Source organism: Vicia villosa, linkage group LG2 (genome assembly GCF_029867415.1).
Source record: "Vicia villosa cultivar HV-30 ecotype Madison, WI linkage group LG2, Vvil1.0, whole genome shotgun sequence".
NCBI lineage: Eukaryota > Viridiplantae > Streptophyta > Magnoliopsida > Fabales > Fabaceae > Vicia > Vicia villosa.
The window spans coordinates 156,531,792-156,603,880 of record NC_081181.1 but is presented as its reverse complement, the minus strand read 5'-3'; the positions used below and the strand labels follow the sequence as shown (position 1 = coordinate 156,603,880).

At 35.1% G+C, this 72,089-nt stretch overlaps 3 protein-coding genes across 3 annotated transcripts; 2 read left to right on the top strand and 1 right to left on the bottom strand.

The window, feature by feature from the left end:
- Window positions 1-1,631: 1,631 nt before the first annotated feature.
- LOC131647168 (classical arabinogalactan protein 9-like) lies at window positions 1,632-2,797 on the bottom strand. The gene is made up of 2 exons (XM_058917081.1): window positions 2,024-2,797; window positions 1,632-1,908 (listed from the first exon to the last, which is right to left on the bottom strand). Exons 1-2 carry the CDS (start codon window positions 2,648-2,650, stop codon window positions 1,831-1,833), a joined length of 705 nt encoding a protein of 234 aa, XP_058773064.1. The 5' UTR covers window positions 2,651-2,797; the 3' UTR covers window positions 1,632-1,830.
- Window positions 2,798-34,673: 31,876 nt separating this feature from the next.
- Window positions 34,674-35,935, top strand: LOC131647167 (upstream activation factor subunit UAF30-like). Its single transcript, XM_058917080.1, has 2 exons — window positions 34,674-35,053; window positions 35,541-35,935. Exons 1-2 carry the CDS (start codon window positions 34,760-34,762, stop codon window positions 35,658-35,660), a joined length of 414 nt encoding a protein of 137 aa, XP_058773063.1. The 5' UTR covers window positions 34,674-34,759; the 3' UTR covers window positions 35,661-35,935.
- Window positions 35,936-40,548: 4,613 nt separating this feature from the next.
- On the top strand, window positions 40,549-45,768 carry LOC131652642 (pentatricopeptide repeat-containing protein At5g02860-like). Its single transcript, XM_058922561.1, has one exon. The coding sequence runs from the start codon at window positions 40,692-40,694 to the stop codon at window positions 43,074-43,076; it is 2,385 nt and encodes a 794-aa protein (XP_058778544.1). The 5' UTR covers window positions 40,549-40,691; the 3' UTR covers window positions 43,077-45,768.
- Window positions 45,769-72,089: the final 26,321 nt, after the last annotated feature.

Genomic DNA, 72,089 nt, shown 5'->3' with positions numbered 1-72,089 from the left:
TATAACTCGAAGGTGGTTCCGAGAGAAATGCAGAAGGGTGACTTAGTACTTAGACATGTTTTCTTGCTCGCACAACAAGGAAAACTACAGGGCCATATCGTATATGTCACAATCTACCTCACAGAGCCTACATGCTCGAACAACGAACAGATGACTCATCCCTAGAACATGGAACTCAATTAACTTGAGATATTACTACTATTAATTCTTTTCTAATTATTTGTTTAAAAAGACCAAAGGCGATTGTCTAGCCAGTGCATGAATCTCTTTGAAAAACTTTATTATTTTTTATAGTAGGTTATTTTGTTCCTAAAGTCAACATAAATGATGGACTTTCACAAGAAGATCATTTTCTTCCTTAAAGGGCAATTTAAATGTTAGACTTCCACAGAAAGATCCTTACAGTTACCTCACTTAAAAGGCAATCTAAATGTTGGACTACCACTGAAAGATCTTTATCGCCCTTAAAGGGAAATACGGGTGTTGGACTTTTCTTGAAAGATCCTTTCCGTCCCATGGGAAATATAAATACTAAAATTCCATGGAAATATCCCGCGCGAAGCGTAGAAGAACAATTTAGAGTCTTTCATGAGGGACTCAACTTAAAGTCTTGCTTGAGGGACTAAACTTAGAGCCTCATCTAAGGAACCCGTCTTAAATCTTTCTTGAGAGACTCAACTTAGAATCTTTTCTAAGGAGCTTAACTTAAAGTCTCGCCATAAGGACTCAACTTAACTTCTCGGTTGAAGAGCTCTAAGTAAAGAAAGTAAACTAAATCAATTTGTCCTTTATAAAGACCTTTTGCAAAGAGATACTCTGGCTTGTTAGAGGCATAATTGATCAAGAAATTTCAATGTCAAACCAATATAATAGCAAAGAAGGTGCAATGAAATATCGCTACTCATAATAGGGAGGTGATCAATACGATAGAAAGAACATTGTAGGCTATCTGATCATGATTGGTGGAACACCAATCTCATGGACTTCAAAGAGGCAATAGTTGCCATGTTATCATGTGAAGCATAATATGTTGCCACTTCGTTTGGAACTTGTAAATAATAGATTGAGATGTTGCTTGAAGAACTAAAGATTCATGAAGTTAAGAAGATGAAGCTGCTAGATGACAGCAAATCAACCATTGATATATCAAAACACCCAATCAATCATGGAAGAAACAAACACATTTAGAGGAAATTATATTTCTTAAGAGATCACGTAAACACATTCGATTAAAAGACGGTTAGAGTCAGTTGAGTAACTTCTAGCACAAGTCATGTGTGTATCAAGTTTGTTGAGACTTTCCTCGTATATACTCAAACCATGATTACAACTCAACATATTTAATTTTGTCGATATACTCACAAAGGCTAATTCCGATGGGGTTGTTTTAGAAAAACCGTCGTTAAAGTTTGTAACCAAAGTTTGAGCTTCAGAAAAAAACTTCACAGAAAATGTCTATTTGAGACAGTTTTTAACAAACAACCTTGTAAGGAATATATACAGAAAGTGGAACATATTATAAGGATTTCTTTCTTTATAGAAGGATTTGAATCTGCAGCTAGTGAGGATCGTTGTATCTAAATTTAAGTAAAAACATTATATTAAAAAGTTGTACCAAAAAATCGATAGAATACTCAAAGAAAACAACGAATGGATAGACTAATAGTAATAGTAGTGAGATACAAAATAAGTGTCCTCAATTAATACAAAACCTCCCCTGAAATGAATGTCCCAAGAATACAAACAATGTAATAAACTCCCATATCACATCACAAAATACTATATATAGAGGTAAAAGTAGCAATCTGCAGTCTGAAGAGAGAGGTATATCTAGAACATCAAGGATAGGAAAGCACATCCAAATACTAATCCAACCATCTTCTGTGACAACAAGCTTTCTGCCCCACTCTGCAAGAAATGGCCACAAAGTTTATTAGCCTAAATTCTAGAAACTCATATTTTTTATATAAATTAAATATATTGGAAGTGATCAAGTATAATATAGAGAGAGAAGTGAACTTACATCATCGTTACCGGCGGGAGAGACAGCGGGAGAGAGGGAGGAGAGACCAGGACCAGGAGCGGGAGCTTCTGATGGTGAGGTTACGGGTGCCACTGTAGGAGCTTTACTCTTAAGCTTGGCAGGAGCTGGAGCTGGAGTAGTTGCTGGAGGAGATGAGAGGGGAGTTGGTGTGAGTGCTGGAGGAGGAGTGGCAGGTGGAGGAGTTGCGGGAGGTGGAGTGGCAAGTGGAGGAGAGAATGGAGGAGGAGAGGCAGGTGGTGGGGAGGCAGGTGGAGGAGTAACTGGAGCTGGAGGAGGGGAAGCAGGAACAGGTGGTGGAGTGGCTACAGGTGGAGGAGAAGATTGAACCGGTGGAGGAGACTGAGCTGGTGGAGGTGAGGATTGAACAGGAGGCGGAGAAGATTGAGCAGGTGGGGGAGAAGAAGACTGAACAGGTGGAGGAGAAGACTGAACTGGTGGAGGAGAAGCTTGAGGAGTGGTCGGTGGAGGAGAAGCTTGCGGAGTGGTTGGTGGAGTATTAGCCGGAGGAGTGGGTGGTGCTGGAGAGGTGGTTGGAGGTTGTTGTGCTCCTACAAACGCAAACACAGCGCAGATCAAACCAACCACCAAAACTATATTCGTCCCCATATTCTTATTTATATCTTTATGTAACACTATGTATAATATGATTAAAGCTCTCAACCTCGCAACAGAAGAGATTGAGATGAAGAGAGACTTAAGAGTTTGCTCGCAGGAGAGAGGTTAAATAGGCATAGAAAGTTTAGATTTAGATTCTAATAAACGCAAGGTTTCGCATTATGATGATAATGATGATGAAAGTTGTTACTAGCTACCAAACATTTCCAGCTTAATCTAACTGTGATACAACTTCTATCCATGTGTGGAATGTCACAAACGTGGATCCCACTGCGTTAAATTAATTCAATTCATTATTTCACTTTTTCTAGCTCAAATGTCAATTCTGTGCTTTTCATGGATTACCAAATTTCGTTTAACCAATTTTTTATGGTTACTATTTCTTACATTTGGTTTGTAAGATATTTTTTGACAGAGGAAAAGAAAACAATGCGTGTGTGAGAGTGAGAACGTGGGTCATGTGTCTTCATTTGGAGGCTGGACTCATGGATGCATGTGTGAATTCTACGCTAAGGTGTGAGGTAAAGAAGCCAATAAGAGAGTACTGGTTGGTGAGGTGCTGGCCAGATACTCTTGTTGGGTCCTACTCACCTCTCTGTCGTTTATAGAAAGTGATATATGAAAAATGATGCAAATAATTTACTGAAAATGTTTAAATGAATATTACTAGTTTATTGAATGATTAACAATGAGTAGTAACAGCCATGATCTGAGGTCCATGTATTGGGGTGGGGGCTTCAGCCTCTGCTGGCAATGAGCATGATTATTTGCATTCACATGTCTTGTTTTCTTTTGATTGAATGAAACCAGATAAGCATCAATAGGAATAGGGCTGGGTAACGAGAAAAACCATAGGAATTATTAGGAGGACTTTGCTTAGAAAATAATCAACCTTTCAAGTTAGCTTTAATTGGAAAACATTTGTAATTATTGTAATGAATGGATTGTATTTATTGTCTTAAACAAAGGCACACTAACTAGTAACAGGAAAGTGTTAATAAGTGGTCATAGAGTGTTTGGTAGTATTTGTTAAAGGAATAAATCCTTAACTACGATTTTTTTTTATAATCTTTCACCAAGGTTATTTTAAAAATTTCGCATGTATTAAAGTTGTCACGCGCAGATGCCAAAATAAATAAAATTCTTATGTGGGAAGACGTGTATGGTTACTAGATGAAGGACAATGTAGACCTGAAAGCTATGGTTAATCGTTTTTATAGGGATTTGTTTACTTCTTAAGGTAACAATGTTTCATGATTCCTAACTTCTTCAAGGTACCCTCTATTAAATGATGGTGAAGTGACTAGATTGAGAAGTGACATCATGGATGAAGAAGTGAAGAAAGTAGTCTTTGAGATGAGTCCTCGGACGACACTAAAATATATGGATGAAGAAGTGAAGAAAGTAGTCTTTGAGATGAGTCCTCGGACGACACTAAAATATATGGATGAAGAAGTGAAGAAAGTAGTCTTTGAGATGAGTCCTCGGACGACACTAAAATATGATGGTTTTCTCATTAGTTTTTATCAGAAATCATGGGTAGTCGTCAAGACTAGTGTATCTAATTGTGTTAGACATGTTTGGTTGACCCCTAATCTCATTAAATATTGTAAATATGAATATCTGTCTTATTTTAAAAGTGGATCATTCGGAGTTTATTAATCAGTTTTGTCCTATTTCTTTGTGTAATACTCTCCAAATATTTTTAGCAAGATGGTGACTAATAGGCTTAAAGAATCTATCACAAAGGTTATTTTCCCTTAGAAGATTAGTTTCATTCCTGGTAGGAGTATCCATAAAAATAATGTGGTTACTCAAGAGAGACCGTAGTATGGGAAATGTTAGTGAGAAGGTGGGGGTATTTTTCTATCAAGGTGGACATAGCCAAGGTGTATGATTGTCACAAGGCCTTCAATCAAATCAATGGAAACTTTGGAGCGACTATTAGTTCTCATGCCATCAATACTTAATAAACCACTCAAGTTGTACATCATTGTCGAGGCTTGTTTATCAACTGCAAGCTAGCACATAATGTTGATGATGAAATAGAAAAGACAGTTTACTACCTTATCCAAATTCTAAACGATGTTGAGACTGGATATAGACATATTGAGATATTATGTTTATATTTATTTTATGATTTTACTAAATTTTAATATTAATAAATACATAGAGAGGTTTTGGTCTTAAGTAAGATTCACAGTTAGATATTTACTCAATAGACTTATACCACAAGGTCGGTTAGTGAAATGGTCCATTAAACTTAATGCATTTACATTGAAATACGTTCCTTTATGAGATATAGATGGTCGGGATTTGGAAAACTATTTACCACTACATCCTTGTGTAAAAGTCTAAGATTTATTACGTGTGTCAAACCTTGTTGTTACAATAAAACCCCGTGTGTTAATGTTTGACGAATCTAGAACTAAAAATAACCAAAGTTGGGATAATTATCATTGACCCATAAGGAAGTATTTGAAAGTTCAAATGCTATCAAGATCTCAATTTCTCTAATAATTAAGTCGAGTGTGAATATATGTTCATTGAGCTTTAGATACTATTAAGCATGATTATTGATGACAAATTGTGCCTAGTATGATAGCCAGCAGGATGAATTATGGAGCATAAAAACAACATTTAGCTACTAGAATAATTGTGGCACTCCAGAAAAGAAACACATTATGTTTTACAACCACCAGGCTGACACGTAATCTACATTGTAGAATAACAACGTGCCATTAGGGCTGTGCAACACGATTTTTCAAAAAAAAATGTTTCTATTAATTTCTAAACATGCCCAACTGATAGGGCTTTAAATTTTATCATATTGGAGGCATATTTTGTAGCAATTGAGTAGGGACAAGGCAAGGAATCAACAGGGGTTTCATCCCTCATCTATTGTAATATTTATTTGATTTCTTTTCATTGAATTTGCCATGAAATCCTTAAGGATAAGTGAATATTTCTATATATTAAGCCCCATGGATGGATTTTCCCCTATTTGTGTGAACCATGTTATTCGTTTATATCTAATAATTGTTATGATAAAAAATTTATGTTTTTCAATAATATTTTGTTTAGTGATTTTTTTTTTCTATTATTTCAGAAATTTCATTTAGATTACTTGAGAACTAATTTTAGATAGCACGATTGGAATTAAAGAATATAGGGTGGCTATTTATATAATTAGACATAGAGTATGTCGAGTTATGGGATAAGTATTTTACACTCTATCAAACTTTTTCCAATTGTTAATTTGTTCAAGACATTGGGGGATTATAATCAAACGAAGTAGGTTATTTTTTTTTTTTGATACTTAGGAGGGCCAAGGCCCAAGAAACAAGGAAAAACTACAAGGAAATATCCCTAGCAACACAATCAGGATCTTGATCCTTCTTCAAGTAATTATGCATCCAAATAGGCGCCGTTTGATAGATCTTACTCACACCAATCATCCTTTTACCCTCCAGCGCAAGAGTATTAGCACAGTTATTCGCCTCTCTGAATATGTGTTGAATCGTTACTTTATCAAATAGCTGTATCTTCTCCAAAATAATCCTCACTAAATTTCCCACCATTCTATTCCTACAGCTTCCGTTAAGAATGCAACTTGCAGCTTGTCTTGAGTCAGTTTCAACTTCAAGACTACGATGTCCAAGATCGAAAACCATAACTAAGCCATGATAAATACCCCATAACTCAGCCATCAAAGTGCTACAATTACCAATGCTTTTGGCGAAACCTCCTAACCAGAACCCACCAGCATCACGAAGAACCCCTCCACAACCCGCAACACCATTACTATCACGAGCACCATCCACATTCAACTTTACCATAGGAGGCAAGGGGGCACGCCAATGAACCAAAACCTTCTCATGGCACTTATTCATAACATTGTGTTGAACAAACATCGCCTTATTGTACTGATGCAATTTATCTTCTATCACATCTTTCATAAACATCGGTCTTCTGTAAGAGGTATCATGAATCTCCATGTTTCTCCACTGCCAAAGGGTGTGGCAGCTAATGGCCCACAGGTTACACCAATCCGGCAAACCGATACGGTCACTGAATAAGTTAAGATGAAGCCACTGGTTCCAACCTGCACTAAAAAAAGAATTTGTTAGAGTAAAGGGAATTATACTGTCCCACAGTTGTTTTGCCGCATAGCAGTCACAGAGCACATGAAGACTAGTTTCTTGCACTGCACCACACAAACGACAGCCATCCAAACCAAAGCCAGCCATACTAATTCTATGATTAGTGAGTAATCGATCATGTTGAAGGATCCACATAAAGGATCTAACACGTTCCGGCACCTTCAAAGTCCAAACACGCGACCATTCATTACTCGCAGTAACACCATCCGAGCGGGCAAGCTCCTTATACATACTACAAATGGAAAAATTCCCCTCTTCATCCGTAGCGAAAACAAGAGCGTCTTCCCCATTCTCCGCCTTTGGAGGAACCATAGCAGCAATTTTATGTTTAACAAACTCAGGGAGCCAAGCCAAAGTTTCCCAGTTCCACTCATTATGATCATGAACTAGATCTTTAATGGAGCAATTCTGGAGTTCCGAAGGGATACTGATATTCAAGTCAGACAGAATCAATCCTCTCTCAATCCAACAATGATCCCATGGATTAATATTCACTCCTGTTCCAATTCTCCATACACCTAATTCCGCAAGTTGCACCGCATTATTCGTTATAGCTTTCCACAGAGAGGAATCCGAATGTTTCGCATGCAAGGGCTCACCACTCTTATCAATATTATACTTACTACGCAGCACACGACACCACAAATCGTCATCACCATTGAGCAGCTTGCAACCTAATTTCATAAGACAAGTGCTGTTCATGATATTAAGATCTTTCAAGCCCAGCCCCCCATTACTTTTATGATTAATAATATTGTTCCAGCTGACCGCATGGAACTTCCGTTTACTTTCCGAATCACCCCAAATAAAACCTCTCTGAAGCTTCTCAATCTCATGAATACAGGCTTTAGGAAGAGAGTTTGTCATCATAGGATGAACCGGAATGACTTCGATAACACTCTTGGCTAAGGTCACACGACCAGCAAGAGAAAGATTCCGAGCTTTCCAGCTTGACAATTTATTCGCAACTTGATCAATAACATATTGGAAATCATACTTATTACAAGCTTTCCCTTTAAGAGGAATCCCTAAGTACTTGCCAAAATTGAGCGTTTCACGAAAGCCAGACAGCCGCACAAGCTTTCTTCTCATACTGCTAGGAACATTTTCAGAAAAAAGCATATTAGTTTTATCCATACTAACTTCTTGCCCTGACATGCTGCAAAATTGAAAAATAATATCCTTCACACACTTCATCTGGACCTCGTTAGCTTCCCCAAAGATGAGCAAATCGTCCGCAAACATGAGGTGAGAAATGCTTGTACCATTCTTACCAATTATAAACGGTTTCCATTGTTTCTGTTGTATGGCATTCTCAATCATATGCGTCAGCTTATCCATGCAAAGAACAAAGAGATAGGGAGATATCGGGTCACCCTGCCGAATTCCTCGATATGGTCTGAAGAACTCATTCTTATTCCCGTTCCAATTGACATTCGTCTCCACACTGGAAACTCCATGCATGATCACATTAACAACAACCTTAGGTAGCTCTAATTCTTGCAAAACTCTCCAAATGAATTCCCAATTAAGTTTGTCATAAGCTTTAGAGAGATCAATCTTGATAGCAAAATAACCTTTTCGACCTCTCTTTCTTTGCATGGAATGCATTATCTCCTTCGCTATTATAATGTTTTCATGGATGGATCTACCGGGGACAAAACCCGTTTGAAGAGGAGAAACAAGGTAAGGCATCAATGGCTTGAGTCTCGCAACTACCACCTTGCTAATAATCTTGTACAAAGTGTTGCATAAGGAAATAGGGCGAAATTGAGACACATTGATTGGCTGCTGCACTTTGGGGATTAGACAAATATCAGTTTTGTTAATGTCCACCATAAGGCCAGGGTCCTTCCACACACTTTGCACAAACTTAATTAAATCTGACCCAACTACCTTCCAAGATCTTTGATAGAAGCCGGGGGGGAATCCATCTGGGCCTGGGGCTTTCCACGGCTTCATCGAGAAAAGGGCATTCTTGATCTCAGCGCCACTAATATCTTTACCTAGAGACTGAATGTTTTCCGTGGAAAGCTTGGGAAAGCTCACCTCCGTCTGTCGCCACTTGCACCAACCAGTAGGACAAGCAAAAAGCTCTTTATAAAACGTAGTAACGTGATTCTTCAAATCATCTTCGTTACTAATCCAGTTGCCAACAGAATCTTTCAGCACCACAATCTTGTTTCTCCGTCGTCTTGCTATAGTTTGAAGGTGATAATAACGTGTGTTACGATCACCATCCGCCAGCCATAAGGACCTAGATCTCTGGAACCACATTACTTCTTCCTTGTTCAAAATGTCGCTTAATTCCTTCTGGAGCTTATTTTCGAGAATCCGCATACCACCATAGTTGTCTTTAAACTGCAACTTCTGTTGAATTCCTTCCAACCTACGAAGGAGTCTTTTCTTGGCTATTTTAATCTGATCAAAGGTTTCCAATTTCCACACATTAATTCCTGTTATCACATTCTTAAGGTTGCAGCCAAAAGAGTGATTATTCTTCCACACATCCTGGAGCATATTTTGATAGGACTCATGCATGAGCCATGCACTCTCAAACCTAAACGATCTCTCATACTGAATTCGCTTCCTATCATCCATACTAATGAGAATGGGATGATGATCTGAGAATTCAACACGTACTAACACCTTGACACTAGCATCCGGAAATTGCAATCTCCAATCATCATTTGAAATTGCTTTGTCAAGCTTCTCATATATTCTTTGCCCTCCATGGAACAAAGGCCCTCTCCACGTAAATCTAGGGCCCCGCATCTCCAGGTTATTTAAATTACAGCAATCCATTCTTTCTTTCATTTTTTGATGATACATCACACACAACTATTTTTTAAAATAGTAATGATATAAGTATATTCATTATAGGAAAAGACATGTAATAACCACATAAGAAGGGGAAAGGATTCACATCATGTCATTTACTTTTCTCACAAAAAGTATAACTTCCTTAGTATTGTAGGATTTAAAACAACCCTTTTGGAGATGATTTAAATTTACTCACCACATGTAATTTTTTTCTGGCACAATTTATACTACACCTATTTTTAATCCAACAATTATAGAGTATGATCATATACACTTAATGGATAACTCTTAGTATGTAATCAAATAGGTTGTTGGAGAGTATGTGTGTCTTAACTCAAATATCCACAAAGGCAATGAAATAGATAGGGAATTACAAAGTATTTTTCTCTATGAGTTGGTCTTACAAGTACCTCATGGGGAAAATAGAGAAAGTAATAACTTAAGGCTAAAGGCCTATGTGTACAAGGAGACGCCTTTTGAACATGTACACAATGAATATATTATAGATGGATGTGTACATGTTGTTGACACTTTAATCATAGATCTAGTTAACAACGTTAAATATCCATCTACTTCAATAAAACAAATCATTTCAAGACTCCTATGATGAAATGAATGATATATCGTTATCGATACTGTGATACGGTGGAGAACTGACTTTTTCAGAATTATGTATGTCGTGGTTAGCAAGAGTCGCCACCAACTTTTCTTTTATCCAATATTAAGGAAAGGTTGAAAAGAATAGGAAAGACCTTTTTGAAATGATTTTGAGTTCGGGGGGTAGGTATGTAAAGGGAAGGTGTTAGCACCCTTTACATCCGTAGTTATCTACGGGCTCTTAATTGCTTGCTCACTTTTTATTGTTTTTTTGTGTGTGATTTGTTTGAAAATGTTTTAAAAAAATGCCACTGGAAGGCAAGGCTTTGAAAAGATTCTCGTGTCTGTCCTCGAGAAAATTGACAAAGAGTTTAAAAAAATATTTTGAAAAAAAAAATCTCGTGTCTGTTCTCGAGAATATTTTGAAAATAGTTTGAAAAATACCTCATGTCATTGAGGGTTTTGAGAAAGATCTCGTGTCTGTCCTTGAGAAATTTTTTAAGAGTTTGAAACTTGTGGGGTGTGAAAAAATACTTTTATTATGAGCAAGCAACTACGAGTCTTAACCATTAAATTGATCGTCTTTCCTATTATTTCCCTTCCTTTGGAGGAAAGAGACTATCTATACCATTAGTTGGTGAGAAGTCCTTTCCATTGGATGTAAGAGACGGGCGTAGGGTCATCGTTTTGGTTATCGAAGGCAACTTTAAGGATACCTTAGCAAATTTCGAAGGGACTATCATCATTCTGCTTGTAGGGTCATCGAGGGACTAGATCATTCATTCGAAGGGACCATGATGATTTATATCGAGGGTCTTTTGCTAAAGTATCCCTACTTTTGAGGGACGTGACCAACTTAATAGTAAGGCAACAAGGGAGATTACCCTAGAGGTGTATGTGTAAAATGGTGTGTTAGTTACAATTATTTTATCTTGGTTGTTATGGTTATTCTAGCATTTGTTTGTTATCTTGTCATACAATCCTAATTAAACTAGCAGTAAAAATATACAAGTTTACAAAAACATAAAACGCGAGAAATAAAATGCGAGAAAGTAAAACTTACGCTATTACATGGCTTAGGGAGAGATACAATAGTAAAAACTTTGCGTGAAGTTAAAACCCGGAGCTATTACAATTATTATGCATCCTATACAATTTGTCTAATAAAATAAGTGGCAAAATAATAAAATATATTAGAAAATTTATTGTTTAAAGTCCTAAAATTCTAATTATAAAAAATTATTATATTTTTTTGTATGCTTATGAATTATTATGGTGTTAGAAAAAAGTTAAATAACCTAATTCTAATTAAAAAAATAATTATAAGTAAATCCTAAGTCTAATTAATTAATAATTACAAATTATGTCAAAAGGAGTTAAGTTAATTTATTGAGAAAAAAAACTAATACTAATTTTTTTGGCTATTTGCATGATTTTCTAATTTTTATGGGATTTTTGTTTATTGTTTTAATTGAAAAAAAAAAGAACTAAAGTAATTAAATAAAACATTAGAACTGAAAAAAACAAATGTGTGGGGTGGGGCTTACGCCCACCCTCTTTATCTCATGAGCATACTTCCTTTTCCCTGGGCTACGTTGTTGTTGTGTGAACCAAATGAGAATCAAACAACATAACATAAACATGCGCATTAGTTGGAAAAATAAAAGAAAACAAATGAAAAATGTTGATCTTCGCGTCAAGGCTTGCGTTTTCTAACCCCAACCTGTTCTAAACATGATTATAAAGCATTATGGGCAATTTATAATTAGTAACAACGTATGAATTCAAAAAAAAATGAATGATTAAAAAAAATGTAAATCGTAAAGAGTGAGTATGCTTATTTCAGATACCAACGATCATGGTTTTTTATCTGATTATACCTTTGGATGCTTCAGGAAGAGTTTGCAATGGATGGTTTGGGCTGAAACCAACTGGATGGGACATTGCGTTTTTTTTTTGGAACTTAGTTTGGAGGCAATTTTTCGTCCCCTCTATGTGTAATAGCCTCATATATTTATAGGCCTGTAGAAGTATGGAAATAAAAAACATGACATTCATGTTTTTACCAAAATAAAATAAAAACATGTTTTTTACCGTTCCTTTTTTGAAGGTTTTTGTCCAAACATGTTCATAAACTTGCCAAAACATCAAGATACTTCCCTATAATGGTTTTGCACGATTTTGGAATGTATTAGCATGAGATCTTGACCCTTGGATGATCCAAATGTGATCCATTCATATTTAAATTTATTTATTTACTATTTTAATTTAATTCTTTTTCAAAAATGAAATAAAAATCGAAATAAATAGAAATAAAAAATATGGCCACGTACCAATAGTCTTAGAGGTCCTCCAACATGTTATAAACATGTTAGAACCTAAAAAATTAGGTCCATTAGCCCAAAAGTTCAAAATTTGTTCAATGTAGGTTTCATGCATTTCTCAAAATTTCCTCAATTTGCACCAATCACAACTCTCTCAATTTTTGTCATATGAGGGTGATCTTGGTCAAAGTATGTGAAAGTTGTGCTTGGTGAAAGTTCAGTTGATAAAGTATGTGAAAGTTGTGGAATTTCTGATAAAGTATGTGAGAGTTGTGCTTGGTCAAGTTCAGTTGACTTCTCCTTTTGAAAACCCTAATTTAGTAACTTTTGACTTTTGAGCAATCTTGAGTTGATCAAATAATGAATGTAACTTCAAAATCTTGATGCTGGCCAAAAATGATGAAGTTTGACTGTCAATTGGTCAAAGTTGGCTTTTTTGTCCAATACAGTTGATTTTCAATCATTTAATCAATTGACTGAGCAAACTTGCACTGCAAGGCTTGAAATTTGACATGAGGGTACCTTGATACATATTAGGAACCATAAAGTCCACTTGAGGCATTAGAAGCCCAATTTCCTTTGAGAAAAGCAAAACCCTAGTGTCATACCCCAAAATTTGCCCAACATATTTATTCATATTTCAGCCCATTTGACTTTCAAATGCTCAAAGATATACCAGAAGAAAGCATGCAGTCTCTCTCCTAAACAACAACCTCTAAATTAGGGTTTCTGATTTAATCAAGGAATTTGAACTTCTGATCCCTCAAGTGGATTACATGGTCTCTCATATGATTTAAAGTATCCTCATGCCAATTTTCAAGCTCTGATTCAAAAGAATGCTCACTCAATGGCCCAAACAATCCATAGTCGACTAGTTGACCTAAAAGTCAAACTATGGTCAAAGTACAGTCAAAACTCCTGATTTTTTGTCAACATCGTCATTGTGAAGTATCATTCACCATTTGATCAAGGATTGATCATGGTTCATCAAGGAAGGATCAGAAGTCAACAAATTCAGAAGTTTCTAAATTAGGGTTTTTAAAGAGAAAGTCAACCCAACTTTGACCAGCCATAACTTCCACATGGAACATCACAAATTCTCCATCCAAAGCCTAACTTGAAGGAAATTGAATTCTCTACAACTTTGTCTCTCACATGCCAAGTCTAAAAATGCTTCATTTGTGAGATATGGATCAAAACATTATAGGTCCTTTTTAAAAGTCAACCAAAAGTCATCTTTTTCAAAAGAACATACAAGGAGCATGGAAAATTATTTTGACATGAGACCAAAAACACTGGTTAGAGGACTCTTCAAGGTTTCCAAAATGTCCTAGATCTCCCCCATACCTCAAAAATTGAGGGAGATATGCCTTGTCAAAGTTGGATCATTTTGAAAGGAAGAATGTGAGGAAAAAGGTTTCAAAATGAGTTTCTTTGCAAATGGGCCCATGATTTTAAAACCCAATCCCCTTCCTTATGATATTTAGAGCCCATAGACCATTGGCCACGAATTTGTTTAATTTTAATTGAATTTCATAAGATTTTTTATTCATTTAAAATTCAATAAAATTAAGGAAAATCAAATGATTTGTAAGAAAATTTGTTTCCAATCAAATCTAATCACAATTAGACCTCATAATTCACATAATTTCGTGCATAGGATAATTGGAAAAGATTGAGGCAATTTGGGACAAATTTAGAAAGATCTCATGCAAGAATAAAAGAAATCAATCAAATATTTTCTTCAAATAATCTCATGCTTTCTCTCCAAGATTTGAACCCTAATTCACCTCTTATATAAGGGAACAAGGTCAGACTTTCCAAGGACGAAAAATTGGACAAAAAACAATAGGGTTTCCAAGTTGCAATACATTAAGAAACTAGGGCAAAACAAGATCTATTCGTGCAGCCCTCCTCAAAGCCAACCAAGCAATCCTTTCAACTTCTGAGACATCACAAGGTATATCCAGGTAGTTTTTAAACCTTTTTCACGTGTGGAATTCGCATGGTATTATTGACAACTTCATGCATATTTTCCAATTCATATATATAGCTTGTCATCGTGTTATAATAATAAGTAATGATATGATTGAGTTTGTGACACCATTTAGATCAAGATAGGACCTTTGGCATGAAGCTTTATGGCCTGAAACACATGGTGCCATTGTTAGGGCACCAAGGAACTCATGGTTCGTATTCATATTTGCAAGGGTTTTTAGAGCAAACTAATACTGCCATTGAATTTGTAGGGCCTTAATTCATAGATCTGGGCAGCCATGGTGTTTTTTAGACTTTGATTTTGCAGGTTTTAAAACTTGGTCATGGCTGGTTCAAAATTGGTAACTGAATCCGCAGGAAAAATTGCTAGTACTTCTGCAAGAAAATCCGCAGGTGCGGAGGTTGAAGATGAAGTCCAATGGACCGGACGCGTGGCTCTGTCCGATTGATTGGTCAGCGTGACCTTTCTCTCTCTCCGTACGTGTTGCTTGGGGAATGGCGAGTCAACCTTCCAGCGTTTCTCTCCCTTTCTCTCATTGGCTCGTTCCAATTACCAAAGGGGCCCACTCGGTTCACGTTTTACTTTTCAGTTTGTGTAGTGATTATTATTTATTTTTATCATTGCCCCTTATGTTAACAAGTTAAAAACGCAGCAAGATTGGTAAAGGGTCTGAAGAATTAAAGCTGGGGTCCGGGATTCGAACCTGGAAGGGGACAGACATTTAATTTTTACAATTTCCTTACTCACCGATCTCATGCAGCGCCCCCATGCACGCCTACCATGCACTCACGCCATCAGCCGTTGGATATTCTTGGCGTCAGATCTAAGGCTTCAGAATATGCTTGTCCACCATGTACACCTCCATGAAGTACCACACAGAATCCCAGCTAAGTATTTTTAATTTTTATTATTTTATTTTAATTACAAACAATTTTATTTAGGTTCTTTTCCTTTCTTTTCTTATTATAACTCTTTTATTTATGTATATTTTTTTATATAAATTAATTTTTATAATCATTAATATTTAATCGAAAATCTGATTTTTCTTATAATATTAAACATAATTATTTTTTTGCTAATAATATTTTAGGGTAATAATTTAATATTTTTATGCTTAAAACCCTGATTTTTATTATTTCTTTTCATCATGATCGTTAATCACTGCTATTGGTAGGTGTTATCCACTAATGTATTTTTAGCCTTACAAACCCTGTAGGTCACAATAAGTTTTCTTTTAGGGTTTATGGATCTTTAATCACAATTAAGGTTTGTAGATCATTCATACACTAAATATTCTTTTCTTTTGTGCAAATTTTCAGGGTTACCCCAGCTTTCCGACTATGCGCCTCCAGATCAAAAAAGCTAAGTTTTCTAATTTCTCTTGTTTAAATATCATTTTATTTTTATTTTATTATTTTGCCTTTTAATAGGGTTTGCCTCAATAGCCATTGAATCTGTAATACACTAACCCTTGTTTATTTTCCTTTTAATTTTCAGATTCGATTGAGAGTTTGAGGAAGATCAAGGCATTCAAGGGTTTATCTTAATTATTGTTCCCTCTTATTTTCTGTCTTTTATTTCCCCTTCCCCGCAGGTGTTTATTATAAAAGGACATTATGTTTTTCTGCCTTTATTTTTTAACTGCGTGGTTAGTAATCCTAGGGAGTGTAACCCTTGTTTAAAACAAATTAGCTCACTAATTATAAGATAAATAACTGAATTGAACCACGCGATTGTTTCACCCACACACCTTTAGGGTAACCTCTTTTGTTGTCTGTTGCCTTATTCAATTATTGCCTTGTTGCCTCTAAGTATACTAAATAGTCAAGTCCCTCGATTCCGAGGATACCTAAAGCAATGTTGCCTGTTGCTAGGGGTGGGAATAGGCCAGGCCGGCCTACAGGGGCCTACGGCCTAGCCTACATAGGCCTAGGCCAGGTCAGGCCTATTTAATAAAGAGGCCAGGCTTAGACTTTTTTAAAAGCCTATTTTATTTAATAGGCTAGGCTTAGGCTATTAAAAAAGCCTATGAAGCCTTATAGGCCGGCCTATATTTTCATATATATTAGAGATATGTTAAATAAGTTGGTTCGTGTATGCATATATATTAGAAAAAAAAGCTAAATAGGCTACCCTATATATATATATATATATATATATATATATATATAAAACAAATGCTAAATAGGTTCACTTATATATGTATATATAGGCCAACCTACAAGACTTCTTAAGTTATATAGATTAATTGAAAACTTTAATGAGATACAGGCTTTTTAAATAGGCTTTAAGGCCAGGCCAGGCTTTTAAAAAGGCCAGGCCAGGCCAAAAAATTGAGCCTATGATAGGCCTTAGGCCAGGCTTAGGCCTTTTAAGTTTATCGTAGGCCAGGCCCAGGCCTTCTAAAGCCTAGCCTAGCCTAGCCTATTTCCACCCCTACCTGTTGCCTTCAAAGTTATTGAAACTCCCTCGATGTTGCCTCGGTAAATAATTTGTCCCTATTGCTAAGGTATCCTCGCATGATGCCTTAAATGACTATTATATCCTTCCCTTAGACTACCTGCCCTCTTTATGGCAAGGGACAGTCTTATGGCGAATGATACCTCGATGACCCTTCAAATCCAATTGAAAGACTTCCTTCCCTCTTATGGCATGGATAGATCCTTTCGCCTAAAAAGCTAAAAGAACGAATTTTCCAACTTAGGGTAGTTGCTATTAATTGCTTGCTCTAATTCAAATTACTTTTTACACCTCTTTTCCAAATCAAATTCAAAAAGACTACGCTTACTCACAAGCTAAAGTTCTTCTTCAAAGTTTTTACTTTTCACACCTCATTTTCAAACATTTCAAACAATACAAAAGCGAGCTAAGCAATTAAGAGCCCATGGATAACCATGGATGCAAAGGGTGCCTTACACCTTCCCTTTGTATAACTTACCCCCCGAACTCAAATCTTTTTAAAAGGTCTTTTCCTGTTCTTTTAGCCTTTCCTAATTGGATAAAATAAAAGTCGGTGGCGACTCATGCTATCCGCAACATTTCGATATAAAGTCAGTTCACCGTATTACACCTAGTTATAGGTCAATTGCTTAGGAGGAGAGTTTCTATGAGCATGAGGAAGTGTCTTGAATCATTTACCTTTGAAAATAGGAGGGAAAATTTTGGGGGACAAAATATATTATTATCCTACAGTAAAGGTTGATTGCCTCTAATATTCCAAAGGATGTGAAGTCGTTAGTTGCATGGTCCAATAGAAAGAGCACCAGACAAATTTATTAATATATAAACTAAACCTTTTTGATAGAGGAGATTTGATATGGATTTGATTTTACATATTTAACCCATCTTTGTTCAGGATGTGATACTTGCTTTGGAGATTAATTTAGCTTTTCCAAGATTTTACAAGCAAAACCAACTAAACATTGATGAGTATCATTAAGTTATACTGGTGAAACTAGATTTTGTGGATGAAGATCAACACATGGATATAACCAAATTAATAGTTCAAAGTAGAAAATGGATAATTCAAGCAACATATCTTAAATAATTCATTGAGAGCAACTTAGTTTGAAAAACAATTTTACTGATTGAATTAAAAATCCTATGTTTGGAAAATGTTTGCAAAACTAGGAAGGGCTTTTATTGTTACTATGGCTTTTTGAGGCCCAGGAGATGATGGTGATTTATTTGGGAGTTGACCTAATGAAAGCCCTGATGTAGTATGAGAACACCAGAGGTGCTCATGCTAAATTTTCATACTTGCGGAAGCTATATGTAGAAAACATGGAGTTGATTGAGGAAGCAAACATCGATGATCTACAAGTTACATACCACAGTGAGTGTGCTTTGAGTTGTTTCTTCATATTCTTGGTTGGTACGTCCATGTTTGTGGACAAAAGTGTAACCTACGTATATTTGGCATACCTTAAGTATTTTATCGATTTGGAGTCCATTCACGAGTGGAACTGGGGGGGGGCATGCTTGGTATACATGTACACCAAGTTGAGAGAACCTTATCTTTAGACGACAAAGCAAATGATAGGCTCCTACATTCTGTTGATGGTAATTTCCATAGCCACTATTAATTTAAGGGTTAATACTACTTTTCACCCCAATAATATAGGCGAAATTCGCTTTACCCCCTGGTAGTGTTTTTTTAGTTTCTCCCCTGTAATATTTATTTGTTTGGATTATCCCCCTAAGCGTGCAATTTAAACACCAAATTTGGGGGGGGGGGGGGGGGTCAAACAAAAAAATATTACAGGGGGTAAACTTTACACTTAGGGGGCAAAAGATATGGTATTTTTATATTTCAAGGGGGTGTTTGAAAAAAATTTACAGGGGGAAAAGCGAATTTCGCCTATATTACAGGGGGGTTTGTATATTTAACCCTTAATTTAAAAACAACTTTTTTTACACTTGTTACTAATGTATTTTTTCTTATTCATTTCATGGATGGATCTTATCCCATTTTTCACCGCATACATGGGTTTGATCATGTTTTAGGGTACACCGAGGATCACCCACATGCTTACCTGTATTGCCTGCATAAAGGGAATGATTTTTGCGGCCAATCCGTGTATATATTGAAAAGACTCAGCATGATGACATCGACTGGACACCATACGCCATTCACCGGGACATTATTCCCTTTGACCCAATTTCATATTACTTCGGGTGGGTAGCATGTGGGAGTAATTTGATGTACAAGTATCTACAAGAGAGATGCATGCGTTAATTTGGATTTGTGCAGATTATTTTGAGATCCCACTTGGTGGCTGCTCTTATCAGCATCATACGCAAATATCTTGATGACATACTAGCGAATCATGAGAGTTATTTGGTACCAGAGGAGTATTAGAGTATCTTAGCCACTATTCAGTGGCATTATGCTGAGGGTTACATGACTTTGTTTTATTTCGTGTCACACCATGCCATGACACCAGACGCTCCTAAACGTCCACCTAGGTCTACTCATGAGGAGATCATGGAGAATGAGCAGGCTAGGCATGACCATGTTGTTGATGTGTCAGAATATTATGCGGATTACAAGAGAGGGCATAAGGACTGGGATATTTGAAAGAGGTGGCGATGAAGTGGTTGCCGTAACACGTTCCATTCTTATTGAGGCACATAATTCCTTGGGTTACCGGTGGCAGAGGAGGATTCAAAGGTTAGGATTAGGCATATATTGTAGGTTATGCATTTTTATGTATTTTCCATATGTTTTCCAGATTTTTCAATACTTTGAAAACTATGTTTATAATATTATGATTTTTTTAAATTATTAATGAATTACCCTATTTTGAGATTTTAATGGTTGAATTAAATTATGGATTATGACACTGTTAGTGAGATTAAAATGACTTTGAGTTCAAAAAAAAATACAAAGTTGAACAATATTCCTGCCCACACTTCATGCATGGAAGTTTTCGGATATGCATATTCGAAATCACCTCATAAATATTCGAAGATGCATATCCGAAAATTTCATTGAGTGAATAAATGATAATTCTCATTGAAAAACGCTGAGAAAATGGGTTCAGGGATGTTTTCGAAGATAATTCTCATTGAATACACCTAGAAAATATTCGCAGGTGCATCTACGGATCAATATTTGAAAAAAATGATTCATGGTGCATTCAGAGATGCATCTCTGAAATTTTTTAGGGCATTTTTCGGTTTTCAAAGGGGTGTTTCACTACACAAGGGTGGAAAAAGAAATTGTCTAAATTTATCCCACCCTTAAAATATTTTTTTTTTTTTTGGAGACTCATTCATAATAAACTTCCTACTAATGAAAACATAGCCCCACAACTACAAATAACCCCATTTCACATTTGACGCGAATGGAATATAACCTCGGTTACACAGACGAGGTAACGAAGGCTGACATGAAAACCGCCACTTTACCCCTCATTTTTTGAATAACTGAGGGAAAAAATGGCACTGGTCATGGGATCGATCTACAACAGTTGCATTTTTTTATTTTTAAAACTGCGCTACTTATTACCTCGATTTTTAACAATGGCTGAGGGGTAAAGTCTTGTTTACAAAATTTTAATTTTAACCTATTTTTTTCGTTTTAATATGTAGAGCATGAAATTTGTTGATAAACTCTAAATCTTCCTCCTCCTCATCATCATCATCATCATCATCAACAACAACACCAATAACAACAACAAAAACAAATTCAAGAGAATCCTTAAACATTAAATCTCAACAACATAAACAATTACAACAACAACAACAACAACAAAATCCATGGAATATTTAAACATGAAATCTTAACAACAATATCAAGAACAACAAATAAACAAAATCAATAGAATCGTTCAATACTAAATTTCAACAACAACATTAAACATTTTACTTGATACAAGTACACCTAACATTAATAAGTTACTTTCATACATTCCTAACTAACATCAAACAATTTTAGCAAGGAATTACTAAAGAAAAAATACATTAAAAAATCAACCTTGAAATATTTTTTCGTTCTTGCTTTCATTATCATTGTTTTCAATATCAGGCCCGACTATTCCCAGGTGCAGCATGTGCTGCAGCACTGGACCCCAATTTTTGGGGAGACCCACGTCAAGTTCATTTTAACTTAGTCACTTTTTTATAGTTTAAATTTACAGTAATATTTGTTTCTCTTTTAGTAATAACATTGAATGCATACTAATAAAGTATCAAATATTTGTGAGTGCCATCAAAACACTTGATAATGAATTAAGTACATAGATAACGTATTAAATATTGTATCTTCAATTTTTTGAAAAAAGCTAAAAATTGAGAGAAAGTGTATATTATTAACTAAATAAGAAAGACAAAGTGTATATATAATTTAGTTTGATTTATTTATAAAAACATAAGTGTTCTGATTTGGGACGAGCAGGCCCGGCGCTTGTATTTGGGCCGAACTAGCCCAGTCCCTTGTCCCCGCTGAGCAGGCCCAATAAGCAAAGCCCAAACGCGCTCTCTAGTAACCGTTGCAAGACTTATTCCACGCGGGACCACGTGGTCAAAACCACCAGCGCAGGATTCGGATAGGTTGCTCTAAACCCTACACTCCACTCCTCTAGAACGTTAGTCACTCGCTGACTCAGTCCTAACAAAGGGAGTTCTGGAAATTTCCTAGCACGTGGGCCTCCAATTGAATTTGGCTCAATTAGGGAATCTTGGCCCAGTGCTGGGGGCTATAAATAGCCTCTTTCACTAGAGGGTCAGGTATTCATTCATTCTCTCATAAAACCTTGTGCTTACTCTCTCTCTCTCTCTCTCTCTCTCTCTCTCTCTCTCTCTCTCTCTCTCTAATTGCTTTCTCACTTTGACATCGGAGTGTCTTGCAGATACACCCCCTCCAATTCTTCAAGACCTTTCAAGCTGACCGTGATGATCCAGTCTGATCAGGTAAGATCAATAAGTTATTGTTTTTGAATAAAATAAAAAATAAATTAATTAATAAGTATTCTTTAAACTCTAAAGTTTTAGAGTGAGACAAAATTTCTATAGAAAAGATAAAATTCTATTGATTTTAATTTTATATTACACTTTTTTTATCTTAATCATTGGGTAAACTAAATTTTGTTTTTTTTATTTCAAAGCTCAATAATTAAACAATTTATTTTTTCATTTTCACTCCAACTTAATAATACAATAATTCAAAAAACAAATAAATTTAATTTGTCTATTTTAATATTTTAAATAAAGTATAACTCAAATAAATTGACAATATTTAATAAAGGGTTGATCTTAAATTCTGAGAGGCTCAAATTTTTTTCAATTAAAAAATAAATAGATTTTAAATTTAATTTTTCAAAAATACATGTAAAATTATAATTTGTTTTTAACTTAAGTATTATATATATATATATATATATATATATATATATATATATATATATATATATATATATATATATATATATATATATATATATATATATATATATATGAGGGTTATATTTACTCCAGGAGTAAGTTATTATAACTTACTCCAAATCTAGACCATTGATTCTTCTCAATCTAATGGTTAAAAATAATAAGTAATAGTTTTTTCTCTCCACATTTAATTACTTATTATTTTTAACCACTAAATTGAAAAGAATCAATGGTCTAGATTTGTAGTAAGTTATAATAACTTACTCCTGGAGTAAATATAACCCTCCTTATATATATATATATATATATATATATATATATATATATATATATATATATATATATATATATATATATATATATATAACAGGTATAAAATCATATTTTGTTAAAATTATATATTTTTTAATTTAACTTTGTTTTATAAATAAGAACAGGGTTTCCGGATTGATTAGGTCGGCTCTGTTCAATATGTTAGGTTTAAATTTTAGTACTTTACATTCAAGATGGATAATTGTGGCATTCATGTTTTAATTAGATAGTGAGAGTTTCACGCGGATCACTAATGTTTTATGTGGATTGATGAGATGCAATGTCTTGACCATTGTTACTTTATAAATGGACCACAAAGATTCATTATTTAATTTTTTTTCCAACAAATTGATCATAAATAAATAAAATACGCTACTTTAGTAAAACTGAGGTAATAGGTCATAAAAAAATAAAAAAATAAAAATGTACTAAAATATAGTTATTGGAATTCAAAGACACGTCCTCTAAATACTTTACCCCTTGATTTCTAGTCCAACCGAAGTAATAAGTCATAAAAAAAATTTTAAAAATTAAAAAATGTTACAATATAGTTGGTGGAATTCGAAGGTGTGTTATCTAAATATTTTATCCCTCGGTTGTCAGCTCAACTGAAGAACAACTGAAGAATATATAATTCTTTTAAAAAAATAATTAAAATGTGACGTTTCTGTTATTTATATCTATTTTTTTAATAGATGAAATGAAAATTTTTTCATAAAATATATTATTTATAATAAGACATCTTACATCCACTTTGTGTGCAACTTGTAACTTTGTGCGCAACTTGTAACTTTGTGCAATAAAAAAACCCGAGACTGCCAATCATATTTTCATGCACTGTCCATTTGCAGTGATACTCCATAATTCAACAACATATCAACCTAGATTTCATTCTCTCAATTATAAATGCGTGCAATAAAGGATGAAGCCCACCATGTAGTCTTGTAATTTCTAAATCATAAACCATCTCACAATTCAATTCATGCTCAAAGCATTTCTCAGGTCTCAATGTCAGACAACTAGCATAAACCATCTAACAATAGACTAGATTTCTCTAATTTTAGAGTTTGCTAATTTCGTGTATTTTTTTTTTTTTAAAGTTTGGCATAATCTCCCTGTTTATTATGTTTCATATAAGCGGATAGCCATATTTTTGTAAAAAAAATAAAAAATATTAATGCATGTTATTTAATAAATTGTTTCATACTAATGAAGATAAAAAAAGAGAAAATGGTTTTATAAATAATGAACGGAAGGAGTATATATTTTAATTTATACATAAACAGCGTTATGATGAAATTGACCAATTAAGTTTCAATCAATTACTAGATATTTATGTTTTGTTTTCTAAGTAAACTTGCATCCCTTGTTTTACAATTAACCTCCTATAAAAAACTAAAGTACACTATACTAATACTAGCTTTCTTTTATACAGGTAGCATGTTGTTTCAATAATTAGACATCTTATCCTCTTAATTACCACCGACATACTTTGATTTCACAATATTTAACTCCTTGCACGAACAGTTCTTAGAGTATCTTGCAGCATAACTAAATAGGCTAAACAAGTTTAAACTGTGCTTGCAGCTTCCTTTTTGTTTCTTCATTTTGATAGTGAGAATTTTTGTACCAAAAGTGGGTCAGAATCATCGACTCACATAGAAAGTAAAGGTAGACACGTGTTGGTAGGGGTATTTGCAAGTTTAAAGTCGATGCTACTTTTCAACCTGCATTTGTTAGCTCGTATCTATCTCTTCAACCAGGTTCCGTTAATCAACAGCTTTTAACCAACTCTTTTAGTAATCAATGAAGAAGAAGCATTACAGTAGTTGTTTATTTTAAAAGGATCGTATCTTAGTTAGGAACAAATTAAATATTGTTGTTGTTCTATTTCTATCATATATATATATATATATATATATATATATATATATATATATATATATATATATATATATATATATATATATATATATATATATAAACCAAATATTTTAATAATCAATGGAGAAGAAATATTACAGTCGTTGTTTATTTTAAAAGGATCGTATCTTAGTTAGGAACAAATTAAATATTGTTGTTGTTCTATTTCTATCATATTTAAAAGATACGATCCTTTTAAAATAAACAACGACTGTAATGTTTCTTCTCCATTGATTACTAAAAGATTTGGTTAATATATATATATATATATATATATATATATATATATATATATATATATATATATATATATATATATATATATATATATATATATATATATATATATATATATATATATATGTGAGTTGATCGGTGAGAGATACATATGTGAGAGATAGACAAAATTTTATTAGGGTGGATTTGAGTTTTTGGTGCATTGGAAAGGGAAATGAGATACAAAGTTAACACTTTAACCTCAAAGTTAATGAGAGAATAATGAGTGATAGTGTTTTAATGTATATCTTTTTCCTCAAGTAGGATTCTTCGTTATTTGGTTGGAACATTCAAGAGTTAGATCAGATTTGAATATTCTCTTATTTGGTTTTTTGTTGGTCAAGAATAATTGCTCTTAAATTTTTTATGATGTGACAATTAGAAGTCTTTTAAAGTATCGTGCCAGGTTCCCTGTGCCAGGTTCGTAGCTTGTAAAAATGGAAGAGGTTTGGCAGCCGATGTGAATAACCTAAGGAACAGGTACATCAAATATGACTATCATCATTAAGATGCTTTGCATAATCTATTTTAGACGTGGCCCTAGATTTCTAGACTAGGGATTGATGTCTTCTGCTAGGATACTCAAGTGCACTTAAGTATCATTGTATTTTCGAGGCAAAATTTAATTGTTGCTTTCCCGCCTCTCCATCTTCCTTCATTATGAGCCCTTGATATATATTTGGTCGATTCTCTATATAAATGTCGCTTGGAATTTTAAAACTTTTTTCCTTTACACATACTGTAAGTTCCTTTTCCTTTACACCATATGATTTTCTTCTCTGAACTTTGACAACACCTATTTCATCAATCCCTTTCTTCCTTAGGGTTATACATTTTTTGGTCCAACACATTTTCTAATTTATCTCCTTTAACTGCTACCTTCGTTTTCAATTTCTCAAGCACCCTGTTCACATTTCATTGATCTTCTGTTGGGTTTCTAATAATCAATACTTTATGAATCCATACTTAAATTCAAGATGAAATAGAAAGCAGAAGCATATCTTTAAGATCCATATAATTTCAATGAGAAAATGATGATCTCAATAGGGCAATGACCTTCTAATTGTAGATTTCTTAATTTCTTAGTTTCTCTTTCAATAGAATAAAGAGAATAAATATTTTATGATATTTTCTTGTGTCTACAATTAAGGATCATAACCTCTTATTTATGAGAGTCTCATGCTCTTTCATGAAGGGTCATGATTATTCAAGTTTAGAATCTAAAGCCCTTTTATTAAGGGTCATAATTATTTGAATTTTCTTATTCTAATTTTACTCATCACAAAATAAAAACAAGACTTTTGGTATCTACATAGTAGTTTTCATGACAATTATATCCATAGCCATAAACCTTATATTAAATAAATCACTTTAATTTGACTAATTAAATAATGGCCCTAAAACATAAATTTATTATATGTATGACCTAAAAGTTCTAACATCTCCTTCATTGTTCTAGTTATGGCCCTCCTAGGAAATGTACATGTAAATGTAATAAATATACCTAGTAGTGATGATTCCTCTTCCGTTGTTGGGATAGTGAACTCAGGAATACCAAATGTTAACCCTTTATAAGTTAACCAACCTATTCAAATTATATCATGCTTAGTGATAGCTCTAGGTATGAAGAAAGTTCTATTAAAGATGGTAGTGAAACCTCTAGTTTTCATTCTGTTAAAGGTGCTGATGATTCCTCCAAAGGAGATGAAGGAATGGACCAAATTAGACTCTGTTGTTAGAGCCATGGAATTCAAATCACTTCTTCCCTTGCCATCTCCTGGAGATCTAGGGCTCGATGAGGTTGACCAAAACAAACTGTTGATTGGCTATTTATTAAATCTTTTAGGATAGCGAATGGTCGGGGCCTTAATGACAGGAAGGTTAGGGTTCATATTATTTTTCTAAGCCATTCCTGGATTCATGACCAACATTATCTTCTTCGTGACAACTGGTGTAACACGTATTTCCCCATCGATAATTAAATAAAAATCAGAGTGAATTCAAATCTAAATCAACGTCAAATAAGATGTCACATCATCATGTCATACAATTTGCTCAAACATTTAACAAATGGATACATAACACTCTTATTAGGATGAATTGACACCGCAATCATCATGGTGATCAACTTCACTTTATAAATGCAACGGAAATGGATTAACATATAATATTCATCGTCTTCAACAACTTAAAATACCAACATCCCAACAATATCAAAGAGAGTTTATAATACTCTAAAAATCTTTCAAAAACAATTCATAATATAAAAGCAAAGTGAGCGTTCATCCCCCGGTGTTAAGTATCAGAGCATGACCCGACTTTACATAAAAAACTGGAAGATCAACATCTTCCAAGCTACTCTAAAAGCGCACTAATCCTCTATATCTACATGTTACCCACGTGGAGGAAACATTCAAACAGAAGAGGTGAAATATCATAACAATATAAACGAAAATATGACAATGATTAGATAAAGTATGACATACATAATTATAATATTCACACTTTATGCATCAATACCAAAACACGTCACAGATTCAACAATCACACCCAACAATCATATAATTCAAATCTTGTTCACCAACGACATCACGAATGCAATGAGACCAACTTCACTGACTATATGCATGTGGTACCAACAAGGCATAATCCCTCTTCAAATGCCTGATAATGGGAAATAACTAGGCATAAGCCTTCACCAACAGGGCATAAGCCCTCACCATTTTGTCAATCCAGGCCAACAACAAGGCATAAGCTTTCAACTATGAATGCATGCGATATCGATAATGCAGCTACAAATTGATGCAATTCCATAGCGTAAGCCCTCAACAATATTTTCTAGCATTTCAGGTCAACAAACAACACAAACATTGTTGCCTTATATTCTGCAATTTATAGAACCATCATTCCTGCAACACACTTCGTACAACACTTACACACGAGGCATAAATCTTCAACAGAAAAATATTAGTTTTAAATCCAAAAATTTAATTCATGTTAAAGAAAATATTTTTATCTTTCCAACGGTCCAAACGGCGCGTCAAACGGACACCCGAGACAAAAGTTATGATTTTTCAAAGTTTTTTTAAAAACTGTCACTTTCAGTGGTAACCGGTTACCCAGTTATGGTAACGGGTTACCCACTAAACCAGTATCAAGTAATTCCAAAGTAACACGTGGTAACGGGTTACCATAAATGGGTAACCGGTTACCTAGAGTTGCAGAGCCAAAAACAACAATTTTTTCTGCTAAGAGAATTTTTCCCCAAAATCCCAAAAACCATAATTTCAACATCAAAAACAGTTTTTATTCTACAAAATTTTGACACGAATTTCACCCAATCAACAAAAATTCCATCAATATCAAGGAATTCATCACACAATCATCATCAAACATTCAAAATCCAACATCCACACAAAACCCCAAATTCACACAAAATAAGAACATACAATCATATAACCTAACCCTATCATAACCCATCATCATATAATCCCTTATAGTGTTAGAACCCCACCCTTACCTTAGTGTTCTTGATTCTCTATGAAATCTCCTTTCCCTAACCTTCGTGTTCTCCCTTTTTCCTCGTTATCTCTTTTCTCCAATTTCACGATCGATTCAACGATTGTGATTCTCTCTTCCTTGTTTTCCTAATATAAACCCTCAGACCTTTAATATGATAATATCAATTTATCCTTCCTTATTTTAATTATTTAATTCTATTATCATTATTATTATCTAATACAACTAAAAGAAAATAATAATTATAATAAAATACTACTAATATTATAACCTTATATTATTCAATTAAATAATTACTAACTAATATTGCTAATTAGTTTCTCACAACACCGTCCGTCTCTACGCAATTGCTCATGCACCTCCCACACCTTAATTTCTATATTTCTAAGGCAACTACCTCATTCTAAAGACCTCACTACACATCAAAACACCCATCTTCGCATATAAATACACGACATCACATAAACAAATGAAAAATAATTTAGATAAAATTGGGGTGTTAGAGTTGGGAATATATGATTAGAAAGGAATGTCGAGGTTTGGTGCCACCCGAGAATGTCGTTTAGTACCACTGGTTGGATGAGGAATCGTTAGCATTAGATTCTTATTTTAATAGTGTCTCCCTTATGAAGGACATCCATACTAATGTGGGGTTGTCCTCTAACTGGTCGGTCTCCCATAGATGATTCCAATAAATTGTGTAGCTCTTACCACGGGTACTCGATGATTCCAATAAATTGTGTAGCTCTTACCACGGGTACTCGATTTTGTTTTACGAATGCTTGTTTTTAATATTGAAGTTCAAACTACCTTTCAGTGACTTTGAGGAAGGGATGATAAAAGCATCTTTTGATGGTTTTGTCCCAGCTATACCCAGTCACATTGGCATTTGTCAAAGTGTTCCAACACTGGCACGAGTACCAGGAAAAAAACTTATTTGAATATGTTTTTTATTCTCTTTATCTTAAATCTAACATGTGCTGACAGGAACTAGGATCAATGGCTAATGTCACCCTGCAAGCCAATCAAATTATATGATGTGTATCTTGAAAGTTGGAAGAATTCTTTAATCCTGGAAGAACATCCTTTTTGGCCAAAACATTCAGCCTTTTTTCACTAATATAAAAAGATCATTACTAGTAGTAGCAGTAACATAACCATCATCATCATCATCATCATCATCATCATCATCATCATCATCATCATCATTATCATCATCTTCATGATCTCTTTATTTAGACTTACCTTTCTTGACGTTTGTATCCTTTTTCCACTAGTAGCAATACTTTTGTATATGTCTTGTAAAAAAAATGACATTCCAGATTCTTGTATTGTGGTTTAGATTTGCTTATGCAATTTTCTCTACTACCCTTCGGGTTTTATTCTGACCCCCTATTTATTTTTAGTGAAAAATGCCTCGAATTGAGATGAAATACCATATGACTTCCTATTCATCTCCTCATTAAGAATACCACCCAAAGAAATAACACCCTTAGGAGCAGAACATGTGATAGAAACCTGATACGTCTCCCAAAAATCTGGTAAAGATAGCAATAGAAATAGTCTCAAAATTTCATCATTAAATTTGATATATATTCCTGACATCTGATCAATGAGCCCTTAAAATTCAGTCAAGTGATTTGAAATAGAAGTCCCTTCCTTATACTTTAAATCTATGAAGTTGTTCAATAAGAACAATTTATTAGTCATTATTTTTTAGGCAATATGATTATACATGTGTCTCATTAGCAATATGATTATAAACAATATCTTCAAATAAAACCATATACATGTATATGCTTAAACTCCATTCTTCATCATACACATAATCCAACTTTACGAAACTAAACACCAGTAAATGCAATTTCTTCACAAATAGTAAGTCATTCATCCCGCCCTTCCATAAATTCTAATTAGAACCATTTAAGAATAACATATTCATATTTATATTTGTCTCCATTATTCAAACAAGTAAAATAGGCCATAGCCAGGAGCTCTGATGCCATCTGATAGAAAATTAACACAATAATAAACTAATACGTAGCGTATGCAAAATTCTCTAAACTTATAAGAATCTTGAGGATCAACAACAAATATATGACAACAAATCGAACAGATAAATGCACAAGAGAACACTGATATTTTGACGTGGAAAATCCATCAATATGAGAGTAAAAACCACGAGTCGTTACGAACAAAGAAATAGATTCACTATAATTAAATAAGGGAACAAGAGAGTCTCAAAGTGATTCATATACTAAAGCTAACAACCGCGAAAATCACAAAAACAAACTAGCTTACAACTAAGAATCAAGAAGCTAAAAAAGTACTAAAATTTGTAGCTTCGGTGCAAAGCAATTATTTCTCAACTCACATATTATTTTGAAGATCCCAACGGCCAAAAGGTAAACACAAGTGTTGCAAACCTTCCCTCCAAAATTGAACTTGATCTAATGTTAACGAAATCAGAAAAACGAAAAATAGGATTCTCTCCTCTTTTCTCTCTTTTGTAGCTGATTTTGTGCCTCTTTTTCTCTCTCTAAAACCTAAATTGAGTATCTCCACTTAAATAAGTGAGACAAATGGACTAATCATATTTGAGCCTTTATTCATATAGGAAGGGAGCCCAAACCCAAAAATAAAATCATTGTCATTGCAATTGGAGACTTTCAATATATGAGGGTTGGTTGAGACAAAGCTGGTCATCTTGTGATTGTATGCACCCGATATATGGGGGGTTACGATGTTTTAATTTTGTGTTTTGTATGAGTTCACATCTAGAGGTAGATGATTTGAAAAAAGAAACTAATCGTCTTTATAATTATATTGGTTAATTGTTACTTAGCATATTAGATTTACAATTAAGCATACAAACCAATAAATCACGCTTTGCGCACTCCCGTCATTGTTACACAATCACTGTGTTGAATTCATAAGTGCAATCACTTGATTATTTACGAGGTTAACATAGTCCTCATGGATAAATTAATTTAATTTGGAATTTTTTTAATTTTTCTGGCACATTTACCTTGACATTTGTTATCAGTCCAACAATAGGGTTGAAAGACAAAGTGAAAAGTGGTTGTGGATTTTTAACAAAACCTTGACATGAACATGCGAGGAACAACCCATTGAGACACCAATAAATTATATAAATGATTTAGAGTTAAAGCTTTCAACTTCTCTTCTACTATAGTAATAGTTATATGAGTTTCAGGAATACATTTTCTAAATAATATATTATTGTAAAGAACAAGAATAAGTATAATGAGATATGAAAATAGAAGGTTATAGAGAAAGAAAAATAAAAATAAAAAACCTAATAGAGTGAAAGGCGCAAGATTCAACTATGAATTATTTATATAAAGAGTTAACCTAATGATTAGGATGAGATATATCTAATCATATTAAAGAGATCAAGATTAATGATTGGGTAATCAAATCGATAAAAAAGTTGATAAGGTTTACCCACTCGAAAGTTCAGATAGAATTTATAATTACTCGTAATAGTTTTCAATATTATTATTTATGTCGCATCATCTCACAACTTCAAGTTTATTGACAAAGGAATAAATGAGGGAATATTTTACACCTAATAATACATAATTTCTTAGCCAAACATCAATATCGGATAATACTCCATCAATTGTTCTTTATTATATCTTCTTTATGTATTTAAGTTCAAGATTGTATTTATTTTCTTTTCTTTTTGGAAATTTCTTGTTCCACCCCTTTGGTGTGGCTCACACCACTGAAAACCCGAAACTAAGCTTACCTAAATTCGGATATGCTTCTCCGGACGCACCTAAACCCCATTTTTAAAAAAATATCGTTCAGAGATGCATCTACAAAGTTTTATAGGGTGACTTCAAAGATGCATCTCCAAAAACACCCCTGGACCCATTTGCTACGCCTTTTTCACTAAGCTGTTTTATTTAACCTTTTATGGGGTGAATTCGAAGATGCGTCTCCAAAATCTTCTCTGCAAGCATTTTGGGAAGAAACATTGTCCTAAGTTTGTATTTTTTTAATTCCATTTTAAGCTACTAACAACGACATAACTTGATTCAAACTTTAACAAACACGCACACTATAGAAGAAGTTAATGCATTAATTGAAAAACAAGACTACAATATTACAAATATTGTTTGCAATGTAAGGAAAATAATACAATAACATCCCAAAATACAAAAATCACATAACCTAATGTGTATGCATAATTCTAACCCCGACTCCTCCTCTATCTCCAATAACCCAATAGATTTTGTGACTCGGTCAAAATGGTGTGTGCGAGAGCAACCGCTTCTTTGCCACCTCTCTCAAACGTCCCAAACTTTATGCCATCAAACGTAAGTTGCATAATATTTTGACAAATCGGAAAACATCAGTGGCATGGCCTTCGTTGACCTGCTCATTCTCTAGGATCTCATCACGAGCTGGCCTAGGTGCACGTCTAGGAGCATTTGGTGTCATGACAGGGTGTGACACATATCATCATGGAATCTACTGGGTCAGCTCCTAAATAAATGACCATCATCTCTTGGGTATCAACGCGTGTGATCCTGGAGTGATCAAATAATTTTCCTTTGATGGGAAGGTGTAGCAAGCAAGCAATCCAGTGTGATCGCCATCTCGCCAATGGGGAAGTGGAAATATGACATTTCTTTATGCCATCTTTCAACAAAAGTCCCATGCATTATATGGCTGATGGTCGTGTCTCAAAACAACACAACCCAGCAAGCCCGAAGTATCAGAGAACACCTTGGAACCACTGGTCCTTAGTCTGATAAAGCTGCCAAATCTTCTGGTTGTGGTTAACAGACTTAAGGAATTTCTCCTCATGTTAAAATAAACATATAACAATATCAATAAATGATAATTTGTATAAAATATATAAATAACAACCATTAACAAACATACCTCTCCGACCTAGACATGGCCAGCACCGTGCTCACTATAATATATGAGTAAGAAGGTATTAGATGGTCCTTTTGGAAGGGTTCGCAAATACAGAGACACCGGCATGTGCAACAGGAGCTGCAGGGACACTATCATATGCATCATATGCTTCAGAAGCTTCCTTCTAATCTCAATTAGCCTGGGATGAAGACCCGTGTGACAGACGGCTCCTAGAGGTAGAAGATTCCCCGTCTATAGGCCTAGGGACGGTTCCCCTCCTAGCCCTTGCGTGTTTAACCTAAAGTCGTGCCAGTTCATGTTGAACCGATGCGTGTTAGGTTTCTCTGCCCAGTGTCATTCTTTCACCGTTTTTGCATCCATTTTCCTGGAAAAAACAAGAAAATGACAATCAGTTCATGAATTCGGAGATGCATCTCCAAAAACCAGTAAGAGCAAAATTCAGAGATGCATCTCTGAATTAGCCTATGTTTCAAAAATGGCAGAACACGCCCAAGCAGTCTTGCCCTAACATCCCAACGCCCAACCAAATGAAAGTGCATGTTTCTAACAACCTATTTTATTACTACCCAATGCATATAATCAAACTATTTAACCTAAACCCTAAGCAAAACTATAAAAAAAGTTGAATGATAAACTAACTCAAAAATGTCAAATATAGTTAATGGAGTGACTTGGGAATGGAAAGGTTGTAGTAGAGGTAGCATTGATGCTTGAAAAACTTACTGGAAGAATTTTGCTCACGAGCTCAAATTGGAGATCTGAAAACTTTTAGAAAATATGAAGGTGAAGAGGGGTTTGTCGGGCGCGTTATTTATAATTTCGCTAGTTCAGAGATGCATCTCCGAAAAAACACCTGAATTTGAAATAAAAGAGTGAATTCGAAGATGTATCTGCGAGTTTTTATGCGGTGACTTCAAAGATGCATCTCTAAAGTAAATTTTGGCAAGACGTGGGAACTTCATCCATTTGCGCTTATTTTTTGTGAGAATAGAGAGTTCGAAGATGCATCTCTGAATTTAGAGAACGTTAATGACTTTTTCGTTAAAGGCTTGTGAAAAGGAAAAAGGGGGTGGAAAAAGAAATTCTTTTTTTTTTCGCTGGAAAAATTGAAATAAATTCTCATAGTGCAACAAGTAAAAAGGAGGTGCGAAAAGGATATGATACAAAAGAGATCCAAAATATAAAATTGAAGTTTCAAAATTTAAAAACGCAAAAGGATAGTTTGGTAATTGAAAAGGGCTGAAGAGAGGATAACAATGAGATAAGCGTTCGAGGGAGTAAGGATAGTGTTATTTTAGAGAATTTATTTTTCATTTCCCTTGCAATTATCTCAACCTATCTATTCTCCTAACTGTACATGGCGGTTTCAATGGCTACCGGACTATTCTCTGCATCCACTCTAACCCTCCGCCCACAACTTCATCAGAAATTTGCGCTTCCCACACCTCCGTCTTCTCTACGGATGGCTCCGCTCCGAACAGTCACTCATGCCACCGTCTCTCAACCACCCGCCGACGGAAAAATTCGTCGTGGTATAATGAAACCAAAAAAAATCTCCCCCGAGATGCAAGACCTTATCGGACTTCCAGAGGTTTCTCGAACCCAAGCACTCAAGCACATTTGGGCCTACATCAAGGAAAACAATCTCCAGGTTCTTTCTTCCTCATTGCTAATTTTTCTTCTGGATAAGGTTTTTTATTTTTAATAAAAATCACCAAAACCCTAGATATAATATTTTGTTTTCAAATTTGTATTATACTATGAAATTTGTGTTTAGGGTTTTATGTAGAATGACACTAATAATAATTTGTAAAAAATAAAAGGTAATTACAAGTGTCTGACACGATGACACTGATAATAATTTGAAAAAAATGAGTAAATTAAAGGTAATTAATTACAAGTGTCAGTCAGACATGTATAGACACAGACACGCTATTTTTCAGAGATACTACTTCTTAAACATTTTGGAGGAATATTTTGATGTTGTTTAAATTCAGAGTTTCAAATTGCAGACCCCTATAATTTTAGGGTTTATAGACAATACAACACCATTGTGCATATTTTATTTTGTAACTATTGCAACTTTTGATAGTGATAAGTTTTAACTGAATTTTTGCGGTTGTTTCTAAAATATGCAGAACCCTGAAAACAAGAAGCTTATTCGGTGTGATGAGAAGCTGAAGAAGGTATTTGCAGGGCGTGATGAAGTTGGTATGCTTGAGATTGCTGGTTTGATTAGTCCTCATTTTCTTAAATGATGGCAAGGGTCTTCCTTAGTGTTAAGCTTTTACATGAATGGCATGTACTGATATATTTGGGAACACTGAGACCTGCAACATAGTAGCCTTAGTTTTTAGTGTTGGTTAGTATTTGGATAAAAGGACAAGCTTATGTTGAAGATTTTGTTTTGAATGATGTAATTTCTTCAGCACAAGCTCATAGTAGTTGTGTTAGGTATTTATTGGATATGTTATCTTGTTGCTATCTATGTTTTCCTTATAATTATTATTCCGTTCATCGTGCTTATGAGAAATTCTTGTGCCATATTTATTTGGACACAAGTAGTTTGGAGTTTGATTCTAATATAGAGCTTCTGCAGGGGAGAGTGGGCAATATTTCCAGAGCCTGATAAATTTACATGGCTTCCACGGTTGAGGGATTCTTAACACCATTCATTAGTTATGGCTAAAACTTGATAGTTATTTGAAATGACGAAGAAACTTGCTTGAAAATACAGGGATGGTGAAGGAACTTCCTTATATGCAGCTTATCTCATAACAAAGTAGGGAATTAAAGTGACAAATATTTAGCCATGTCAGAACTTATAAGGGTTAGGATCTGCTACCTAAACTTATAATAGTACATACTATTAAAAACTATTCTGAGGTACCGACCTCATGTTCAGTATTCATATTCTGTATTGTTCACTGAGTTATGAATTATGACCCATCCTAAATTCATTTAATAGGTGAAAAGTGTTAATTCTCACGATGAATTTTTTGATTTTTTTTTTTTAGATAACCAGGTACTGAAAAAAAAAACAAATAACCACACATTTCGGTCAAATTTATGCAAATAACTAGGTTTCTGGAAAAGGTATAAAGGAGGCGCCAATTGAATTGCCCCTCCTCTTTAATTTACATGTAGGCGCCAATTCATTTGACTTTACCATTTTGACTTTTTTTCCACGCCAAATCAGATGGCGTCACCTCATATATGTTGCATGTAGGCGTCAATTCATTTGGCTTCCACATTCATCACACTTTCTCACATTCTCTTCTCTTCTCATTCTCTTCATATTTTGTGTCATGACATTTCCCATAATTTTTACGAGAGACGGTACGTTATTTTCTCGGCCACCAAACCTCCAATGAAAATGAAATTTTAGAACATTCATTCCATGGAGCGTCTGAAGAGAGAATTGATGCGATGGTTAGAGGGAGACATCGAAGATGGTGAACAAATTAGAAGGATCCAGAGAAGAAGGACAACCACTTCACTTGCAACTGGAAAACCTCATTGTTGGTTGGAGGAAGTCAAAACAGACAGAGACGTAATCTCGCTGATGCACGAATTCTATGAAATTGTTTTGACGGTTGTAATTTCTTAGTTGTGTTGTTGCTTATATATGGCATATTGTGTTCTTGTTTTAGTCTTTATGGCACTTAATGTCTTGTTTGTGTTTGATATGTTGTAACAAATGTTCTTAATGAAAAACATTTTGCTAACATTAAAAAAAAAGTGCATATAATGTGAATACAATTTTTATGTTGTCAAACTAGTAGAACGAGTGGGACAATTTTTTCGGTTATGTCTGACCTGACGGCACAAACCACACTTTTTTTTTAGCTTGTCAAGGGAGTCCATTTCAGTTGCGATACGCTTGTTTTTGGGACGACCCTTTTTATTCCTTTGCATTTGCTCGTTGTGCCAAACTATGTCTCCTTCATACACAGGCCAAAATTCTGAATTTGCTACAACTGAAAAGCCGTTGTTATACACGTTGAGTAAAGTCTCTGCCTTGTAAACGGGGGATAGAAGTAGTAGTGCATCTTGATGAGCATACGTACATGCCACAATGATATGGGAGCAAGGCATACGAAAGGCTTGAAACCTTCCGCAATCGCACCAACAAGATGGTAGCATAACCCTATACTCTTGTCTTGACAGCCTCTCGTTGTGGTCGTTTGTCTCTTTGACAATGAAGTTGTGGTTATGTCGGTTGAATCTTGTCACATGATGAGTGTGTGCTTTGGTACTTTCTACCTTGATAAATTTCAAGTTGCTTTCACTCCACAATTGTCCTGATTGTAATACCGCATTCCAAATTTCACCTCTTTTTGCAAACAATGAAGCCATCCTAAAATATGTTGATTGGACCAAAGCGGTTACTGGGAGTTTTCGTATGCCTTTAAAGACACCATTCATTGATTCCATAAGATTTGTTTTCATGTGGCCCCATCGTTGTCCATTATCGTATGACCTTGTTCATTTTTCCACTGGGATATTATCAATCCACCTACCTGTCTCTGGATTTAACAATCCGATCTCCGTGCGATAGTGTTGGAACGAATTCTAGAGAATTGAAATTCGAATTCGTTCAATGTTGGTTGAAATTGCCTTTTTATTGGTTGTTGTTAAGGGGCACCCTGATGCTTTGATCAAACACGCTGATGTTGTAATCAAACACCTTGATAATGCGATTAAAGTTAATGCGCCTAAGGATGGTGAATGTTCTTTTAAGTTGTTTGGGCACCACAAGACGCATAATATAAGGACATTTATTGTGATTTGTGGTTTACATCATGGTTTTGGTCAAAAGGTTGACCATATGATTGTACGCCGTCTGAATATTAAAGAGAATAAACATGTTTCCGACATGACATTAAACATAGTTCAGTCCAAAAACATATTCCCAACTTTAAAAAAATAATAAACCTAAAAGTGTCTCAAATATTAGACAAGTATATAATATTCGCAACTAGAACAACAAGGCGATAAGAGGTCCAAAATCTAAAATGTAACAATTGTTGAAATCGTTGGATGATGATCATTATGTATCTACGTATAAAGTGTGTGAGGATAGAAAAACTGTTCAAGATACATTTTTGGGCTTATCTTGGTTCCATAAAGTTATTCAACACATTTCTCATTGTGCATGTTAAATATGCCCAAAAGCTAGTTCAAAAAATGAGGATGCCCTCACATATTTACACAATCAACCATCCGAGAACCTAAGTAACGTGAGACTTCAAACAAACTCTAACAACACAACTTTCAACTTCAAAAAATCAAGTGTGGTTGTACACAGAAAAACTACGTTCTGCGGTGTACTTGTTTAATTTTAAAGAAGATTAAACTTGATAGACCCATATACATGGATAAGGTACACACATGTTAGAAAAAGCTCTAGTTTAATGATGATGATGTGATCAAGGAGAATAAATTAAATATATCTATTATGACACAATGAGAGATGATTAAATAAAGATTTTTGAAAGCTAATTATAACATGAAATTGCACATGAAAGAGAACCTGCAGAAGATAGTTTATCCAGAAACCATAGATATAAAACCACCCGCGGATTCGATAAAAACTAATGATGCTCATAAGAAGGTCAAACCAACACTGAATGGAAATATAACTAAATAGCCTCCATCTCATTTCTCCCATTTCGAAGTGACCCACCTCAAAATTCAGTCAGACGAATTATGTGTATTGGATGACTTTCAATATCACAATATTTTGTTCAAGTTTATTTGAAACTAGGATATTATATACCACGAACATCCCATGAGTGAACATCTCATTCTAGAAAACAAGCTAAAACTAAGTCAGATGCTTTTTTGAACATGACGGAAGAGTTTTTCAAGTAAAGCGATATTGAAAATGAATCAAATCAGAAAAGCGATATTGTATTTTAGTGTTTATTTTACAATGCATTTAGTTGCTAACACGTTTTTTTGGATGTAATGTTAGTTAGTTATTTTCATGGATGTAATTCAGATACATTTTGAGGTGTTTTAATTTATTATAACATTACTTGTATAAATATTGGAATTAACATTTTAATATATTTGTATATCATAAAACAAGGACTCTCAATTAGTCGGGTGTGAATCCAGATTCCAATCTCCGAATATCAATATGTGGTGTGGTGCTAACAGGGGAGATTCCGTATATCAATATTCAGAAAAACCCCATGTGTATTCTTCGTACATGATAAAAATGGGTTGAATATGAATTTCAATATTCGGACTAACCCCTGATACATTATTGTATTTGTATGGTCCTTAATGATCTAGAGCTTATATAAATATGTCTCGTATGTTTTTGACACAAACACTCCAAAATGAATTAACATAAATATATTGCATTTGTGGACCTCCTTTTGAATTTAGAGTCACAAAGAACACCTCTATTTTAGATCTGAAACTCAAATTGGAGATTTTTTTATACTACACTGACAATCGAAAAGTGACTAAGATCGAGTATCATTCACCAATGATTGATAATGAAGGGGAGATTAAGTTCAATAAGTTTGAGTTGAAGACATATACAAATGTAAGTGTTATGGGGATTGCATTTTATCGTTACGCAACTAAGAGTCTAATTGAGATGGATGTGACACTTGTAAGATCAATTGCGAATATTCTAACGATGATGAAACATCCTTAACCATCTGTTAGTGATGAAATGTCATGTTAGACTTAGGTTAATAAATATCTATGTTATGTATGCATTATGTGTATGTGAAAATAAATATCTATGTTAAATTATGTTATCTTATATTCTCTACATGATATTGCTACTGTTTTATGTGTTTGTGATAACAATGGTGAATTTAAATTTTAATATCCTAACAAATTTTTAAATCAGATTGCTTGTCTGTTCTATCTATGTGGTAATATGGATAAATCTGAATTTCAATATTCAAAATCGCCCCTAAAACAAATTGTTTGGGTATTATGTGTTATGTATATGTGCTAACAAACGGTGAGTCTGAATTTCAATATTCGAATATATTTGTTACTTGTATTTGATGTGGCTAGGATGCATACGCACTTCAAATTTCAAATTTTAAAGGTATATAAGAAATTTCGCTGAAAGAGTAATGTGTAGGGTGCAATGAACAATGCTTAGGAAGGTTAAATGGGCACTGAGTCCATAATCTAGAAATATCTTTACCATTTCAGTTTTTTTCCTGGTTCAAAGTTATCGTTACAATAATAATAAAAAAATCAAACAGTTGTTTTGTTCCCGCACACGAAAAGAAGAAGAAGGAGCAATGGAAATGGTAGGAAACCTATCTCTTCCATTACTCCTCCCAAACCCACCACCCTCCGTCTCCGCCTCCGCCTCCACTTCCAAACCCTCCTCAATAACCACTCTTGTCATCAATGACTTCAATTCCACCTCACACTCCCGAACCCGTATGTCCATCGGAAAATCCTCCCCCGACCCCAACTTCGACAAGCCATGGTCCAACCACCACCTTTCTTCCTCAGGTCAGCATATTCTCAACACCTTACTCCACTCTCCCGCCGATTCCATTCAACTCGATAATATCCTAGGTCCCCTTTTCACCCAACCACATCCACATCCCACTCTTTTATCTCGTGATATTCTCGCCATAATCAAAGCCTTAGGGTTTGAAAAAAAATCCGAACTCGCTCTCGCCGTTTTTGATTGGGTTCGCAACCAGCAAGGCTGTGCTAATCTTTTAACCGGTTCTGCAATTGCTGTTATAGTTAACATTCTTGGAAAAGCCGGCCGGGTTTCATCCGCGGCGTCTTTGCTTCGAACTCTTGAGAATGATGGGTTTGAGATTGATGTTTATGCTTATACTTGTTTGATAACTGCTTATGCTAGTAAGGGGAGGTACAGTGATGCTGTTGCTGTGTTCAATAAGATGAAACGAGATGATTGTAGCCCTAATCTCATTACTTATAATTCCATATTGAGTGTTTATGGAAAAATGGGTATGCCGTGGTCTCGTGTTAAGGCTCTTTTTGATTCTATGAAAATGAATGGAGTTGCTCCTGATTTGTATACTTACAATACACTTATCACTTGTTGTCGTCGGGGTTCTCTATATCATGAAGCTGTTAATGTGTTTGATAAGATTAAGATGGCGGGGTTTGTTCCTGATAGGGTTACTTATAATGCGTTGTTAGATGTTTTTGCAAAGTCTAGACGCCCCGAGGAGGCTTTGCAGGTGCTTAAAGATATGGAAAGTAATGGCTTCTCTGCATCCATTATTACTTATAACTCGTTGATATTTGCTTATGTTAGAGGGGGTTTGTTAGAGGAAGCATTGCGGCTTAAAAGTCAAATGGTGGAGAAAGGGATTATGCCGGATATTTTTACCTACACCACACTTTTCTCAGGGTTTGAGAAGGCTGGGAAAGATGAGTTTGCTTTTGAAGTCTATAAAGAAATGAAAGCTGCGGGATGCAAGGTTAATATTTGCATCTTTAATGCTCTTATCAAGATGCATGGTAATCGTGGAAAGTTTGTGGAAATGATGAAGGTTTTTGAGGATATCAAGGAATGTGGGTGCTCTCCTGATATTGTTACTTGGAACACACTTTTGGCTGTGTTTGGACAGAATCAACTGGACTCTGAAGTAGCAGGAGTGTTTAAAGAGTTGAAGAGGTCGGGGTTTGTGCCTGAGAGGGACACCTTCAACACTTTAATTAGTGCGTACAGTAGATGTGGTTCATTCGATCAAGCAATGGCTGTTTATAAAAGCATGCTGGAAGCTGGAGTGTCTCCTGATCTCTCTACCTATAATGCTGTTCTAGCCGCCTTGGCTCGAGGTGGGTTTTGGGAACAATCAGAGAAAATTATTGCTGAAATGAAGGATGGTGGGTGTAAACCTAATGAGCTGACATACTCTTCTCTGCTTAATGCCTATGCCAATGGTAAGGAGATTGAAAAGATGAAAGCACTTGGTGAGGAGATTTACGATGGCTCTATTGAACCACATCCTGTTCTGTTGAAAACACTTGTTCTAGTAAGTAGCAAGAGTGATCTCCTAATGGAGACAGAACACGCTTTTTTAGAATTAAGGAAAAGAGGAATTACACCTGCCCTGACTACTCTGAATGCAATGATTTCAATATATGGGAGGAAGCAGGTGGTCTCCAAGGCCAATGAGATTTTGGGCTTCATCTATGCGAACGGTTTTACTCCAAGTTTGACTACATACAATAGCTTGATGTATATGTACATCCGTTCTGAAAAGTTCCAAAAATCAGAAGAAATCTTAAGGGAAATTCTGAAGAAAGGTATGAAACCAGATAAAATTTCATATAATACTGTTATTTACGCATACTGCAAAAATGGCAGGATGAAGGAGGCTTTGAGGATATTTTCCGAAATGAAAGATTCGGCACTAGTTCCAAATGTTGTAACTTACAACACATTTGTTACAACTTATGCCGCTGACTCAATGTTTGTTGAGGCTATTGATGTTATTCGATACATGATCAAGCAGGGATGTAGGCCAGACCAGAATACGTATAACTCCGTTGTTGATTGGTATTGCAAGCACAATCGAATAGACGAGGTAAACAGTTTTGTGAAAAACCTCGGTAATATTGACCCGCAGGTTTCCAAGGAGGAGAAAAGTAGGTTACTAGAGAGAATGGCAAGGGAATTGCCATGAGTTGGTGAATGACTTGCTTCAGTTTTTACCAGAATTTATATAATATTTGAGTATGGGGTTTGGTGGTTCACCTAATGTAGTAGTGAAGGGCGGGGTGTCACTACTCCCTTTACTGCAGCTTATTTGGAGAAAAAAGGTAACAGTATGTCTGCTCGTCAATGCTGGCTGGTCTGGTTGTACATAAAGAAGGGAAATTAAAAAACAGAAAGAGAAGGGGGAGGGGTTGGTGCTCAATATCAATACCATGTATATAATATAGCAATGCTATCTAGAAGAAAAACACTTGCAGCAAAGGCTGTTATGATTTGAATTGTCATGTAGTGTAATGGTAACATTTTATATGAATTATTAGGCTTTTGTTTTAGGAGCTTTATTAAAGATTATTCCTGCAGGTATAGTTGATGTTTGAATGAATTTTACATTTGTCATTTAAAACTCAAAGATCACATTTTATATCAAGCACTGTTTTGTGGTTACTACTTCCTAGTTTTATGTTGTCAAGCTCTGTTTTGTAGTTACTAATTTCATGTTTTTGTCTCTTGGAAATTCACAATTAATGGAACTCCGTGAAACCAACCATGGTTCCTGTTTAATCAACTGATTCATCTATCTTACTAATAAGAAAACTACGCAAGTTTTATTCGTCTAGTTTGATTTGAGCGATTTGGCATAAAAGAAGCAAAAGTAGTATTAATGAGACAGAACATGCTTTTGTGTTGAATAAAGTCTATCTTTGTAATTAGTAATGCAGCATTATGCCTCTGGATGTTTGTTGTGCATGCCTTGCTAAAGAAGAATTTTTTCAATGCTACTGTCTTTTTTTATAGTTGCAAAATCATCTGTGATATGTTGGACACTTATTTTTAGAAGAACATGAACTTGAAGATTTATCCTTGAGTATAGAATATACTTGAGTTTTCTCAGCAACTAGGCTTCACAGGTGGATTAAAATTTATTTTCCTAAGATGCTGATATCTGCCGCCGCCTCTTCTATGTGAATCCGTACCCCAAGAATCCAAGATGATGACAACTTTGTAATTTACTTTGCATATATGCTTTGAAACATTTGACGCACTTGGTTGTTTTGGCAGTTTAGCTGTATTGTTTCTCAGGTCTAACTTTAATATTTATTGATGCCTTGGATTTGCATTCTCAAAAAACAAGGTGATATCTGGTGCTAGACACATGAAAAGTCTCTTTGAATATCTCAATGCATCACTGTTTGGAATACTACTTTGCGAACACTTTATATCATCTTTTCTTAAGCACTTTTCTTTCTCCATCTGTCCTGGTGTGTAGTATCCTGTTTGTTTTTAAAATTTTCTTTTGTTTTTCCTCAACTTTCGTTAACATTCTGTTTTTTGCATATTTTGTAGATATAGATGGCTTGTTTTGCAGATGTATCAAAGATCTCGGAGTGACTGCATATTATTGGTTTTTTGCAAAAATCAAATTCCTACTGTATCAACATAAAAAAAATCAGTGGAGGTAATAGAAGAAGTGCACTATCTTTTACTGAATTTTGTTTGATCAATGTTTGTTGTGCAATCATTAGAAAATAATATATTATGTTTTTGTAGTTGATCTTGCAGATAAAACTATGGACTTATGTGTGCATGTAATAATCTATATCTTTGAAAATGGCTGAAATCTTCTAGTTTTACAGTGCTCATTAACTGAATATGCTTTCAACGCATTTCCAAATTTTAAAATGGTGCAGGTTTGAGTAGAATTGAACTCATCCCTAATGTTGAACTTCTCAACAGGATAGAAAGAGAGTTTTTACTTATAATTCCAATATTTTCCACTGAATATATCAATTACATTCCACTAAAGCCATTGCTTTAGACCTCAATCCTACTCCAATAAACAAATATATTAGTCAACACTAATTTTATGGTATTTCCTCTAGTTTTACACCAAACAAAATTTGTATATACTGGTTTCCTCAACTAATTTGTCTCCACTAATTTTATGGCCTCACCATTTTAAAATTTCACAGAAATTATACATTTAAGGCCCCTCCCATGAATTATTACCATTTACTTCAATACCCAACAAAAATTGAAAAATTAGAACTCCTCGATTCAATTTGTTCAGTTTGATACCTCACTTGGCTTTAGCTTTCATCACTTAACTTTTTGTTAGTAAAGTACGTTTTTCTTGTCCTTTTAAAAAAGCAAAGTACATCTTTCTGTTATGGGTTGATCTCTTGGTGCAGAAATTAAGCAACACTTTATTGTAAAAGTTTATTATGATTTAACACTGTATTTTCATTTTGGAATCATTTTATTCCTTTTTATGAAAGAAATTGGAACCAATTAGTTATAGATATGATATATTATTATTGTTATTTGATGTTGGTGGTAGATGGCAGGGCTGAAAGCACTACATATGTAACATAGTAGTAGTGATGTATTTATTTTCTGGTGAGATGGAAGTCTAATATTACATTAGTTTAATCTGAGTGGGTGCATATATATGGCAATAAGGAGCATGGGATTGTGATTGTTGTCAATCCACTCCTCCAAAGTAGCTAGCTAGTTTAACAGTAGCATGGATTAATGAACATGGTTTTTAATTTCTGAAGAAACAGGTCTCAGAGAACGTTGCAGCGCCTTCAGGAACATCTTCCATTACCCAGTCATGGCCAACAGGGAAGTAAATTCCAGTCCTTGGGTGCGGAACCCAGCAGCATGAATACGACGGGGCCTTCTTCCCAATACTGCCACTCTTAGTCTTTTGATCAACCAGGTGCAGCGACCCAGCTTCCCTTCCTAAAATCAATTTGCAGAGCCCGGTAGTACTCTCCGCTCCCTTAGCAGATCTCCTGCAGCACCCAATATTATAGTAAGTTTGTGTTGTTATTGATTAATTTCATCATTAATTAATTCAAAGAATGAGTTAATTACTATAGTAGTATTATTAAGTTAAAGATTATAATCGTTACCGGAGATGCATCAACGTGTTTGTTCTGCCCATGAATCAATAAGTAGCTAGCTGCAGTTGATATCAAGTATTGATACTATTGTGTATGTGTGTGCCAATTCACAGGATGCAATGATGGTTATTTATAATGTAATGGACAATATAGGTCTTGCAAGTATGGATCCAAAAAAGCTAGAGAATAAATTCTTTTGCACATGAGAATGCAAGCAGCAAAAATATGCAGATAGGTTTTTTTGAGGAAAATCATTATAAACCCTTGCTTTTTTCCCACTGCAACTATTTCAATATGGATCAAAAGAATGTATGTTTTCTTACCAAAAATATAAATGGGTAATAACGTCTATTTGAATTGTACATCAGTTTTCTTCTTGGCTAAACATTACTATTTGTTTATAAGAATATATATTTCATTTCAGTCATGGGGAATAACTATTCTCCGAGTGAAATGCGTGTGCCAATAAACACCACACCATGCATGGATTATGGAAAAGAGTATGAAAGTAATCTTATCTTTTCTTCTTTTTTTGCCTCAATAAACTAATAAGTCAATTAAATGTAGCTTAATTATTTGTTTTTTCATACATTGCATTTAGCTTGCTCTATTCTAATGTCATATTCCACGGTCTTATATTCTTATTTGTGTATAAATTTTGAAGAATTTTTTTTATTAGTTTACTATGATAAAACAATTTGTTTTACTAAAATGTTTAATGAAAGTATTAGATGCAAAAGTTGGCTAGTTCTAATTGATTATATGAGTGTGCGGCTCTTGATGTGTTCAAGAAATTCAAGACCTCAATTGAGAATAAGAGTGGAAAAGCAATAAAAGTTATAATGACATATGGTGGTGGAGAGTACACTTCAAGAATTTGAGTCATTTTGCATCTTTGAAGGCTTAAATCATGAAGTTATCTTACCCTATACTCTTCAACATAATGGTTTAGCATAAAGAGCATGCTGGAGAAGTAGTCAACACATGCATATATCCTAAACAAGTGCTTGACCAAGAAGCTGATGCATATATCCTAAACAAGTGCTTGACCAAGAAGCTGAAGATGAAAGTGCCTAAGGAAGCTTGGAGTAGAAGAAAACCAAATGTGAAGCATCTGAAAGTGATTGGATCACTATGTTTCATACACATACTCGATCAAACAAGAAGTAAGTTGGACGGAAAAAATGAAAAACTATGTTTCAAACACATACTCTGTTGGTGATTTTAGTATCATCAATGTATTTTGGTAGTAATGTGATTTACTGTAGGCCGATGCAATTATGCGTTAAGCTTGAAACGAGTTAGGGTAGTGCGGAGTGCACGCTCGTAGAGCCAAACGTGCAATTGAATACGAATAATAGAAACGGGGTTCCAAGGGGCGGAGCCCCTGGCGGGGTGCGGGGCAGCGTTCCGTCGGGGTCCAAGGGGCGGAGCCCCTGGCAGGGTGCAGGGCAGCGCCCCGTTTGAAAAATTCGTTTGAATAGTTGCATCCTTTCCCAACCGACATAACCGCTTTACCGAACAGGTGTGTCGTATCCCAACAGACATAACTGTTTTTACCGAACAGGTGTGTCATTTCGGTTTCTATTGTTGATCTCCTATATAAGGAGTCATTTGGCATCGGTTTCGGATACGAAATATATACTTCCTCTACATTCTGATCTGTGATCTATTGTCAGAAACAGATTATTCTTCGAGAATTATCCCCGCAAAGATTTCGTGAACCCAGACAAGAATAGGGTCAAAATACTTTGTTCGGAAAGTGAACTAACACGATTCTTGAAGATATCCAGGATTATCATACCAATTTCTAACATACTTGATCAAACAAGAAGTAAGTTGGATGAAAAAAGTGAAAATATGATGTTCATAGGATATCATACAAAAATGAGACTATGATTTGTATAATCATGTGACTCAAAAGATGCACATCAACAAAGATATGATTGTCAATGATTCAAAAGCATGGAATTGACATGATATATTAGAGAACAAATGAAATCTCAGTCATGGTTTCTGATCTTACCTGATCAGGAGGATCGTCAGGGCCTGCAACGTGTTGGACTTCTGTGAACTAGGGGGTGTACCTGCAAGGTACTCCGATGCCAAAGGGAGAAGAGAGAGCAATTAGAGTGCAAGTACAAGGTAAGAGTGAGAATGATTGAAGTTACTTGACCCTCTTGTGAAAGAGGATATTTATAGTCCCCAACGCTGGGCCAAGATCTCCATATTAGATTGAATTTCCAGGCCCAAAATAGAGACTGCCAGAATCCTACGGGTGTAGCAGAGACCAGCACGTGGTCTCCATCCTGGGTCAATCGCTCCGAAGTTTCAGGGGAGACGCGATCTTCTCGGAGGTGCGTGGACTACGCCTTATTCGGAGGATTGTGTGGTGAAGGAACCCTACGAGGAGGAGGGTCCTCGGTGAAGAGGGTAGGCGGAGGTGCTCGGAGTGAGTGCCTGCTCGAGAGACTCGTGGTCTTGCCAGGTTGAACCCAGCGTGGCGCATGCTCGGAGTCCGGGCAGACGTAAGCCTTGGTGACGAGGAGCTAGATTGGGCCTTCCCCAAGGTCAGGCTGAATTTGGGCCTCTCGCTGTGTTTGGGTCATGCGTCGGCCTAGTCCAGAACAGGAGCCCCCCAAGTCGTAGCTTCCAGGCAGGGAGCTGTGACTTTATGTTTGTTCACTATAGATCTCGGTCAATACATGTCAGGGGGCTGCTCGTACAGATGCTTCGTCGGGCGGATCGTACCAAGACGAGCAGAGAATTCTCGCGGGGAGAGTGGTACGCTCGCTGGTCGTCGGGGATGCAAAACGATAGCGTGTGGCAGACATTTGGGTGACTGGCGGCGTATTAAGAGTGTAATGATGGCCTAAGGACTAGGGTCATAATGAGGCAGTCGTTGTCTAGGAAATGGCGTGTCAGCCGACGCGACGTTTCGCCTTCCGTGCAGGCTCTATAAAAAGGGTAGTATCTCTCAATTAGGGTTTTACGCTCACTTTCTTCACTCAGGATTTCACTGCCTTCTCTCCGGTTGCCGCTTCCCCGATGATCATCTCCAGCTCTACAATTTCCACCTATTCTTCATCATGCAACCTTCAGGTATGTTGGACTTCCTTTCTTTTGGTTAGATTTCGCCTTTGGGATGCATTTTGAGTTTTCGGGGAACCTGTCCCCAGGACTTCATCTGTTTAGCTATGATAGACTTAGGATAAATGTAGGAAACTTCACGCGAGGATTCTTCCTCCCCGAAATATTGGTGGGGATCCTTGGGTCTTTCATGAAAAAAGTTTGGAGTTCCTGGTTATCCTCGGAGGGTTTAAGGGTTTCCCTGGGCTGTTCACGTTAGAGCCCGGGAAACTCATGTTTTCTCCCCGTGGAATTCAACTTTTGCCCGGGGAATGCACACCTTGCTCATCAGCTTCGTGTGTTTGTCTGTAGGTTTTACTTATGAGACGCTAAATGAGTTAGGTCTGACGTGTTCGCACTCGAATCCTCCTCGAGGAGTTAAATAAGGGTTTGGTCGGGGGCCTCTAGTGCCCCTTGCTCTACCCTTTCACTTGTCTTGCGGTGGAATGGTGGATTTGATACAATGTCGAATTCACTATTTTCCCCTTCTTGCAGATGATATGGCCGCCCAGGAGGATGTATTACCCTCATCCGAATCTGAGGAAGATCTCACTTCTGTGTCAAATCCTCACTCTTCTTCTTCAGCTTGTCCTTGGACACCCCGAGCGCCAACTCCAACTTCCAAACTTTGTCCTCAATCATCTTCTTATCTTCCTCAGCTTTCATCAGGGCGACTGCTTCATCTTACTTGATCAGGAGGATCCTCAGGGCCTGCCACGTGTTGGACTTCTGTGAATTAGGGGGTGTACCTGCAAGGTACTCCGATGCCAAAGTGAGAAGAGATAGCAATCAGAGTGCAAGTGCAAGGTAAGAGTGAGAATGATTGAAGTTACTTGATCCTCTGGTGAAATAGAGTATTTATAGCGCCTAGCACTGGGCCAAGATCTCCACATTGGACTGGATGTCCAGGCCCAAAATAGAGATTGCCTGGATCCTACGGGTGTAGTGGAAACCAGCACGTGGTCTCCATCCTGGGTCAACCGCTCCGAAATTTCAGGGGAGACACGGTCTTCTCGGAGGTGCGTGGGCTCTGCCTTATTCGGAGGATTGTGTGGTGAAGGAACCCTACGAGGAGGAGGGTCCTCGGCGAAGAGGGTAGGCGGAGGTGTTCGAAGGGAGTGCTTGCTTGAGAGACTCGTGGTCTTGCCAGATTGAACCCAGCATGGCGCATGCTCGGAGTCCGGGCAGATGTAAGCCCTAGTGACGAGGAGCTAGATTGGGCCTTCCCTAGGGTCAGACTGAATTTGGGCCTCTCGCTGTATTTGGGTCATGCGTCGGCCCAGTCCAGAACAGTTTCTTTGAACTTTTTCAAAGTGAAGAGTCGAATGAAAAAAATGGTGATGAAAACACTTAATTAACCAATAATGGACCAATAGAAGCTCAAACATATGTGGGGTCATAGAAAACAAGGCAAGTTCCTAGTAAACTTGTATATTGTGAACTATTACTTGATAATGCACTCAATAATGAAGGCGGGCTTATTAATTTTACTCTGCTAGCTGGTGTTAAGATAATAGGCCAATATGAGATAATGAAGATTAAAATTTGGAGAGAGGTCGTGATTAAAACTCAAGTCAATTGAGAAGAATCACACTTGAGAGATTGTTGATTTATTTGAAAGGAAGAAAACCATTGATGTGAAGTGTATCGTTAAGATCAAAATGAATCCTCATGGTACAATTACAAATCATAAGGAAAAATTAGCAACTAGTGGCCTCTTGTAGAGATATGGTATTGACGATAATGAAATGTTTACTCTTGTGGAAAGACTTGAGACAATGAGACTAGTTGTAGCAATTAATAGTAGCATGAATTGGCCCCTAAATTACTTAGATGTCAAGTTTGATTTCTTAAATGGTCCAATAGAAAATATAGTTTATGTCACTCAACAACCATAATTTAAAGTGAAAGGAAAAGAGTGTATATTGTACAAGTTGCACAAATCTTTGTATAAATTAAAGCAATTCCATAGAACTCGCTAAAAGAGAATTTATATTTTCTATTAAGTTAGGATTCAAAGAAACACACAATTGAGTACGATGTCTACATGTGAAGTTTCAGAAATTCAAGTATCATGATGATTTGTTTGTAGGTGGATCACTTGCTCATCACTAAAATCCATTCAATTGCGATTGAGAACTCAAAGGGGAAAATGGAGGTTGAGTTTGAGATGAATAATTTTGGGAAGCTTTAATTTTTTCATGGCATGGAATTTATAAGGGTTAGGGAAGGCATGGTAATGCATAAACAAAAGTATGTGAATGAGTTATTGGATATGTTTGAAAGGAATGATTGTAACAAGTCATAAATCCATATGAAGCAAATGCAAAGCTTAATGATTACAATGATGAAGAGAATAGGTATATGCAGCCAAGTATAAGAAATTGTAGGCTTATTAAGGTATAAGATCCTCAAATCTTTCACCATTGAGGATTGCAGGGTTCTGAAAGACAAGGTTCAGGATTTGATTAATGGTAAAGCAATTGAGTTTGGACCAGTGACTCCCAATGTGATCAACAACCCCATCGCACCTCATAATGATTCTTCCACCAGTGGAGCCCGAAGACTTTATGTTTGTCAGAGAATAGGAGATTTCTTTGAAGTTGCTTTCCCAATTTTCATTTGCATTAGAATAAGGAAAATCTTGTCATTGTTTAGATTTCTCAAGCATTTTCAATTGTATTACGTTATCTTGTTTCTCAAATTGTGAACCAGACCATATTACAACCTTCAAAAGTCCTAACTGAAGCAGGGTTCATTGTGAAAACATACAAACAGTAAAATCATGTCAAAACTGACTCCTAATATGTTGCTTGTCATTTGTGTCAGTATCGGTACAACATTCTGACTAGTAATCACCAAAAAATCAATTAGTGTCTTTCTTAACAAATAAAAACTTTGAATTTGAGATTATCATGTGTAGTGCATCCCTGTTATCATTTTAAAAACAGAATCGTCTCTAATCTGAAAATAAGTACTTGATACCAAGGAAAGTTCAACGATGAAATACAATTGAGTAGTCTTACAGGGGAAAAGTTTGGTCATCCATGGAGCAAATACCTGAAGAATCCATTTAGTTGAGCAGTTCCTTTCAATCTGGGGCATTCATGACAATCCTGTGATCAACACTGGGGAAGACCATTGCAAAACTCCATGATTCAAACGCATCAGAGTTCTTTCTCAAGAGATCCTGCGGGATGGGGCAGGCCATTAGCATCTCTTTTCTTCATCTTCAATCAAGTATCGGATATCAAGACAGGTGTCGAGGAGTCAAGCCAAACACCTTCACAGATACTTTCCACAAGCAACAACCTTTCCGAGAAGGCACTTCCAATCCACTCCTTGTAACTTAGAAACAAGAATTTTATCTATCATGATCATACATACATCATGCATATCATTGCCTTATCATAAAGCCAAAATCTAGTACATCGTTGATAATCCCTAGCACACCAAAGTCTAATTCGTTGACATTCCTCTCATGATAATCCAATCATCAGTGATGTAGGGGCATCCTCTCTACTTTAATCCCCAAACAGAGTACCAGAACTCCATCCAACATATTCCCCACAGAAAGTAGAAACCCTGATCAATCAATCAGTGCACTACATATAGTTATTGCATTGCATCATATCTCCAGAGGTGCATAAAATTAATCAAAATATGCATGTGAAGCATAATCCGGGTAGATATTCATCAGATAAGTTCCCTACAAAGCATTCAGTTGATATTCCACCGGGTTTACTCAGAGTTACCCTTGTGGTTTCATTTCTCAAAATCAACTATGTTTATATGTCTCTAAGTCCAGGCCAGACTAACATTCTCCTCTCAAATTTCTTCTAAATTCGGGTCAGACTGGTGTCTTTTTCTTAGTCCATGTCACACTGATATCTCCCCCTTGGTCCAGGACAGACTGATATTTCTTTCTCCAAGTCCAGCTCAGACTGGCATCTCCTGTTTTCCTACCTAGCTTAGACTGGTATCTTTCTTTCATCCCAGAGTTGTTATCCCGTTTCTTTCCAACCCAAAGTTGGTATTTATTTTCTCTCCAACCCAAAGTTGGTATATATTTTCTCTCCAACCCAAAGTTGGTATTTATTTTCTCTCTCAATCTAGAGTTGATGTTTATTTCTTGCTCAACCTAAAGTTGATTTTCCTCTGCTCTCTCAACCCAGAGTTGATATTTATTTCTTGCTCAACCCATTGTTGATGTTTATTTCTTGATCAACCCATAGTTGATTTTTCTTTTTTTCTCTCAATCTAGAGTTGATATTTAGTTCTTGCTCAACCCAGACTTGGTGTTTATTTCTTGATCAACCTAGAGTTGATTTTCCTTTTCTCTCTCAACCCAAAGTTGATATTTAGTTCTAGCTTAACCCATAGTTGATTTTTCTTTTCTCTCTCAACGCAGAGTTGATGGTCAATTTCCTTTCAACTCAGAGTTGATTTTTCTTCCATGTTCAACCCATAATTGATGTTTAAGTTCTTTTTCAACCCATAGTTGATAAATACGCCAACCCAGAGTTGATATTCTCTTTGGACAAACCCAGAGTTATAGATTTCTCCTTGTTACTCCAGAGTTTAAGTTTATTCACATTCAATCCAAAGTTGATGTCTTTCTACCTTATCTCATCCCTTCGACCCAGAGTTGATATTTTTTTCTTTTGACCTTCAACCCAGAGTTGTTAGTTGTACCTTTTTCCTAGTGCAGTTTGTGATCCTATATCCAACCCAGAGTTGGTTTCTATTTCATTTTTAACCCAGAGTTAATCTACTCAACCCAGAGTCGATACATTCTTCCCCAGTAGAATTGATGTTCTTTTTATCCTCAACCCAAAGTTGATATCCTTTTTCCCCAATAGATTCCATCTTTCTTCAGACAAATTTTCGGGTTCTTTAGTATTTAACCTTCTTCTACTACGAATGTTCGAAAGGCTAGCCCTAATCTCACCTTCAGGTCTAAGATGATTAAATAGGGGCAGCTGTTGCACCCCAAAATTTGTCTTCCTGATTTCACTTTAGTCTGGCTTGTGCTTCACATTCAAATGCATATTCCACTAATTCATAACAGTCATAATCATTCATCTCATTAAGCTCCTAAGGCATGGGATCAAAATATTTTGTGATCTGGGTGATTCATTTGGTTACTACACTCGAGTTGAGACAGGGGTTTAAAGTCACATTGTTATACCCCAGTATTGCCCACCCTTTATATGTTTTTAATTGCTAATTTATTTCGAATAATTGAGATAACATAGTTGGTAACAAAGCACATGTAAGGAATTTAGGCAAAAGGTCGCGAGTTAAAATTCCATGTTACTACATTTTGTATTTTATTCTATTTTTGCGTGTTTTAATTAAAAAAGGTCAAAAAAATGTTTTTTATTATTTAAATAGTATTTTTCGTTTTCCTTTATTTAGCATATTTTAAAATATTTTTTTTATTAAAATCTTGATTTTATGCAAAAAAAAAAAAAGCCAAAAATCTAAAATAGAAAGAAAAAATTCTCAAAACAATCTCTCCCCATGTCCAATCTTGCACCTAGTCACCAAATCGTCCAGATTCACAGTCTTACTCACTAAGACTTGAACCAAATATCAACCTCATAAAAAACTTGCCTTAAATAGATCGAGTCCATTCAATGTCAAATCCTAATTTTCATCTATATAAAGGCCTAATTTTTTCATTCCTAATCATCCAGAATTCAGAAACTCACTCCTAAAGTTGTTATTTTTCACATCAAGGAATAACAACAAAACCTCAAAAACTTCATCAATCAAGAGAAGGAATTTTGCACCAAAGAAAATGAGATGAGTAAGAAAGATTAACGAGGGAGGAGGAAGCAGCTTAATTATGTCACGCACTTCAGGTTGGTGAATTTGGCCTTGAAATATAACTTGTTGGATTTTTTTTATTATGCATGATTCTTGGACCTGAAATATAAAATTTTGAACTTTTCCTATTGCTTTTTTGTTTTTTTGTGTGTTGTTTCTTTGATTGTGTATGATCTTTGGTTGTTCGTACTTTTCGGTCGAATTGGATTAGAGTCATTTTTTTTAGAAGCAAATAAAAATATTTGTTTAATTTTAATTAAAAAAATTCTTTAATTTACTTCCAATTGTAATTAAACTTTTTTTTATAATTCGAGTCAAATTATTTGCGGTTACCTATGTAGGTTAGTTAAATTATAATTAGTTCTGTATTTCTTGTTTAGGTTAATGTCATTATAGTAAAAAATTTCATAAAAAAAATATACAAAAGAAATAGAAGTTATTTAATTATTGTTAGTCAATTAAGTTAATTAGAATTTAATTCTTATTTTAGTTAGTTTAATTTAGTCGTAAAAGATTCAAAAAAATACAAAAATATTTCCTTTATCATCGAAATACAAAAGATGTAGTTAGTTGTTACTCCTAATAATGTAAATTATTTTCGTTTCACTTCTAAATAAATAATTCTACCTCATACATATCTCACTAATAATCCTGACATAAATCCTTAAAATAATATCAATTCAAAAAAATATTCCTCTTCATTTAATTAGATTCAATTGATAAAAAATCCAAAAAAAAAAATAATTTAAAATTAGATTTTTATTTTCTCTTTTAATATTAAAAACACCAAAAAATCAATAACAATAAGTCATTCCCTTCATTTCCATTCCCTCTTTTCTTTTTTTCAGTTTTCTAAAACACTTTAATCATACTCAAAATTTTTAAGGAAGAAAGCATTCACATACCCCCACCTTACGAGGTATCATCTGATGTATTATCCATTAAAAAAGAACAACAAATCAAATCCTAAAAACAATTCTATTCAATAAATAATGGAAAAGTATTCAGATACCTCCACTTTATGAGGGACCATCTGATGTACTATAATTTTATTCCTTCTTTTTCCCGTATTTTCTTCTCTCTCTTTTTGCATGCATTTCCTTCTTGCATTAGGCTTTAGATTTTCACATCACACCCATAGATTAGAAACAGACAAGAGTGAATCATGTGGAGTACCAAAGACGTAAGGAGTGTTAACACATTCCCCTTGTGTAATCGACTTCCTTATTCGATCTTTGATCGTGAGACCTTTTCTTATCATCATTTATTTCTTTCGAGTTTTTTCAATATTTTCTCTTTGCTTGATTGAGATAAATAAAGTTCGATGGCGACTCAGTTGATCCCGATCATTTTTCGCGAGCGTGCGACATATATATATATATATATATATATATATATATATATATATATATATATATATATGTATATATATATATAATGTTATCTTTTTCATCCATATATATATATATGTTGGTGCACAATGAATAAAGATGATAACAAAGAGAAGAAAGAATAACGGTGCAAAAGAGATGAGAGAATAAATGTTGTATTCTTCTATTAATGATAGCTATTACAAGGCTATTTATAGAAAAAGAAAATCTTGCCACATAAGCCCTAAAACAATAAACTTAGTGAGCAAGTCTAAGGTACAAACAGCACAGTACTACAAAATACTAAAGTACCCTTACTACTAAACAGCTAAGCTAATGGGACCCAGAAGATAACATCTTCTGGTCAACAACATCTTCTGAGTAACCATCAGAAGATCAGCCCACATCAGAACTTCTGATGCTCATCTTCTGAATATTGAATTGCTCTTCAATACCATCCCTTAATTCATATTCTTCAATCAAAGCTGACAACGCCAATTCCATCCCTTAAGAGCAGAAATTGATCCGTCTTGATCGCCTTCGTCATAACATCTGCCATCTGCTTCTGAGTGCTACAGTGCACAACTTCTAATGTTCCATTCTGGACTTGGCTTCTCAAGAAATGATACTTAGTCTCAATATGCTTGCTTCTTCCGTGTAACACCGGATTCTTGGCAAGATTGATTGCAGACTTGTTATCAATCATCAGCTTCAGAGGCTTCTTCACCTTAATCTTCAGATCTTCTAATAAGTTCAGAAGCCACACAGCTTGACATGCAGCTACAGCGCATGCGATGTACTCAGCTTCACAGGTTGATAGAGCAACAACAGGTTGCTTTTTGGAACTCCAAGAAATAGGACCTCCCAGAAACATGAACAAATATCCAGAAGTACTCCTTCTATCAACTCTGTCTCCACACCAATCAGAATCAGAATAACTCAATAATTCTGATTCTTCCTTTCTCCCAGAAGGAAACAATATGTCAAACTTCAGAGTTCCCTTGACATATCTCAAGATTCTGACAGCAGCTTGGTAATGGGACCACTTAGGTTTACTCATGAACCTACTAACCAATCCAACTGCATAGCATATATCAGGCCTGGTATTACACAAATACCTTAGAGAGCCAACCAACTGTTTGAATATCGTAGCATCAACATCTTTACCTTCAGAATCAGAGTCCAACTTCTGATTCGTTTCTGACGGTGTAACAGCAGCTTTGCAATTCTCCAGCTTGAATTTCTTCAGAAGTTCTAATTCATACTTCAGCTGATGCAGAATGATACCATCTTCTAAGTACAGAATCTCCATCCCTAGAAAATATGACATTTTCCCAAGGTCTGTAATCTCAAACTCATTCATCAGCACCTTCTTGAACTTCATCAGATCTTCTGTACAACTCCCCGTAAGCAATATGTCATCAACATACAGACACAACAGAATCATATTGCTTCCAGAATGTTGCACATAGACTCCATATTCCATCTCACACTTCTGAAACCCGTGCTTCTTGAAAAATGAATCAATCTTTAAATTCCAAGCTCTGGGCGCTTGCTTCAATCCATACAGAGCTTTGTGTAATTTGTACACCATCCCTTCCTTATTATTTTTCACAAAGACAGGGGGTTGTGACACGTATACCTCCTCTTGTAATGGACCGTTCAGAAATGCAGACCTTACATCCAGATGCATCAAGGACCAACCTCTGTTTGCAGCTAAAGCAACCACCAATCTGATTGTTTCATGTCTAGCTACAGGAGCAAACACCTCAAAGTAATCTAGTCCAGGTTTCTGAAGAAAACCTCTAGCCACTAGCCTCGCTTTGTGTTTACCAACTGATCCATCTGGCTTCAGCTTTACCTTGAAAACCCATCTGACGCTGATGGCTTTCTTCTTCTTTGGAAGTTCTGTCAGCTTCCAAGTCTTGTTTTTTTCTATAGCCTCAAGTTCTTCTTTCATGGCATTCAGCCAGACTTTCTTCTTGAGCGCTTCTTCAATACCCACTGGTTCAGAATCTACTAACATGGCACACTGAATGACCTCTCCTTCTGAGTCAACTTTTGTGTCTTGCAACATGTCAACATCTGCAAACCTTCTTGGTATAGTTCTGACTCTTTGTGGTCGCTGAGCTACTTCAGAGTCAGCTACTCCAGAGTCACCACCTCCATGATCATCTCCAGAAGCTTGTCCTCCAGACCCTATGTCTTCAGAGTTTTCCCTTCCAGAATCATGACTACCACCAGACTCTGGATCATCATCAGAATCTGGATCAGAATCAGATTCTCCATCTGACTCATCTTCAGAAGATGCTTCATCTTCTGACTTGTCTTCATAAGATTGTTCATCTTCTGACTCTAACTTTTCTTCAAAAGTTATCTCTACGTCAGAAGTTGGTTGAGACTCTCTCCAATCCCAAACTTCTGATTCTTTCACAATGACGTCTCTGCTGACTTCAACTTTGTTAGTCTCTGGACAATAGAGCCTGTATGCACCTGTACTGTGGTACCCCACCAATAACATCACTCTACTCCTATCATCCAACTTCTTCCTTCTAGCTTCTGGAACGTGTTTGTAACACACAGAACCAAAAACCTTCAGATGACTAACACTTTGCTTCTCTTTAGTCCACTTCTCTAAAGGAACAATATCCTCCAGCCTCTTCGTTGGACACCTGTTGAGCATATATGCTGCAGTAGCAACAGCTTCTCCCCATAGATTATGAGGAAGCTTCTTCTCTTTTAGCATACTTCTCGTCATATCAAGCAAAGTACGGTTTCTACGTTCAGCAAGACCATTGTGTTGAGGAGTATAAGGAGCGGTAACCTCATGCTCAATTCCATTATCATCACAGAACTTCTGGAATTCTGTAGAGTTATACTCACCTCCACCATCCGTTCTAAGAATCTTTATCTTCTGACCACTCTGCTTCTCAGCCTTCACCTTGAACTTCTAGAATTCTATGAACACCTCAGTCTTAAACTTGATAAGTGTTACCCACGTCATTCTTGTGAACTCATCCACAAAAGACACAAAATACCTATTTCCTCCAAGTGAAGGTTCTGGAAATGGTCCACACACATCAGAGTGCACTACTCCCAGAGCATGCTTTGCTCTTGGAGCAACTTCTGATACAAATGGCAATCTGGGTTGCTTGCCTTTCATGCATACCTCACATGACTTCTCAGGCTTCAGAATCTTTGGAATTCCACGTACGAGCTTCTTAGAACTTAGATGCCCCAGGCTTCTATAGTTCAAGTGCCCCAACCTCTTATGCCACAACTTACTATCTCCTTCTGAGCCTTCAGCACTCAGACACTCTGTTTCAGCTGTTTCTACAATCACCTTGAATGTTCTGTTGCTTCCCTATTCAGATTGCATAATCAACTTCTGATTGGAATCATACAACTTTAAGAGATTGTTCTTCATAACAACTGAGAAACCTTTCTCAATGAGCTGACCCACACTCATCAAATTGCTTCTGATTCCAGGAACATACCAAACGTCTTTGATCAGAACAGTCTTTCCATTCTTCACTTTGACTTTGACATTTCCCATACCTTCTGCATAAAGATACTTATCATCAGCACATCTGATCTTTGTCCTCCTTTCAGAGTCAAAGTCTATCAGCCATTGTTTGTTTCTAGTCAAGTGATTTAAACACCCAGTGTCCATGTACCACCACTCTGACAAACATCTTTCGTCAGACTCTGAAGCCATCAATAGCACAGGTTCATCATCTGAACCTCCTCTCGCTATATTTTCTTCTTTTGATCTCCTTCCTTTGTTTGCCAAACAGTCTCTAGCAAAATGGCCAAACTGTTTGCAACAATAACATTGAACTTTCTTCTTATCCTTTCCCTTCTGATATGTCTTCTCATCAGAAGTTGAGGCTTCCTTCTGGAATCTATCACCACGTCTATGCTTCTGGTCCTTCTTGACAAACGAAGCCTTCAGAGCTTGCTCAACTTCTCTCTCAGAAGTTCTCTCAGTCAGACGCAACTCTTGTGCTTCTAAACTGCATTGCAACTCTTCTATTCTCATGGTTTCCAGATCTTTAGAATGTTCAATAGATACAACAATATAATCAAATTGAGGAGTAAGAGACCTCAATATCTTCTCTATGATTACTTGTTCAGAAAGAGTTTCTCCACAAGCCTTTATCTCATTAGTGATCACAATCACTCTAGAGATATACTCAGAAACTTTCTCATTGTTCTTCATGTTGAGATTTTCATATTGCTTTCTCAGGGAATGAAGCTTCACCTTCTTTACTGATATGTCACCACCGTAACACCTGACCAGTATATCCCACGCCTCCTTAGACGTCATAGCATCAGAAATCTTCTCAAACACATTCACATCCACACACTGATGAATGAAGAACAACACCTTTTGATCTCTTTTGTTCGTTTCCCTCTGCGCTTCTCTTTGTTCTTCCGTTGCATCCGCTGCAACCGGAACATATCCTCTAGTGACAAGATCTAAAACATCTTGAGCACCAAATAATACACGCATTTGAATCATCCATCTATTCCAGTTTTTAACATCAAGAACTGGAAGTTTGGTATTCAAGTTGCTTCCACTCATCTTTAAACTTGTGCAGAAAAATCAGATTTCACTCACACTCGCACAGTGTTTCCCAACCCACAAACAACCAAGAAAAATGTGATTCAACACAACTTTGTTTCCCAGAAACAAAATCAATCACACAGTCACACAAACTCACGTTCACTCGTGTTTCCCTGTGTTTGGAACCGGAGCTCTGATACCAATTGTTGGTGCACAATGAATAAAGATGATAACAAAGAGAAGAAAGAATAACGGCGCAAAAGAGATGAGAGAATAAATGTTGTATTCTTCTATTAATGATAGTTATTACAAGGCTATTTATAGAAAAAGAAAATCTTGCCACATAAGCCCTAAAACAATAAACTTAGTGAACAAGTCTAAGGTACAAACAGTACAGTACTACAAAATACTAAAATACCCTTACTACTAAACAGCTAAGCTAATGGGACCCAGAAGATAACATCTTCTGGTCAACAACATCTTCTGAGTAACCATCAGAAGATCACCCCACATCAGACATTCCTTCTAGGCACAATTTTATGTTTATTTTTTCTCATAGTTTCCACACTCATTTTCTTCAAATATATAGTGGAATCTCGTTGGCTCGAGTCCACACTCCTGCAACTTATATTCTTACACAATTATGACATAACTGAACAATAATTTCTTTCATTGTACATAAAAAGAGAGATATAATGAAAAAGAGAATCAAACCCAGCTTATTATATTTTAACTTTAATTAAATGAAAAAGTTTATAATAAATTTTTACTTAAAAAAATATCTCATTTAATTTTCGCAAACATAATGACAAAAAAAAACCTCATGAGTACAACGCCAAAGAAATTAATGGTTGAGCATTTCACTCCATGATGTCATACTTAAATCTTTTTATCTTATCTTTTAATCAACTCCAACCTAATAATTTAACTTCCTCCACCACTTTGAAGTCTTCACAAATTCACCTTTGAAAATGGTCTTATTCCTTACTTTCTAGATAAACTACATACACCCACTCAATCTTTATTAATGTCCTCCACTCTTTAGATATGTCACATAAGCAATATACTCACTTGTCACGTCTCTAAAAGCTTACAGGTCTCGCAAGTTAAAAACTTTCAAGAATTTCTTGATGGACCCCAACCTTCGCAAGTTAAAAACTTTCAAGAATTTCTTGATGGACCCCAACCTTCGTATACTCGCGGCGAAAATACAAAAATGTGTTGGTGATTTTAGTATCATCAATGCATTTTGGTAGTAATGTGATTTACTATAGGCCAATGCAATTATGCGTTAAGTTTGAAACGAGTTAGGGTAGTGCGGAGTGCACGCTCGTCGAGCCAAACGCGTAATTGAATATGAATAATAGAAACGGGCATAACGTTTCGTTTGAATAGTTGCACCCGTTCCCAACGGACATAACGATTCGTTTGAATAGTTGCACCCGTTCCAACAGACATAACTATTTTCCGAAAAGGTGTGTCTGTTCGTTTCTATTATTGGTCTCCTATATAAGGAGTCTTTTGGTCTCGATTTGATATACGAAATTACAGACTTCCTCTCTACATTCTGATCTGTTCTCTATTGTCAGAAACAGATTGTTCTTCAAGAATTATCCCCGCAAAGATTTCGTGAACCCAGACAAGAATAGGGTCGAAATACTTTGTTCGGAAAGTGAACGAACACGATTCTTGAAGATATCCAGGATTATCATACCATTTCTCTAACAAACGAACAAAGTATTATTCTGATAATCATGGCTGGAGGAGGAAGCACCGTCAAGGAGATGACTAAAAGTTTCAGAAAATTGGACAAGTTTCAAGGACAATTTACATATGGTGAACACACGAAAAATTTACATCATATTCCGGTTGCCCGTATCACTACCATTAAATTGTTGATTGCCTTGGCGGCTATTCATAATCTAGTGATTCATCAAATGGATGTCAAAACAGCATTTCTAAATGGTGATTTGAAAGAAGAAGTGTATATGAAGCAACCTGAAGGTTTTGTAATTCCTGGTAATGAGCATAAAGTGTGTAAGCTAGTTAAGTCGTTGTATGGGCTGAAACAAGCTCCGAAGCAGTGGCATCAAAAGTTTGATGAGGTTGTTTTGTCTAATGGTTTCATTCTAAACCAAGCTGACAAATGTGTATATAGCAAATTCGATACATCCGGTAAAGGAGTTTTCATTTGTCTATATGTTGATGACATGTTGATCTTTGGCACCGACCAAAATCAAGTTGATAAAACAAAGAATTTCTTGTCATCAAAGTTCTCCATGAAAGATATGGGAGAAGCGGACGTTATTCTTGGTATTAAGATTAAACGGGAGAATAAGGGGATTGTAATTACGCAATCTCATTACGTTGAGAAAATACTCATGAAGTTCAATTATGAAAATTGTTCTCCAGTAAGTACTCCCATGGATCCAGGAGAAAAGCTTATGCCAAATATAAGTAAACCTGTGGATCAACTCGAATACTCAAGAGCTATAGGCTCTTTGATGTATGCTATGATTAGCACTAGACCGGATATTGCGTATGCGGTTGGAAAGTTGAGTAGATTTACTAGTAATCCTAGAAGACATCATTGGCATGCGATAACTAGGGTTTTCAAGTACTTGAAGGGTACTATGAATTATGGATTGTCATATATGGGATTTCCTTCGGTGTTAGAGGGTTATTCGGATGCTAGTTGGATAAATAATGTTGAAGATTCATCCTCTACAAGTGGATGGGTGTTCTTGCTTGGGGGAGGTGCCATCTCATGGGCTTCCAAGAAGCAAACATGTATAACTAGTTCCACAATGGAATCTGAGTTTGTAGCATTAGCTGCTGCTGGTAAAGAAGCAGAATGGCTAAGGAACTTGGTATATGAGATTCCGATATGGCCTAAACCGATATCACCAATTTCTATCCGTTGTGATAGTAGTACCACACTGGCTAAAGCATATAGTCAAATATACAATGGAAAGTCTAGACATTTGGGTATTAGACATAGTATGATTAGGGAATTAATCATGAATGGGGTGATATCTATTGAGTTTGTTCGGTCGCAACAAAACTTAGCTGACCACTTGACGAAGGGGTTAGCAAGAGACTTAGTGAAGAAGTCGGTAATTGGGATGGTATTAAAGTCCATTTAAATCTATTAGTTATGGTATACCCAATTCCCTTCTAATACAATGTTAGAAGCAGAATTCAATGTGGAAAGATCATAGTTAAAGATTGGAGCAATTGTGTTTATCTTCCCAAGGTATGTGCTCAGACCTGCAAGTGATGGCTAGGTTGAAGTATATCTTCTTAATGGTTCTTTTGAAAAATTGCAAATGCAGGTGCAAGATTAAAAGGATCACCTATGTGAGCATGAAGTTTTGCCGCTTCAAGAAGCTTGGACTTGGCTTCCTATATGCTTATTAATGGATAAGGACACATGGCTTGTAAAGTGTCAAGTATGAATAGTAGAGTATTGTAAGAAACATATGTGTACTATATCTTTAGATATTCAAATGGATTGACGGGTTCAATCATTATGACACCCCGATTTTCGAATATTTGGAATGTGTATTTGTACTAAGATGAAAATTCAATCGTAAGACATTTTCTTCTATGCATTTGTTTGATCGTTATACCTGTAAAGTAAATCAAGGATTATACTAAAATGGGGGGAGTTTGTTGGTGATTTTAGTATCATCAATGCATTTTGGTAGTAATGTGATTTACTATAGGCCAATGCAATTATGCGTTAAGTTTGAAACGAGTTAGGGTAGTGCGGAGTGCACGCTCGTCGAGCCAAACGCGTAATTGAATATGAATAATAGAAACGGGCATAACGTTTCGTTTGAATAGTTGCACCCGTTCCCAACGGACATAACGATTCGTTTGAATAGTTGCACCCGTTCCAACAGACATAACTATTTTCCGAAAAGGTGTGTCTGTTCGTTTCTATTATTGGTCTCCTATATAAGGAGTCTTTTGGTCTCGATTTGATATACGAAATTACAGACTTCCTCTCTACATTCTGATCTGTTCTCTATTGTCAGAAACAGATTGTTCTTCAAGAATTATCCCCGCAAAGATTTCGTGAACCCAGACAAGAATAGGGTCGAAATACTTTGTTCGGAAAGTGAACGAACACGATTCTTGAAGATATCCAGGATTATCATACCATTTCTCTAACAAAATGTCTTTATATTTTAGAAATATATCTTCAAATTTTTTTTTAAAATTGATTTTGGAAGTGCACTCTCGAAAACACAAAAAGAATATTTTTGGAGATGCATTTCCGAAATCACCTTTTTTTTAAGAGGGGGTGTCATCGGAGATGAAATATTCCAATTTTTGATTTTAGAATGTTTCGTATATGCATATCTGGAAAAAATTCAACAATTATTAAAAAATTAAAATCAAGATGAATCAATACAATTAATAGTAAAATTGATTAATTAAAATATATTATTAAATATATATCATTAGTAGAATTAAAAACTATTTTCAAAAACAATTTTTTGTTTTATAGTTTTTAAATTTAAAAAACTAAAACAAGTTATAGTTATTTTAGTTTTCAAGTTTATTTTTTATTTCCAAAAACTGTTTTAATAAAAATACGAAAAAAACATAATATTTCATTAATGACGTTGACAGTATGGAAAACACTTGGTAACAATTTTAATTTCTTTTTCTTCTTTATAACACCAGCCATCATCTTACAATTTCTTTTTTAGATGCACTGTTTCTTTGAATTTATTTTTTTGAATTTAAGATTAATTATTTTGTATTTGATAAATAAATTATTTTTTATTTCTAACTTATCAAAAAAATTCTCAAACAATAATCTTAGCATGCTTTCTTTTTAGTAAAATATTATATTCTCATTGTTTTAATTTAACGTTAAATAAGTTTTATTCCTATAAATATTTAAACAAATTAAAAATGACAGCTTTTGATTAGACATTATTTTTCTGTTTAGTCCATTTTATCATTTCAAATTTATTTAGTCAAACTAAACCGCACATTTATTTAAAACAAATATTTAAAAATTTAACTATTAATTATATTAAAAATATTTTTTGTACATAAATATATATTAGTAAAAAAAATATATGTTTTTCTTTTAAAACAATATTTAAAGAAATTCAAACATTCCTTTAATATCCCAAATTTTTTTAACTTTTTAAGATTTTTTCGGATATGCATATCCGAAAAGGAAAATGCTTATTAATAAGAAAATATGAAAACAAGAAAGGTAAGAATTAAATCTCAACCATCCATTACTACCACTACCCCATGATCTCAATTAAAAAAGAAATTAAATTTAAAATTAATTTAAAATTATCCTCTAAAACAATGACAAGTGTTCATTCTTGCATTTCTTATTCAAATCATTCTTACTATATAGCACTCCGAAAAAACCTCAGACCATTTTTTGCGGGTTTTTTCGGAAATGCAAATCCGAATTAATCAAAATCCCAATTTTTTCGGAGATGCATCTCCGAAAACACCCATTTTGTGGTGTTTTCGAAAATGCATCTCCGAAATTTGGGAAAATCTATAAAGAAAAATACTTCAGAGATGCATCTTCGAAGTAGGATAATTTGAGTTTTCAGCGGAGGTACTCCCCATAGAAAGATCTACAAAGAAATTCTCAAACTTTTCTAATTAATACTCTCTAGTCTTATAGAAATATTTTATATTAATTATGGTGAATTTTTAGAAAGTAATTTGTTAAATTAATTTTAAATTTAATATCTTTTTAGTAGGATATTTTAAATTTGGAGTTCGTTTAAGATCTTTAACTTTAAGAAAATTATATTGATTTTTTTAACTTTTTAAAATATATTATGTTAATCTTTTTTATTAAATTAACGAAAAATTTAACGACGAATTTTTGAATTTATTAGTCACTCTCTAAACAAAAAGGACTAATATAACATAATTTAAGCAGATAAATATCTAATATGATTTTTTTAATTAAAAAATCAAAATTAAACCAATCTTAAAATACAAGACTAAAAATATATTTGACCTTAATTTTAATAAGTTAAAATTTAATAAATGCAAATATATTCGTAAAAATAATAATTAGTATTTTATTGATATTTTAAATAATAATATTTTAGACTAATAAATATTTTAAAATTAAAAATTGATCTTATTGTGATCAGGACAGTTGTGGCTGGCGGACGTTGTAGGCTTGATGGAATCAACGAAGGAGGTGGTGTACCTGCAGAAATTCCGATGCTCAAGTAAGTAAGACTGAAGAGGTTTATAGTAGAATAGGATAGAATATATGTCCCTCATGCAAAGGAGGATATTTATAGTGAGTCCCCAACGCATGGCCAATGGTCTCTGTTACGCGTTGAGAATCCAGGACCATAACAGATGACTGCCATGATCCTCGAATTGTGGGTGGACTTGCCTGTTGCAGAGTGCAAAACGGTTTCTTCAGTCACACGAAGAGTGGGGAAGCAGTTGGTGACGTGTCCTCGGGTGAGGAGTACTTGGGAAACGTGCTCTTTACTGACTATAATGGGTTAGGTAGCACTTTGGACCGTCCTCAACGTAGGTATGGATTGAGTTGTGCTCGATGCTGGGCCAGCCACACGCCTAGTCCAGAAAAAAATATTATAAATGATTTCAAATTTGATTGTTGAGAATTTCTTTCATTTTAAGTAATAAAGATAAATTACCACTTTTCAAATTCTAAGAGTATTAAGAAATTGAGATTCATTTATATGTTGAGAATCTTAGTCCCTTTTCTAGGTTCCATTTAAAATAATACCCTTTTAATTTGTTTCAAATATCATCAAATTTTCATCTCTATATTATTTGTCAACTAGATTCAACATCATTTGTTAATAGAGGTAAATATTATTTTCTTATTATATGATTGTTTTAGTAGCTTTGTCACTTTTTTTATTGTGTTCCGAATATGTTCTTCCTAGAATGAATTATAACTCTATTATGAAGATTTTATTTAATTTTACTTTATTTTGTATTTGTTCTTCCTAAATCTATTCTTCCTGTAGATATGTCATATAGTACCTCACTTGAATCATTGGGAGGTTCACCACCAAAAGATGGAGAAGAATGCTTAAATATATTAAATCCTATATTGATTTAGATGCAAATACAAATGAAGAACCACTAATAAATGCATCAACACCATCAAATGAAGTTGTGAATAAAGAAAATGTTGAAAGTAGTGACATTGTTATTCAAAAGTCCAAGAGAAAGAAAACTTCTCTAGTTTGGGATCACTTCAAAAAAGTGGAATTAAAGAATGAAAAAAATGGCAATGTATACACTGTAAAAAGAATTATGTTGTTGTTGCTAGTGGTATCCACTAGTAATTTGATGAGGCATTTAAAAGAAATATGTCATGTTTACAAGAAGCTAGTAGCACAACAACAAATATTAAACTTTTCAGCCAGCAAACAACATGATTGATGAGGAGCTTTTTGGACCACTACTTATGTATTCAAGGGCTAAATATGACCACCATGAAAGACAACAAGAAGCCACTGCACATTGGGTTATGATGCATGAACATGCATTTAGTATTATTGAGGAAGAAGGTTTCCTTTTTATTATGAAATGTTCTAATATTTCATATGAGAAAATTAGTCTGAAAACATTGAAGAATGATTGTATTACAGTTTATGAAGCTGAAAGAAAGTTGAAGTATACTTTGAGGATAGTAAATAAGATTTGCTTGACCACAAATTTATGGATGTCACAAAATCAGAAGATAGAATACATGGTGTTAACTGGCCATTTCATTGATACTGATTGGGGTTTAAGAAACACATTCTTAGTTTTGTTCATGTTCCTCCTCCTCGGCGTGGTGTTGATATTTTTGATGCAATCTTCAAATGTCTTAAAGATTGGGGAATTGAAAATAAAATATATAGTGTGTCAGTGGATAATGCACTCTACAACGATAGATTGTTGAAAGAGTTAAAAGATATGATTTTAAGGCATCAAAAATTAGTGTTAGATGGAAAGTTATTTCATATGCGTTGTTGTGTGCATATAATAAACTTGTTTGTTCAAGATGGTATTGGGAAAATAGAAAAATAGTTGAAAATATGCGTGAAAGTGTGAAGTTCATTAATCAGTCTGAAGCAAGGTTGCAAACATTCTCACAAATAGTTCAACAACTAAAGCTTGGTGGTAAAAAATTAATTCTTGATTTCCCTACTCGTTGGAACTCCACCTATCAAATGTTGTCAGTTGCAATAAAGTTCAAAGAAGTCTTCCTTCGTTTTCAAGATCGAGAACCAAGCTATACAACTCTTCCAGATGATGATGATTGGGAAAAGGTTGAAAAAGTTTCCAAGTTGCTAGAGGTATTTAATGTTGTTACAAATATTATTTATGGTAGTGAATATCCAACTGCTAACTTATATATCTTGCTGAGGTGTTTCGAATCAAGCTAGTTTTAGATTAAGCTATCAAAGATGAATATGATTTTATGGAAGAAATGGCAAAAGCGGTGAAGGAAAAATTTGACAAATATTGGAGTCAGTGTAATCTTGCTATGTCCCTTAATTCTTTTTTTGGACCCTAAGATCAAAATGATGGGTGTTAACATGTGTTTTCCCTTAATTTATCCGGAAGATGAAGGTAGCAAAAATATAGAAAATGTGCGTATTGCTCTTGATGACATGTACAAAGAGTATGTTGATCTACTTAGTGAGCACATTGAAAAAGGATCTAGTAGAACTAGTGTTGATCAAAATGGGCTTATTTTGGAGCCACAAAAATCCTTAGGGTGGTCATTGTTAATGAATTATATTGAAGAACAACAAGCAATTCCTACTGTAAAATCTGAAATTGAAGAGTTTGAATGATCTAACATACAAACCTAAAGATAATGGTTATATGTCATTTTGTGCCTTGGAATGGTGGAAATTGAATAGTGGAAAATATAGTGTTGTCCCGTATGGCAGCAGATATTCTTGCCATTCCAATATCTACCGTGGCTTCAGAGTCAACCTCTAGCGTCGAAGGGATAATTATCGATTCATTTCGAACTTCTTTACATTCATCTACTATCGAAGCTTTAATATGTGGTGGTGATTGGCTTCGAATATTGCATGGAATTATAAACAAATCTAAGATATTGTGCTCTCTTTTGATTATTAAGTATAATATAAACTTTCAAAAATAGCATTGATAATTTATTAAAACTAACCTATTCTTGTTATTAATAGGTGGAGCAAGTGCAAACAGAAATAATATTACTCCCTTAATGATAAATAGGTACATTTTTATATCATAAGAAGATTTCGACTCGACTCATTTTCAGCCCTATTATCAATAATAATTTTTAAATATGATTGCTTTTTTAATAATTTATTTTTTATTTATAATAATTTGTATTTGATTATATCGTTTAATTTTAATGACCTATAAATATGATTTATCTCATTGTGTAAAAATACATTGTGAAAAACAGAATAAATTATTCACTCCGTCCCAAAATATAAGAGAGAAAATAAAAAACACACTTATTAAGAAAAGTATAAACATAATCATTTAACTTGTTGGTTTAATGAAATAAATTGCTTAGAAAGATGTAAAAACAAATCTGATTGGTTGTTGGTTATAGAAAACATGAGAGAGAATGTAAACCAAATGCAATTTGCATTTAATTTTATCTTGAAAATATGAAAGATGGTTTTTTTCTCTTATATTTTGAGACAAGAAAAATGCTTTTTTTTTCTCTTATATTTTGGGACGGAGGGAGTAGATTTTATTTTTTTCTCTAAACTTTAGAATTTTTATTTTATTTTATAACATATTATCAACACGATGTTTTGAAATTTGGAATAAGATTTTTACAAATGAAAAAGGAATAAGATAAATCTTTGCTCCGCTAGGGTTTCCCTTAAGAATGAATCAGCCACCATCAGGATTTACTATGACAAATCAATTGAAGCACACTGAAGAAGAGGTTCTGAAGGCGCGAAGCACAACACGAGTCAAAGAAGGAAATGTATCATTTTCATCAACATAATACTAAATATAGCAACAAGGATGAAATCACCAACAAGGAAGTGTAGGAAGAAAAGGCAACTCGGGTAGCTCACAACAATCAGCAGGGATCAATGGGCGATGGAGCGAGATCTTATAAAGACACGATAATAGAATAGGCAGAGGAAAAACAAGACAAAGGGGTATGAGAAAGGTGAAGAGGAGGTAGAATATAATGAAGAAAATATGGGAGCGAAGGTTGAAGAGATTCATGTGGGAGAGTATAATTGTCCAACTTTTGTCCTATCAAAAAATAAGGAGAAATGTATTCATCGACCATGAAGGAGATGAGTCATAGTTAAACTATTAGGAACAAGGATAGGTTATAAGGCTTTGGATACCATGTTTAATCTAATGTGGGTTAGAAGAGGAATCATATACATAATTGATCTAGGGAATGAATGCTTTTTAGTGGCGTTTTTGCATGAAGATGATAAAAGTGTAGCTCTTACGAATGGAACTTGATTTATCTATGACCATTACTTGACATTGAAATATTGGAGTCCAAATTTTTAACCAGAGAGACACTGTTGAAGATGTGGCAGTGTGGATCTGTGTTGCAGGGTTGTCAATAAAGTATTATGATGTTAAGATATTGTCAATCATTGGAGATAGGATTGGTAAGATAGTTAAAGTAGACAATAATACATTATAATTTGAAAAATGAGAGTATGCTAGAATTTGTGTGGAAGTAAATCTAACTAAACCTTTGCTAGGCTTGTTCACCATTAAAGGAATAATGTATAATACTGAATATGAAGGGTGATGTAGGAGGGCTGGTTGAGCGTATCAAAGAAGAAATCATGCGTCGTAGGGAGTGGCTTGCACCTAAATCCGTGATTGAGGTTCGTAGCTTTCATGGTATGGACACCTTCTATAGGTGGTTTATAAAAGATTTTAGTACTATCACCGCACCTATTACTGAATGTTTGAAGAAATGGAAGTATAATTGGGGGTTTGAGCAACAGTAAAGTTTTACACTAATTAAGGAGAAGCTATGTACCACACTGGTATTTGATATTCCCGATTTTGACAAGATGTTCCAAGTTGAGTGTGATGCTACTGAAGTGGGAATATGAGTTGTGTTATCTCAAAAGAAGAAACCTGTAGCCTTTTTTAGCAAAAAA

What these genes read in the sequence shown, in the direction of transcription:
- LOC131647168 (XM_058917081.1), bottom strand. Translation starts at nt 2,650, where the DNA reads ATGGGGACGAATATAGTTTTGGTGGTTGGTTTGATCTGCGCTGTGTTT. An exon ending in CTCCCGCCGGTAACGATGAT is followed by an intron (nt 1,909 to 2,023) that starts GTAAGTTCACTT and finishes CATTTCTTGCAG; the next exon opens with AGTGGGGCAGAAAGCTTGTT.
- LOC131647167 (XM_058917080.1), top strand. Translation starts at nt 34,760, where the DNA reads ATGGCGGTTTCAATGGCTACCGGACTATTCTCTGCATCCACTCTAACC. An exon ending in TCAAGGAAAACAATCTCCAG is followed by an intron (nt 35,054 to 35,540) that starts GTTCTTTCTTCC and finishes TAAAATATGCAG; the next exon opens with AACCCTGAAAACAAGAAGCT.
- LOC131652642 (XM_058922561.1), top strand. Translation starts at nt 40,692, where the DNA reads ATGGAAATGGTAGGAAACCTATCTCTTCCATTACTCCTCCCAAACCCA.